Here is a 72089-nt window from a genome sequence, read left to right as displayed (position 1 = left end):
AAACCTGTCATTGTGTGAATAGCAAAGCTATGTAAACGTCGACTGAGAATTTGTCATCTAACTTCGCATTCTGCGCTTTTAGAATCACTGAACGCTTTTGTTATTCTAGGTGTTACCCCCCCCCCCCCCAAAAAAAAAAAAAATCCACTTTTCCCACTTTCCACTCGAAAATTTCTCACTTTCGATCCTTAATAGTTCAAACACTTTACATTAAATAAAGCTCTCATTGATATGAGCAATAGCTGAATAGTGCACAATTTTGTTAGAGGTAATATAAAAATGAAAAATAAAAGTTTCATTTTATTCAAGTTTAATCTTTAAAGTAGAATTCAGATTTTGCTCTATGTTCAACCCTCTGTTCAAACTTTGCACAGGGGTCAATTAATGTGTATGGGAGTGTGTGGTTGACACCCAGACAATAATAGTCCTGGACAATGGCCGAGGTTTGAATCCTTTGTTTATTCATGAGGAATTCCACTATTACACCTAGTCTTTATTCATCCTGAAATGTATATGATTTGCAAGCATGTTAAAACATAAGAGATTACTTTTCCATGTGCGAGCATTTCACCCTTTGCCATGAATTCAGACTAGCAGTACCCAGGGCAATCCATCAAATTTGGCATAATAGTGACCGCTGTCAAAGGAAAATGTGCAGGACACCCTTTTTTGTTAGTATGGCATAATGCGTTGCCAAGGCAACTGCAAATTTTTAAAAAATCTTACAAAATGTTTGGACCAAACTACTCCCTCATTATTTGAGCAATTGACCTCAAATTTGGCATATGTGACCGCTATCAAAGGTAGATGTCCGAGACACCTTTTTTGTATGAAATGTGAAAGAGCATAAAATTCGAAGAGGAATTTGTTATGAAAATAGAATAGCTCAGTGCCCTAATGAATAGGAGCACTGCCTGGCAGTGCAGCATGACTGATTTTGTATTGGAACATGGACCTGCAACGTTGTAGGTCCATGATTGGAATAATAGATGCCCAGGCCTGAATGAATATTGGAATGCCAATGCTATACCACAGTACTGCAGTTTAAGGCAGCATGCTTTATACTTCACTTCACAACCAGCAGCCAGACTACAGAGACACTCCTAAAGGTAACTCCAGTCCAGCATATTGTATATAACAGAATTCAAAGTTTACTTGATGAAAAATCGGTTTTGAACTGGCTGAGATATCCAAAACAAAGAGGTGGGACCCATCTTTTATTAGGATCGCTTTGTTTTACTTTGTTTTTGGATATCTCAGCCATTCAAAACCGATTTTTCATCAAGTAAACTTTGAATTCCTCTTCGAATTTTATGCTCTGTATCATTTCATAAAGTGGTTTCCAAGTATCTTGCAAAAATTAAAGCTGAACTTACACCTCAACTTATACTATTCCTTTAACACGTGCTTTCTACGTTGTGTGGGAGAGGGAAACAGAGAAGGGGGGGATATATCAAGGAAATATTGCTATGTATGCAGTAGGGCCTATCGTACAGAAATGAAGACAGCTAGGGACGAGAGACTAGTGAGAATTAAGGAGATAGGAAGGCATAGGTGGGGCAAGCTTATGGGCAGAGAGTATACCATGCATCACGTACTGATGGTCAAGTGACTATAGTATAATAGGCCGAAACATATTTGACCCTTAAGATATTCCTCGATGTGTTCTGCTTTGTGAGTGCGATGCTTGTTGTGTAATGATGTAAGCTAAAAACAGGGCCCTTTTACGGAACGCCATGTAGTTATTAAAAACCATTGATCAGCGTTTGTCAGCTGCTCGCCAGAGGTTTTGCGTTGTTCCTGCGGAGTCAAAACCTTTGACAATGTGTAATCAGTAGTATTCTGCTGCTTGTGAACAGTAAAAACTACCGATCAGCCTCACCACTGTTGTGTTGCAACATATGGCGTTCAATACCATGGAGTAAGCTTCACCAATCACAAGCCCTTCTTACTGCTTTGCTCAATACATGTACCGCAATTCTTCATATCTTCAGGGGCTTCCTATTCATCGCGGCGTCGTTCCCACACTCGGTCAATTCCCCGACCTCGAGACATCCTTCTCGCACCTCCGTTAGATTTCAGACCAGAAGGTTACCTTCACGGGAGTGCTTTCTTCTTCCCCGTATACTGCTCTTTGTACAACAAAGAATACGAACGATGAGCGGCTTCCAAGCCGCCGCGCTGTCTGGGGTAGCCATTGTTTTATTGGGCCAGGAAAACAATAAGACGAGGGATTGGGGCGGAGGCGTTGGTTATTGTTGCTTCCTGCTGATTTGGTATAATATGAGTTTATCTCGGAAGAAATACGTCTGTTTCTGTCACAAGGTTGAAATCTTTGGCTATCAAGAAACCATCCTTGCTGGTTTATGTCCTACTTATCTGAACGAAAATCAGTAATAATACCTCTTAGTGAAACCACTCTAAAGTTTGGTGTGACTTGGGATTCGCTGGAGGCCCGCTGCTTTTTTATTCTGAATTTGAGATTAAAGTATTTCACAAATATTGTACAACTGTAGTTATCATTGCTGCGTGCGCAGATGACATACATCTTTGCAATGTCTTTTAAACATATCTCTTCACTGTTGTCTGCTATCGCAAAACTTGAAGCATCTTTACAAGATCTGAAGATCGGGCGTATATCATATCCAATAGCGTAAAACTAAATTATGGTAATCTGAGTTTTTGTTATTGGGTTCAAAGCACGTGTTAAGTCAGGCCAATTATCAACAATGTCATGTCTACATTGGTAGCACCTGAATAATTCCATAAAACAACCTATAATGAAAGTCTAGGTGTTATATTTGATCACGATATCTCTTTTCGAAGTCATATAACTAAAGTTCAAGGAAATATTGGCTATCAGTTGCGTTTCGTAAGAAAGTTTGTTTTCCCCAAATCCGCAGTTGATATGATAATTCCTTTTTTGATTTCTTCTCGTTTGGATTTTTTTGAGTCTCTTGTTCTCGTAATCTTCCAGAGAATGATCTGACAACAGAACAATGGCAAAATTCTGTCGCGCGTTTGTTAACTTTCAGTAGTTAGTCAGATTCCATCTCAGCAAATTCTTTAAATTGGCTGCCAGTTGAAAGAGCTCTTTCCATCTCCCAGGTTCAATGGAGGCATTCGCTAATTCTTCTGCCGCGTGCTATCTTTTTTTTTTTGTACTTATCAAGTATTTATATGTCTCTTATTTTTAAACTTAAACTTGACTCTTTTGATTAAAAGGTATACACCCATCGTTTTTGATAGTCGTACTGAATCAGGCTCTTTACACTTCACGGCTTCACGCGGGATGGACGCCTTCTTGTTTTTAGGCTTCTCACAGTTTAAAAATGTCACAGTTATTGAAGTTATTGAGTTACTGAATATGATCGTTTATTTTCACACCTCAGCGCTCTTATACCGAAGCGAGTGCACGACGAACCTTACAAATAGTACGCTGCACGTCAATATTCGTCAATAATCAACACAACATGAGGAAAAAGAGAAATCGCTCATGTAGAAAGAAAAATCTAATCGCAAATTGTCCACAGAGAAGTGAAAAGAATTCTCATTGTCTGAAGAAAGACAAAACAAATATGGAAGTAAATCGCATTACGTGTAAATGGTAGATGTCGATAGATTGCGGTATGTGATGTTGTGTGTGAATGTGCGTGTGTGTGTGTTTATGCAGGGAGGTGAGACAACACCTCCCTGGTTTATGTGGGTAAATATGTGAAGGGCAAATAGTTTTTTTTTTCTTTTTAGGTGATCCGAGTATCCTCTCGGATCATTAGGTGATCCGAGTATCCTCTCGGATCACCTTCTGTATCTGTACGGATTCTTTGTTGGTGGTTCTTCTTCTTCTTTCTTTATTTCTGGACAAAATTTGTGTATCGATTAGCTCAGAAAGTGTTCTTCCTATCAATTTCAAACTTATACCATATATGTATCATGTCCCAAAGACGACGGGTCTAATAAAATCATAGTGATCAGTCGACCGTGACGTCACTATGACGTCATTATATGAAAACACATTCTCAATCATATCTCATCAATGGAATGGAATTTTTCAATGAAATTTACGTCGCATGCATTTCAAGTTATGCGCATTTTACTCATATTCTCAAAATTCATATTTTCTCTTAAAACGTGCGCGTACGCGCGCGTTGAAATATTTGTATGGTCAAATCGAGCTCAATTTTTTTTTGCACACGTTTCAGACCATTTCGAGCATTTTTTGAAAAATTGAAAAAATTGGACGGACGCGTACGCGTGCGCGCATATACGCACGTACAACTCATATGCAATAGAAATTTCCCGTTTTTTCACACTTATCGGCTGCCTAAAATGTCAAGGAATATTTCTACCAAGTTTCAAGTCAATCCGACTCAATATGACGTCATACGGGCCCGTCAAAGTTGAAATTCCGCGCGCGCGTCAATGGCGATATACAGTGCAACTATGCCAAAAAATGCCAATATTAAATCCGATTTTACTCGTCAGGATGGACGGTGACCCCCCATTTTCTTTACATATTCTGAAAGCTGATGAGTTGTACATGTTATTTCATGGGTTGGCGATGCTGGAAAAATGATTAAAAGATATCATATTTCTTAATGAAATAAAAAGAGTAAATTTTCAAAATGACGTCATCAAATTTCAAGTTCACTCGAGCGTATCTCACTTATCCTTTGCCAATTTTCACCCAGATTTCAGTATGTTATAGCTTAGTAAATGTTCTTTCATTATTGTAATAACAACATTTTGATTGGATGACGGCGTCACCTCGTAAAAATGGATTGAAAGTAATCTTGTCAAATTTGACCAGTTTACGTGTTATCTCTATGGGAGTGCAGTTTTTCTGGAAATGAAAATTGACATGACTATCTTTATCGAGCACTAGCTCCCTTATGCTTCGGTGGTAGCTGAGACTTTGGGCTATCGTAATTGTGCCCTCCATTTTTTCATTTTGATGTCGGGATCACGTCCAAAAAACTTGGTTGAAATTAAAGCTTATCTTCGATGTATTGAGATATTCCTTTCTTTTTACAACTTTCTTTGCAATAACTCAAGAAAAACAAGCTCTATAAGCATAATATTGTGCACATCTTTATTTCATGTCACGTACATTATTTCATAAAATAACAACTACTTGATCAGACACCATCTTGGGTATGTAAATTAGGGTCAAAGATCATAAATGTTTTATCTTGTATCTTGGTGAATACATGTCTTATCTTTCCCATATTTCGCACACGCAACGACCATGTTACAAGAATCATTTAACAAAATAACCACTTTTTGCTCAGATGCCATCTTGTTTGTGCAAAGTGGGGTCAAAAGGTCATATGTACTTTTTTCCTCTATCTTCGTTATGACGTGTTATCTCTATGGGGACAACTCCTGAATCTTACCCAACACATCGAGGATGGCTTCCAAAAAGGCATCATTACAGGAGCTGTATTTGTTGATCTGTCAGCAGCTTACGACACTGTAAACCACCGTCGACTCCTACATAAAATACTTGCCATGACTCGGAACTCACACCTAACCAGAATGGTGGAGTGTTTGATCCAAAACCGACGCTTTCATGTTGAGCTGTCAGGAAAGAGAAGTCGCTGGCGTAAGCAGAAGAATGGGCTACCTCAAGGGAGTGTCTTGGCACCCATCTTGTTCAACATCTACGTGAATGACCAGCCTATTCACCACAACACCAGGAGCTTTATCTACGCAGACGATTTGTGCATCACCACCCAGACTGTGGACTTTCCTGAAGCGGAAACTACTTTGACTGAGGCACTTGACAACCTGTCCTCCTATTATAACGCAAATCACCTGAGAGCAAATCCATCTAAGACACAGGTGTGCGCCTTCCATCTGAAGAACATGCACTCAAACCGGAAACTAAAGATCTCATGGAATGGTACAGTCCTAGAACACTGTGACAACCCAGTGTATCTTGGCGTCACCCTTGATCGTTCCCTAACCTTCAAATCGCATGTCATGAAGTTGAAAGGGAAGGTGAGCGCCAGGAATACCCTACTTCGCAAGCTGAGCACATCATTGTGGGGAGCAAATCCAACAACCATCAGGTCAACAGCTTTGGCTCTCTGCTTCTCTGCTGCTGAGTATGCGTGCGCAGTGTGGGAGCGTCCAGCTCATGCGAAGAAGATCGACCCAGTGCTGAACACAAGCTGTCGCTGTATCACTGGCTGCATGAAGCCTACCAAGACTGACGACATCTACATTCTCTCCGGAATCGCCCCCCCCCCCCCCCCCCCTGATGTAAGAAGGGCGGTTGCAAGCAAAAAGGAACGCCTCAGGCAGATGGAAGACGAAAGACATCCCCTTTTTGGCCATGCTGTGATACCACAACGCTTGAAATCACGCAGAAGCTTCCTGGCCACTGTCTCCCCCTTAGAAAGCAACGTATCAACAGAACGTATGAAACTGTGGGATGACAGATTAAGGGAATCTGGATACGACAATCACATGCAAATCAATCCAACCTAGTCACTCCCTGCAGGTTCCAAACAGTCATGGATCACCTGGCGTAGTTTGAACAGATTAAGATCGCGCATGGGGAAGTGCAAGGCAAACATGCTGAAGTGGGGGTACACTGATAGCTCTGCAGAGTGTGAGTGTGGGCAGGGCAGCCAGACTATGCCTCATCTTCTGAGCTGCAATGCAATGTTACAACCTTGTACCGAGAGGGACCTGGCAGTGGCGAATGACGTGGCTCTTGCATGCGCTAGACATTGGGAAATGGTTGTGTGATGCCACGAGATGATGATGATCTCTATGGGAGGGAATTTTTCTAGATGTGAAAATTGACATGGTTGTCTTTATCGAGAACTACCTCACTTACCCTTCAGTGAATTTCTCCCAGATTTTAATATGTTGTAGCTGAGAGTTTGGGCTATTGTAATGTGCAATTCGATTCTTCATACAACGTCGGCATCATGTCAAAAAACTTGGTTGAAATTAAAGCTTATCTTCAATGTTTTGTGATATTTTTTTCTGAAACTTTCTTGGCAATAACTCAAGAAAAACAGCCTTTATAACCCCCATATTTTGCACATGTTTAGTTCATGTCACGTACATTATTTCATAAAATAACAACTACTTGATCGGACACCATCTTGGGTATGTAAATTAGGGTCAAAGGTCACAAATTGTTCATCCTGTATCTTGGTGAATACATGTCCTGTCTTTCCCATATTTTGCACACGCAAAGGGCATGTTACAATAATCACTTCACTAAATAACCACTTTTTGCTCAGATGCCATCTTGGGTGTGCAAAGTGGGGTCAAAGGTCAAATATACTTCATTCTGTATCTTCGTTAGTGGATACTGAATTCGGTACCAAAGATGGCAAGTCTGACTCCCTTTTCTAAATGAGAATCCAAACATCACACGGCCAATGTCTCCTCGACACAAATGAAACCGGTATGGTCATGCCTATTGGGATCAGGACTCAAATCATTGATTTTCGAAGAGATCGGATCACCTAATTTGTCAGTGTTGACAAACTCCGGTTCTAGTTTAATTTAGATTTATTCCATTGATCTTAGCGTAGTGTCGCGGTGGGATTTGTTCACAAGCGTTCATACTCTGCCCAACCCGAATTTACACGAAGATTGAGACACACACACACGCACACACACACACACTCACACGCAAACATTGAGTTGTTGTTGTTGTTTTTTCATCGAAGTCACCCTTCTCTACCGACACGCGGTGCAGCGCAGATCGCTTAGTGATAGAGTAGGACTGAAACGCTGTGCTTTCATTGTAGGTATTTACTAATAGTATATACCTTTCTGAGATACGGGCGTATACTACTTTTTAAAGTATTCGTACTTTCTAGGTCTGCCAAACGCAAAACAACAAGGAGGGAGCAGACCCGAAGTCACGGCATACAATACTAGTAGGGTTTTAGTCTTCTTTACTTTTCCCTCTCCAGCCCCCCCTTTTTTTTTCGTCGTTTGCATGAGTAGGGTATTACCAATCTGCATCACCAATCTGCAAGCGTGTCTGTCGTTATGTCTAATGCAATCTCTATTACGGTATTAACAGTTGACGTCCCAACAGCGAAGAGATTCCTATCGAATCGAGAAGACTTAAGATTTGAGAGTTTTCGAGAAGACTTAAGATTTGTGAGTTTTCGAGAAGACTTGAGATTTGTGATTCCTCCTACGTATATTCGTCAGCGCACCTTCATAACAGAGGGTTGTTGTTGTTTTTTTTATCCACCTCCTAGCTACCAGGAACCTGCGGTCCAGAACTCCTTTAAAGGTAATCTTGCTCGGAGAAATCACGCATCCTTTACCACCGGCAATATGACTATTTGTAGAAATATTACTAACACTACTGCAGCTACTGTGGCGCAGGTAAATAGTAAAGGATCAGGACAGCTGCATGTTACTGTGTGTTTTACATTTGGACTTCTTTTTAAGCATATACAATGCTAATTTTTCATTAATATTGATTCACTCCTGTAGTCCGTTTGTGACATGTACCGGTTAGCTTTTTATGGACCGTTCGATTATACATACTTATTGACAAACATATTTGATATCAATAGCTTATCAGGAAAGCTTTGTGACAGAAAATCTATCATTATGTTCGTTCTGAAATAAGCATACAACAGAACAAGAAATTACAAAGAATCATGAATATAATTGCGTTTATACATGTGTTGGAAGTATTTAAAGTGGTAGTTTTCTCAATACCGTTTTTGTATTTATCTAGTCTCTTTTTTTTTCATTAATGTGCAGGACAAATTCCTAATGCTCCATACATAGAGTTAGAATGGCTTGAAGGTTTAATGATCTTACTGTCGTTGTGTCATCGCATCTGTATTTTTGTCTTTCTTTCAATGTCAGTGCGTACGTTGCTTTTTATGTTCAAGATTTTTCGAGAAGAACAAGGCAGAAAGTGAGCAAATGAATAGACATACAGTTCAAAGTCTCCTCATATTATATCTGTGTATAGAGCTGGACTTTGTTCAGTATAGAAGGGTCTATTTTGGTGGGAAATTCATTTTTGAATTCGTGCATGCTTGCCCGTTTGTTTGTTTGCTTTTTGTAATTGGTATAACATTGAAGAGCGCGAATGTTCAGAATCTTTACCACACTGTTCAATCGGAACCTTTTCGTTCCTTGTTCATCTATAGAAAGCAATTCGAGGCATCCATTCAAACTCTCTCGGTTTTCTCTTGTATGATCTCATCTGTAAATTTACCAGTATGTTCTAACTATACTCAACCAGTGGCCTGGTATGTGAAATAAACCTAAATTATCAGAGAAAAAAAGCTTCGATTTCATGAGAAGTGTCTCTTTTTTTAATTCCCGCCATCAGAAGTAAAGATATTAATTTGAGCATGAAATTCCATGAATATTTAGTGTTTTTTTTTCCTTAACACAAAAATGTTCTCCCGTCCCACCAGAGAGCAATTAAAATGTGAATTCCATCACCCGTTTACGTTTACTATATAGTACATGACATTGTATTCACTAGCCTACCGGAAGTTGAGTAGCCAACATACTGTGTGTTATTGCACTGACATCCCTGAATGCAATTAAAGTGCCGGTACTCGACTTCTTTCGCTGGGTGTACATGCTACAGTATAGTCTGATTCAACACTTTCCTTGACCTGACGACCTTCACTCCAGGCGACGGCTTCCTTTAGGCCTCACGCTCCTTTTCCGGGCTCCCATATAAACCTGTGTTAAATGCAGCATATTCCATGAATCATGGAAAATCAATCGAATCATGGAATTTTTTTAAATTGAAGCAGATGAAGGGAAATTTTCTCTGCTTTCAAGCAAACAACATATTTGGGGATGTTGTCCAGCTCTAAAAAAAGTTAAGAGCCTCCATACGAGACTAGTCATCCAGTCACTCTCAAAAATGATAAAAATAGCAAATTACCTCATACATCAATAAAAAATTATTAAAAATACAAAAACCCTGATTCATTCAACTTCTTCATAACCTGCAGAAGCTCCTGTCTTCAAGCAATGTCAAACACTACCAAAAGTGGCAATTTCCCACTTGACTGATTTTTAATGATTTTTTTGGTAAAAAATAACATTACCTCATCTTTGTACTGCCTTCCCGGTAGGCAATGCGCGAGTTGAATTAGGAGCGTGAGGCCTATAGAGCAGTCAAGTGCTTCCAAACACCTTTTGAACGCTTTCATCTTGTAGAGATATTAATTCCGACTACAACGATATAAAACTTTCTACATTTCATGCTTGTTTTCAGCAGAGTGGACCCCATCAAGCTACAATGCACCATGTACTGAAATCCAATCAATGCACCCTTGCTGGCATTATACCTTGGGTTCGGTGAAATTGGATGTAGGGCCCAAATAGACAATAATTCAATGACATTCATTCAGTCCAATTTGAAGGTTTGAATGCTGGATACCCTGAAAACCTCCCAAAATATCAAAATAATTATTCATATTATATCAAGGTAAATATTTAAGTTCAATGAGCAAGAAAGGCAAGTTCAATTTCACTGTTCCATGGAGCATTTGAGCCTACCACCAGGCCATAAATATACTATGATGTACTTTTAAAATACATATCACTGTAAAACTCGATATAAGGGAGGGATTAGAGTTCACAGAGGTTAGAATATGAAGGATAGAATAAGATAGGATGGGAAATGCGGGGGGGGGGGGGGGGTTCCAGGACATGCCTACAGAATGGCCCTACATAAGGGCAACAACAGAGAGCATGAGTACAGGTTTATACATTTTATGTTTTGTGGGGTTAGTTAGATGCTTGACTGCTTGGATCTGGAGTCAGAATGCAAGTGTTCTTTATTCACTGTTCTCCAGTATTATTATTCCAACACATTTACATGGTCACAGCCTTATTGACTCGGCCTGTAAAAAGCCAGCATACCACTGGATCATCACCCGCACTCTTGTCCATCTTAATTTCTAACTGTTTGGAATAATGTTTGCTCCACTCTTCCGCATTCATATCCAAATCTTCTTGCTTGTCGCCATAAAACACCCCCCCCCCTCAAAAAACAACAACAAAGAAAGAAAGAAAGAAAGAAAGAAACAAAGAAACAAACAAACACAGAAACAAACAAACAAACAAACACTGTTGTATAAAAACGTTCATGAACAAACCTGCTGGCTCCCTCAGCAGGACCAGAATATTGTGTATGACAGCCTGCAACACAGATATATTATTCATTAAATGTCAGTAAATGACTATGATACTTTGAAAACTGATAGTCCTGCTACATTTTTCTGAGAGAATCATGCTGAGTTCGTTGTTAGAATGAAATGCAATGGAGTGAATGTGTAGACCATGAGTGGTGAATAAATGGCACAAGGCTGGTGCGTGAACATGAATTCGTACAGCAAGGAAACTTCCAACACAAAAAACCACGGTCTGCATGGGACCAAGCACGTCCATCACAGTTTTTACACACATAGCTCTCCATTTTCACAGTAAAAGTGAAAATAATACAGTTACACTGTCACTGGGTGCTAGTTTTGAGGTGTACAAGTAAACTTAAGGATATAGGCCCACAGTTAGGATGAGGGGAAGCTAGGCAGGGTGAGGGCTAGGGCGTAAGTTACTCGGTCTAACTTTAGACTAGAGTTCTACACTAGCTTAGACTGGGTTAAATTTGAGCCTTGTTCATATTACTAGGCAGCTAGGGTTAAATTTGGGGTTAGAATCTGATTTTGGGCTGAAATCTTACTTTGGGTTGGCATTTAGGGCTATGGTTTGGATTATAGGGTTAGGGTTAGGGTTAGGTTAGGGTTAGGGTTTGGGTTAGGGCTAGTTAGGGCTAGTTAGGGCTAGTTAGGGCTAGTTAGGGTTAGTTAGGGTTAGGGTTAGGGTTAGTTAGGGTTAGGTTAGGGTTTTAGGGTTAGTACAGGGTTAGGGTTAATAGGGTTTTAGGGTTAGGGTTTTAACAGCTAGGGTTAAATTTGGGGTTAGAATCTGATTTGGGGCTGAAATCTAACTTTGGGTCGGCAATGGATTCAACTTTAGGGCTATGGTTAGAGTTGGGTTAGGGTTTGGGTTTGGGTTAGGGTTAGGGTAAGGGTTTTAAAAGCTAATGTTAGGGTTAAATTTGGGGTTAGAATCTGATTTGGGGCTGAAATCTAACTTTGGGTCGGCAATGTATTCAACTTTAGTTCTATGGTAAGAGTTGAGGGCAAGGGCTACCTTAGAAATAGGACTACACTTGTTTACTAGTGGCCTGACTTACCCCTTAAAGAATATTTCCGAAGTTAAGCTAGCAGGTACCATGGCAGTAACCCCGGGAACCTTTCCGTACACTCTGCATGCCGTTTGCTGGCGAGAACATCGCATTCTAGCAGACGACTCTCATGCCCACTGCCTACCAGTCTCACAGTATAGGCCTCACGCTCCTTTTCCGGGCTCCCATATAAACCTGTGTTAAATGCAGCATATTCCATGAATCATGAAAAATCAATCGAATCATGGAATTTTTTTAAATTGAAGCAGATGAAGGGAAATTTTCTCTGCTTTCAAGCAAACAACATATTTGGGGATGTTGTCCAGCTCTAAAAAAAGTTAAGAGCCTCCATACGAGATTAGTCATCCAGTCACTCTCAAAAATGATAAAAATAGCAAATTACCTCATACATCAATAAAAAATTATTAAAAATACAAAAACCCTGATTCATTCAACTTCTTCATAACCTGCAGAAGCTCCTGTCCTCAAGCAATGTCAAACACTACCAAAAGTGGCAATTTTCCACTTGACTGATTTTTAATGATTTTTTTGGTAAAAAATAACATTACCCCATCTTTGTACTGCCTTCCCGGTAGGCAATGCGCGAGTTGAATTAGGAGCGTGAGGCCTTTAGACCATCAGCCATTTATTTTCCACTGTAGTTAGTGATGCCATTTATGGGTTAAAACTAAATGGCTAATAGACGAAGTGGGAGTAGACCAAGTGATAAATCATCTTTAGCTGTTTCTGTCTTTAGGAAACAACCAATCCTCTTCTATAAGGATTTGCTTTCTAGATTCTGTTGACGGCTTATTATAGCTATTTTCATCCGAATTAGGGCTCACAAACTCCCAGGGGCCAAGCCAAACACCGCGAACTATGCTCTAACGTTGATTACGTGCTAGAGGCAATATCCAGTGTGCAATATCCACAATAGAAAATAATAGGCCGTGTTGTCGCTGAATCTCATCTGTTTAATGATTCTTTGCATATCGTTGTGATAATGCATTGACCTGCGTTTAAACCTTTAATTTCTTATATGGGTTTTCACTTCAAGTGGCCTGACCTTACGTGGGAAGTCAGTGCTACTAAAATGAGTACTTCCGACAGACATTCTGTTAATAACCCGTCTCTTGGAGGCATTCCTTCAATCAATGGATTCATGAACGTCGGTCTGCAGACGATAAACTATGTTAATCATCTAGTATTTGAATAGGGACCCCAACAACCGGGGGGGGGGGGGGGGGGGTGGGGGAGGGGGAGGGGGGAGGGCGGCGCCACTACCTCAAACGCACACACTCACACATATACACGCACGCACACTTTGTCCGCGGCCCATGTAATAGAAGTGACACAAATGAAAATGTCAATGAAAATGATGCTAAACATGATAATGTGATGCGACAAAATTTTCCCCGAATGAAGGTTGATGGGAAATAAAACTTGTGAAGAAGAAAGCACGGGTTGCACAAGTGCGTTTAGAGGTGGTTACACTGAATGATGTGGGGGGGGGGGGTCGAGCAGTGTAATGTTGTTCCAAAGCACACAAAATTGTAACATTTTACTGTTACTATCAAAGTAGGTCTATATATGCTTTGAAAGTAACGGTTAATTTTATCATTAAATATCTCATGATACTTTGAATAACACATTTTAATGAACCTATTGTACAATGTACTATTCTAGCACTATGAAAATAAAGTGTGATAAATCTGGTCTTCCACAGACTTCCACTTCTTGGAAGCATCTAGTTATAATTTTTAACCGAAATTTTATCGCAGCCTGTTACTGTTATATTTCTTGTACCGTAAGGGATAGAGCATCCAACCGTTGAGCTACTTTAGAGAAACGGGACTTTGAAGAGTCTATAGAATTTGATTCACTCTTTCCTCATTATCCACGGGACAACTGATATGGATTTAAAACTAGAAAAGACATGTGCAAAAGGATAAGTAGATTGAAGCCCAGGTGTGGGAACCTTCAAAATCGGATTATCTTAAACTTGGCACACTCACTGACCCCATTCTATTCATGAATACTCCAAACAGTGCTTCTGCGGGCTATTTTGCAAAGGGTTTTTCATGGACTAGTTAACACCCCACGGGGATAGAAGTCTGGGGAATAACTTCAAACTACACAACATGGTTTTAGAAAAACTTTCAAAAAAAACACAAAAACAAACAAACAAACAAACGTTTAATGTTTTCACATTTCAGATAAAGATGAAAGGGTTATACTTTTTCTTTTTAGAAAGCTCAAGTATTTGATGTCGGGCCTGGACCGAAGTTTACACATAATTTCAGGCGCGCATGAAAACCAACCTGCGCTACTTTTGCTAGGTTCCGGGCGAGATGCATGCTCTAAAAGAACAGTCAGTATAATGATAAAGAAAGTATCTTTCTCGGGAAAACGTGACATTGGTTAAATACAGGAGAATGTTTATGCGTCATTGAGATTTGATGCAGTATTGATATGCCTTAATCCAACTACTCTTTAAACGCAGTCATCGTAACGTTTGACATTCTCATTTTCGCTGGTAAATGTAACATTATGGTTTGATCAGCTTTAGATTTCGTCGAGACTACAAACCTACATGGTTAATGTGCAGCAGATGCAGCATCTATTTATTATGTGAGACTTCGGTTGTGCAAGTCTAATTATCAAGGAGATGTGCCTATTAAGTATGTGGTCAAATTCATAGCATGTGTATTGTGTAGACAGTTGTATAATTCGAGATGTACATCACTTCAAGATGCTATTCACACGTATACCTGCATGTCCTTAGCCCCGTTATAGTTTTGTATAGTCCATGGGCCAAGACCCGAAAAATGGGTTGTTGGTACCATCTGAGGTGGCACAACCTTTTTGGTGTCATTTTGTTTGTCGGGCATAGATATGCTTATCAAGCTATGATAGCATTTCCAAATGAGTAGCTTAGTCATAATAAATGAATTTTTAACCAATTTGGTCTTGTATTTATATCCCTATACTTCTGAATCGAAACTAAACGGCTATACAAAGAAGAGCACTGCCTTCTGTATGTCCACAGGACTGGTGTTCTGTTGTAAACGCGGTGCGCTTAGTCTTTATTCAAGGCAGCGAAGGGAATATCCAAAGGGTTATGATGTCCACAGCTGTCACGCGGTGCGCTTAGTTCTTTATCTAGACCAATGTACCGTTATCATATCTAAAGTTCCTCATAAAAGGGATTATCTATACTGTTTTTATACCACCCTATTAACAAATACATCAGTTTTAAGCAAAAATCACTCTGTTCATTTACAATGTTATTTATTATAATGTATTGTAGTGTACCGGTACATTGTTTTTGCATTATCTTTCATTGTTGGAGGGAAATAAAGCGACATTGGCGTGGTATCAGCGTTTTCACCGTAGCGTTTTCGCCGGAAAATGGTAAATAATTGAAAGATACGGTAAAATTCACGAGGAATTGCTTTTGTTGTTGTTGTTGTTTTTAGATAAAAGGATATACAATGTATCATACACTTTGGACATTCCCTTCGCCGTCTAGAATAAAGACTAAGCGCTGTGGACATCATAACCTTTGGATATTCCCTTCGCTGCCTTGAATAAAGACTAAGCGCACCGCGTTTACAACAGAACACCTGTGAACATACCATAGAGCTGCATTTTACAGCTCTGAGATGGAACATACAGAAGACAGTGCTCTTCTTTGTATGGCGGTTAGTTTTCGATTCAGAAGTATAGGGATATAACAACAAGACCAAATTGGTTAAAAATTCATTTACTATGACTAAGCTACTCATTTGGAAATGCTATCATAGCTTGATAAGCATATCTATGCCCGACAAACAAAATGACACCAAAAAGGTTTTGCCACCTCAGATGGCCCATGGACTATGTAAGGTGCTTTACGATCCAGGCAAGCTATTGATTTGGGGAGCTTGGTGACCAGCGGACTGCATCCAAGCATGGCCACAAGTCGTTTTTACAAAAGAAATCCCTCATCATAGCATGACTCTGAGGCGGGGACGTTGTTTTGGTAAAGCTTTCTTTTGTCTTCTTTTTCCTTTGTGAACTGCCAGCATTCTTTTCGTTGTTTCGGGTGTATTGTCGAGAGGAGAGTCAATTCCCCATTTTTTTTTTTCATTTTCAATTTGTAATGAGTTTTTCTGCATGATAAGGTTATTCACATGCATGTGAATAAGTAAGATTTAAGGACAAAGTCGCGCAGGGAGAAGAATAAGCACTTTGTCCTTCGTCGAGATATTTTCGTTGCAACTACAAACAGCCGTATTTACGCGATGTAGGACAATTTGCCAATCAGTTGCAAAGAAAATTGCCAAACTGATTGATAAATTCCCCTTTAATGACGTCAATGAATATACCGATTGTTCAGTGTTTTAAGAGTAATTGCCGTGATAAAATCTTGGGCATATATATTTGGGTGAAATTCAAACCCACGACCTCCTGATTGCTATACATGCAGGCATCATTATTCACTTATCATTTTCAGTTGTGGATATTGCATATTTATTCAAGCGAATGACCGTTGTGTAGAGTTGTTTCATTGAAAGCGATTGACAGATGGCAATCGATTGCCATTGATGTAAACAGAGACTCCAACCCTAAGCACCTTCTGATCGGGAGATTCTCTCGACTGAAACCCCTATAGGGATAGCAAACGGGAGACTCCAACCTGATGTGCGCGAAGCGCACATCACGAGCACGAAGTTCATTGAGGTCTGGGATTCTAGATGTTCTCTCGTACTATCTAAGGCTTAGTCTTCAACATACAGTGAAATTAAGTAAGAAATCATTTCAAGCGGGAGAAATTAAATCTCAAGCGGGAGAACGGAAGATTCTGCAAAAATGGCCTTTCGGCGCGAGATCTCCCGTCGAAAGCGGGAGAGTTGGAGTCTGTGTAAATGAACGTGATGGAAAAAGATGATTTTGTTTTAGATGTGTTTGTAGTTTCATTAATTCATTATTCGTTCTCATTAGTCTGAGGGTCCCATATCGTATTCAAGATTTGCTTTTTAGTGGGACCCTTCATTTCCATTCCCATTCTTAATCAATTTGTACTATGCATAGGCCCTATATTTCAAAAATACCATTATGTTTTTTTTTTTCATTTTATTACTCATTATCACACGTATTTTGTTACTTTACGTTTTGCCTTCATTACAAATATGTTCTGCTTATACGTTATATACAATTTTCTCTATTTGAATTTTGAACTTTGAAAGGTGTCCTTCAAATCGCGATAGCCTGTCGTCTTATGTCTTTTTATGCCTCCGCCACGAAGTGGTGCCGGAGGCATTATGTTTTCGGGTTGTCCGTCCGTCCGTCCGTCCGTCCGTCCTTCCGTCCGTCCGTCCGTCCGTCCGTCCTTCCGTCCGTCTTTCCGTCCGTCCGTAATGAATTTTGTGGACAAGGTAACTATCAAAAGCTGTTGAGGTATCCTAATGAAACTTGGCATGTATGTGTATTAGGGGGTGAAGTTGTGCCTATCAACTTTTGGGTGCACGTGCTCAAGGTCAAAGGTCAAAAGGTCAAGGTCAAATACATAAAATTTCACTATTTCCACCATATCTATGCAATGCCTGAAGATATTTTCTTGAAACTTAGTGTATGCATGTATTACCCAATTTAGATTCTCTGGTGAAAGTTTGGGTCATGAGGTCGAAGGTCAAAGGTCAAAAGGTCGAGTAAAAGTATTAAAACTTCTTTTTTTTTCTCTGTAAATTGGAAAATTGTTCAAGGTATCTTCATGGAACATAGTATATATACATGTACTGACTGGCAGTGATTATCTAGAGAATGTAGGGTTCATGGGGTCAAAGGTCAGGGGTCAAAGGTCAAGTGCAACACTTCAAAATTTTACTATTTCCCTCATGTTCATGCAATGCCAGCAGGATTAGTATTTTTTTTTTTTACACTTGGTGTATGCATGTGTAACCTCATAGAAATTCTCTGGAGAGTTTTTTTTTTCTTTTTCTTTTTTATTGCCTCAAAGGTCAAAAGGTCAAAGATCAAGTGAAAGTGCTGAACTAACTTTTTCCTCCATATCTCGGAAGTGGCTCAATTTATCGTGAAACTTACTGCATATCTATGCATGTTCTACCTGAAAGTGATTATCTTATGAATTTTAGGGTCAAAGGCCAGATGAACATGGTAACAATTTACTATTCAGTACAGAAATTGCACTTTTTCTCCATACCGGTACCATGAAAATTACTCAATGCATACATGTATGAATGGGTCAAAGTCAAGTTAAAGTCCTTAAATCCCCAAATACATGCTCTCCTATTCATCCAATTAAACCAAGGTCAAGGAAGGTGAACATTCAACACATTTGTGACAAACTTGTCATTTCAATATTTTGCCAGTTTTGTGAAAATGTAATCACACATTGTCCACATGTACTATCTAGACCTATTAGGAGAATCATGCATTATGGCGGAGGCATAACAGTCGCCATAGCGACATTTCTAGTTGAATTTTAACTTCCGTTGGATTTTTGTGGAGAGTATGAAAACTATACATTTTTGGAAACGTTACAGTATAAGCAATCAGACAAATAGTTTTTCAATTTGCCTCGAGACATTTGTGGCCGCCATCTTGGATTTTTCAAAATGGCAGCCGTAAATAATGTTTTGTTAATATATTTCGACTTCTAAGTGACATAGAGCTTGTATTTTGACATCTAAACTACCATTTTCAGGGCCAAAGAATCAAATGCTCGTAGTTACAAGTGTGTTGAGACATTTCGTATAGCAGTTCTTGCGAATACTTACTAATTTTGTAATAGATATGTGATAAAGATTTACAGAGATTTTATTTAAGACTAATGAATCGTCAACCTATATAGGTCATCATGCTGTATCTACAGGGGAAGCATTTTTCTTTTTTTTTAGATGATTAGTTGTCAGAGTGTTCTTAATTCTGCCAGATATTCTTACAGAACAAAAAACTTAATCATCCTGCACTGATCTTTGCTGTCAAGGCAGTGAGTGTCAGAATGATGAGGACACTCAGAACAAGTAAAAAATTGATGATGGTGACGATGATAATGATACATGTAAGGAAGTATGGTTCCCAAAAGATTGATACCCATTTCTGCCATTAGGAGTATTTTGTTCATAATGGATGCTACCTCAGTGGGACATTCATGTCTGATCACTTGTTAAAAAAAACAGGAAATATCCTTCAATTGAGTTTTGATATGGTTGGATCTAGATTACCAGTTTTACAATTGGATTTCTTGTTAATGTAAAAACGATTGGTTTCCTTGAAGATTAAATTCATTTCTATCATTAGGAGCATGTTTTCTCCTTATCATCACTTGTAAAACAATTCATAAATCAGAAAATGTAATTCAAATGAGTGTATGGTCGAATCTAGCTTTTCTTTTGTTATCATTGTATTTCTTTGCTGGTGCGGCAGTGAGTGTTAGAATGATGAGGACACTCAGAGCAAGCACAAATGTATGGAACTTCACTACCTGTACTTAGTACACCCTTTCATATTGCAGGACAGTTTCTATAACCCTTTTATTCCCAGTACTTTGTACGCCCTTTCATTTGGCAGGACATTTTCTATAGCCCTTTTATTCCCAGCTCAGTGTAGACCCTTTCATATTGCAGAACAGTTTCTATAACCCTTTTATTCCCAGTACTTAGTACACCCTTTCATTTGGCAGGACAGTTTCTATAACCCTTTTATTCCCGGCTCAGTGTAGATCCTTTCATATTGCAGGACAGTTTGTATAACCCTTTTATTCCTAGCTCACTGAAGACCCGTTCATATTGCAGGACAGTTTCTATAACCCTTTTATTCCCAGCTCAGTGTAAACCTTTTCATAATGCAGGACAGTTTCTATAACTCTTTTATTCCGGGTCCGTTGTACACCCTTTCACAGAGACTCCTGTTCTCCCGCTTGAGTTTTTAATTTCTCCTGCTTGAAATTATTTTTATGCCTCCGCCACGAAGTGGTGCCGGAGGCATTATGTTTTCGGGTTGTCCGTCCGTCCGTCCGTCCGTCCGTCTTTCCGTCCGTCCGTAATGAATTTTGTGGACAAGGTAACTATCAAAAGCTGTTGAGGTATCGTAATGAAACTTGGCATGTATGTGTATTAGGGGGTGAAGTTGTGCCTATCAACTTTTGGGTACACGTGCTCAAGGTCAAAGGTCAAAAGGTCAAGGTCAAATACATAAAATTTCACTATTTCCACCATATCTATGCAATGCCTGAAGATATTTTCTTGAAACTTAGTGTATACATGTATTACCCAATTTAGATTCTCTGGTGAAAGTTTGGGTCATGAGGTCAAAGGTCAAAGGTCAAAAGGTCGAGTAAAAGTATTAAAACTTCTTTTTTTTTCTCTGTAAATTGGAAAATTGTTCAAGGTATCTTCAGGGAACATAGCATATATACATGTACTGACTGGCAGTGATTATCTAGAGAATGTATACCATGAAAATTACTCAATGCATATATGTATGAATGGGTCAAAGTCAAGTTAAAGTCCTTAAATCCCCAAATACATGCTCTCCTATTCATCCAATTAAACCAAGTTCAAGGAAGGTGAACATTCAACACATTTCTGACAAACTTGTCATTTCAATATTTTGCCAGTTTTGTGAAAATGTAATCACACATTGTCCACATGTACTATCTAGACCTATTAGGAGAATCATGCATTATGGCGGAGGCATACCAGTCGCCATAGCGACATTTCTAGTTTCATCTTGTAATTCACAGGCACTCCTGATCGCCGCGCAGTTTTCTTCCATACACAAGAGAGCTGGGATATTGTGCAATCATGAAATTCGACGACATCCTGCACGAGATCGGCGACTTCGGGCGCTACCAGGTTGGCATCATCGCCATCGTGTCTGTCATCGTCTTCCCTACTTCCTGGATTGCCTTTCTCCAGGTCTTTGCCATGGGAGCATCCGATCACTGGTGCAAGGTATGCAAGGGAGTATGGTTCCACCAGATTCTGAATACCTTCAGCCATACATCACATTTCGCGATAAAGACTCAAACCAATCTCATTCTGCATTTTGTAATTCAGTTTATTACACGTATAAAGGTAGTTGATATATAAATGAATACAATCTTCTGTCTCTGTGTATTTTTTAAAGCGTCAATATTTTTTGAGCTTAGCTAAAGAATATAATTTATTGACGGATTGTGGGCTCACTAGAGGGAATTAAACACGATTAGTGGAGCGCACATAGAGAGGGCCAATGGGGAGGAGGTCGATATTTCTTGACTTCTCAGTACACTTTTTTCCCCGGGGAATATAAGTGAGGACATGATGACAATTTGAGTTCTGAGGCAATTACCCCGTGAACAATTCCTCCGGAGCCTTTCCCTGACCCTAGCTCTAATCCTAACCCTGAACTTTATCCTAACCCTAACAAAAAACTCTAACCCTACTGAAAACCTAACCCTAACCCCAATCTTTACTCATGGACCTAGGTCCATGCTTTACTCACCTTTTCACTAACCAGTATTGTTTTAGCCAGGGGTAATAATCTCCTCGGGGGTAATTGCCCCGAAACGGAAAATTCGTTACTCCCACGCCAAGAACGAGGGCGGAGGGCAATGAAAAGTGAGCGAAAGTGCACATTCACATGCAGGCGCAATAACTAATTAAGGTCACTATCTCATGATCCTTGTGGTCTAAACTGACAGATTCCAGAGTGGAATACTACAACTTGTATTGACCTTGGTCGCGACGCCGCCACTTGCGAGGACCCCGAGATACTGAAGTCTGTGAGCATTCCGCTGCTAAAAGGCACAAACGGAAGTGATGTCAGCACTGGCCGTGTTTATAGCAGTTGTGAAAGGTATGCCAGTTGTAGAAGAAGTCCGTGGAGCTGGACTACCTAGCTCCATGGTAAGTCGGTGTTTTCTCATTGCATGTGCGCTTCCTGAGCTGGAGAATGACCTAGAAGAGCAGGTTTCGGTCAATTCTGTTTTTATATTCCGTTACATTACTTTTTGTGTTGTTGTATTTGTGGTAAGGTTTGGCCTATTTTAGTTTTTTTTTTTTCCTCTCCTCTGTGTGTGTGTTGGTTTTTGTGCTTTGTTGGTTTTTAAGGGAAAATCCAGTCCAAATATAAGTTATTCTGATAAGAAAGAGTACAATATAACGAGTTCAACGGTAGAATTTTGATCGAAATTGAATGAAAAATAAGGAAGTTATGACATTTTGAAATATCGCGTATTTTTAGGAAACAGTTCTTGAACGGTCAATATGAATATGCAAATGGCAAAGTGAGCTTGTCATCCCCTCACAACTTGCCAATTTATAGCTTGAACATAAAACTGTGAAATTTCCCGTTTTTTCATTCAAACGCGCGAGGCTCTAATCCTGATATATCTAACTGATCACTAATCTGAAGTTGTTCTACCAGGAATAACATGTTTCAGACTTCAATGACAGAAACATTGAATTTTCGTCAGTTTTTGGACACGATCAATGGAAAATTGTGAGGTTATGACATGGTCAGCTCACTCATTTGCATATTCATGTACACTGTACAAGAACTGTTTCGCAGAAATTAGCCAAACTTCAAATTTTATAACTTTTTTTTTTCATATGATTTCAGTCAAATTTTTACCGTTGAACTAGTAAGATTTTACTCTTTTTCATCAGAGTAACTTATTTTTGGACTGGACTTTGCCTTTAAACTACAGTAACCAGTGGTGACGCATGGATTACAAAGTATGCGATGCAAACCCGGTTTGTTCAGACGACAAGCCCTAACCTCGAGGTTAGGAAACCTTGAGGTTAGGCTCTTGCCCCCTAACTTCGACGTGCGTCCACACGACGAAGCTTAACCTTGAGGTTAGGAAACTTTGAGGTTAAACTTCTGCCCCTTTGAGTTCGTCTATTTTTGTGTCCACACTGTGCTTAACTACGAGTGGGACCCCCCCCCCCCCTGCGGCTCGTGGTTAGAGCACTAACCCTGAGATATCTCGTGGCTCTTAACATCGAGCTAACCTCGAGGTTAGCTAACTACGAGTGCGTCTACATAGTCCCTAACTACGAGCTTAACCTCGAGGTTTCCTAACCTCGAGGTTAAGGCTTGTCTGAACGTAACTAAACCTCTCTCCGTTATTTACTTCACCATGCAAACCTTCAATCAACAATTGTATGGATAATCCCAGTTCCATGTAACACAATGGCCATTGTCAAGAATAAAGTGACATAAACTATTGATAAGTATGAGGCAAGATAATCGTTACCCTTTCAGCGTGAACATCGTGGTTGCACAGTTTGCACATTCAAAGTAAAACAATAAAACAAAACAAAAACTTGCAGCTGCTCCATGACAACGGGAATAGCGCTTTTCCAGCGTAAGACAAGAACATTATTTTATCGAGAAATATTCGATTATTCAGCAGTGTGTGAAAGTCATCAAGTATGGAAACAGAATCTCATGGAATCTCAACCCTTTCTTGTCGGGCATATTATGATTCGATGACTAAAAAAGGGACAGTGTATCATAGAAGTATCAGATTTACCCAGCATATAGCAATACTGGAAAGTTCACGTTTGACATATTCTTTTGCTACACGAAATTGAATCATAATTCGGTTTTTTTTTTTCCACCATGATATAGAAGAATGTCTCTTGTGCTGTTTGAATTTAAGATATATATATATATATATATATATATATATATATATATATACATACATATATATATTTCAGGTCTATGCAACCTTATTCAATGTCATTGAAGGCAAACATTTGAGATTTGGGAATGTATTTGAATCCCTGAACGCGCAGCCACATAAAGAATAGGTATTTTACTAATGATGTTTTCGCAAGTGACGTGTATATAATATTGCGTCACAATTCTTAATGTCTTCACGTCGTTGTCCATTACTTGTTATCAGATGTCGTTCATGTAACATGTTGACATGTAAAGTGGCTTCTTAATGCTTTGGTGTTTGGCAATAACTGTAGAATTTGAAGTGACGTTTGTCGTTTTCAGTTATCCTGGATTTGCTCTACGAACCCCCCCCCCCCCCCCCACACACACACACACATACAAATATATTACACGTGTCTGAGTCAACCAGGTTGATTTTCAGTTTCTGGCATTTTCTGAATGATTACCCCGACTCTTCTATCTATCATTCTTTTACACATCAAACTTGCATTCATCATACAACCAATTGTGTGTTTTGCTGCACTTTAGAGGTGTTTTTCCAAGACTTCTTCCTTCTTTGTTTATTGTTGTATACTGCAGTGTATTTGAATACACTAAGGAGTTAACTCCTTGGGTATACATAAAAGCCCTACAAAAATGTTGCAGTAGTATAGTGTTGCAGTAATGAATGGAATTAACTATTCAGTGACTTGACAAGATTTACCACTGACCAGTTTGTAGTGGTGGCTGGAGATTTAAATCCCTTCTTTGTCCTGCGCCAAATACGGGTTCAGTCATTGTACTTTTCTGGACTCTAACTTAAAACTCTCCTCCTTTTACATATATTTTTTTTTTCTGTTAGAAGTTGGATCTTCTACGTCTTATTTCAATGGATTATGGATATCCAATTTGGAGGATGTCGTGAATTATGATAAAAAAACTGAAAATATATTTTTCGTGGAATGAGCTATGTTATTAACTATTTTAAAAACTTATCTGGCGACTTAAACAATTTGTCGGATTTACTATGCTTGGTCATTTACATGAATATTGGTCTTTATTATGGAACCTCCCTTTGCTGCCATTTTTCTCTTTATTTGGCCTATTCAGGTACAATGTTACCGATTATTCATTGCTCGTCGATGGTGTGGCGTCTAACGTTTCCATGGCAACGTACATCTCGTTGGAGACGGAACCACGTGGTATAATCCCTTGTGATGCCGGATGGGACTACGATCGGAGCTTGTACACACGAACCGTTATTGAAGAGGTAATCATTTATTACTTCAAAACTTAAACGTACATAAAGCACGTGCACACCCGTCGCTTGCAAACACAGTCAGCATTTAGCTAAGAATAGTTGGTTCGGGTTAAGATATGAATAACACAACTTCATCATACCTGTCAATCACGAGGCTAACATTCTTAAAGCTGGTGAATTCATTTAGTCGTGTTAAAGCTAATCTACATTTTGACTTGGACACTCAAAGTGAGTTTCAAGATATTTGTAGAAATGATGGTCCAATTGCAATGTCTGAACAGCCACGTTATAATGAGTGCTTCTCTAATTTTAGAAACTGGAAGTAAATGAAGTCGATACTATTATCAAAAATTTCGCTGCAGCATAGTGTACCCTAAATCAGGTCAAGTATTAACGTCTCCGTGAAGAATGTACTTTTGAACTGGTTTCTTCTATAACAAGAATTATAGACAAATCATTTGAAGGAGGTATTTTCCGGAGAGCTTCAAGAATGCCACCTTGGACAAAAGTATTGTAACCATACTTGCTGTACTGCGCGATTTTTCTTCGACCTTTGATCCTACCAGACAATGATGATTGTTATGCTACAGAGATTGCAAATCTGGTTTTGCAGTACAGGTCTTGCATACAGATGATCTGAATGATACCATAGGAACAGACAGCAAAAAGTAGTAATGCATGGATATGAATCAGTTCATGTACCAACTGTCAGCATGATCAGTGTTCCCCAAGATTCGGTGATCTTCCAGATGTTGTTTTCCATATTCTCCTCTTTCCTAGGTAATGTGATAAGTATTGGAATGACAAGAATGTGTTACACTGACGACACTTTAATACATGTATATATGTTTGGTTCAGACCATGTAACGATTGTGATGATGTAATCTCCCAAGATTTCCATCTTTCATCTCGATTCCGCAAAAGAATGCATTTTCAGATGATGAACCTTGATAGGGCATTATATCCACACAACAGCCAGAGACCTTGGTGTGATGGGCCTTTTTGATCAGAACATCGATGTAAACAATTTGTTTCAACGAAATACAGGGCGGCTTCTCTTGCTCTGTGCCAACTTGGATAGGTTCGTCAGTCCTTAGATTAAAAACCTGCGCTAAGAAGCTTATACAAGCTCTTTTGATATGTCAACCAAAGTAATGTAATAGCCCGCTTGCTTAATGATATGCCAGATTCCCAGCTAAATAAACTGTAGGTAATAATCATTGACAGCGCATCGACTCAATTCAAATTACCCACAGTGAGACACGGTCCCATATAGCCTCAGTCTGAAAAACAATTCATTTGGCTTCCAGTCCAGTCACGTATGAAATTCCAAGTTCCAAGTACTCCTATACCTGTGTGTCCGTTCAATGGCTCCAAACTGCCTCAGTGAGTCTTGAGTGAAGTATGTGCCCACCCGCGATCTCAGAGCAGTTCAAGAAGATCTTTTCCATTGTCTTGTTCGTCAGACCAAGTTTTATTAGGAGCGATAAATTGCTCATGGCGCCTCTCTCCTTTTGAATTCTGTCCCATCGTACTTTAAAGACTCAGCCACAACTTAAGAGTTTAACACCGTATACTTATTTCAAAAGGATTTTGAGTGAGTCAGTTGTATGTTTGCATTTAACAGCATCTATAGCTGTCTTTGATTTTTCGTCCGTCATGTCCGTAAAGCGCACAGAGACGCAATCAATATAGCAGTGATGTATTTTGTGCTTTCAACGTTATCATCGTTATTATCATTATTATTGCTAACTCTGTTCTTTCAATTATCATCATAGTTGATATTGTTATTGTTATTATCATTGTTATTGTTATTCTGATAAATAGCATAATCATTAAAACTTTGTGATCACCTTTTGAAAACAAAGATACAAGTCTTGCTCGCAAGGTGCATGAGCATATGTTTCTGAGACACGAGTGTAAAAGGAAAAGCAACAAGAATGCCACGTGACCTTTGACACCTATCTCTCTTTGTCCCTTCTGTCGCGCTGTCTCTCTCCCTCTCTCTCTCTTTCTCTTTCTCTTTCTCCCACCTCTCTCACTCAAAAATACAGTATGACCTCGTGTGCGGTGGAGAAGTGTATGTGCAGGTCGCACAGTCGTTCTTCTACGGCGGCTATCTAGTTGGGAGTGCTTTATTTGGGACTCTGGCTGATGTGTAAATAAAAATTAGTGTATATTGTATTTCCATTATTGGATTACTACCATAATACTGGAACAAAATTCTGATGTTAAGGGTTGATGCAGCGTTTATGCATTCGTTATTTGTTATGTACACTCAGTAAAAACAGAAAGTAAACACTTTTTCCTGTTCATATTTCTCGTAGCAGATTTTGATAAAAATCATTGTGTTACATACCATACTAAAGACTATTTAATTGGCTATCAACATGGTGGGTTTATTTATACAAAGGAAACCTTAACGCATGAGTGAATGTGTTCACTCATGCGTAAATTCCCTTTTAATTTACCTACCAAGTTGATAGCCAATTAGACTACCTTTGACGATGATATTATACCAAACAATATCATTAGACAAATAATCTATGAGAAAAATGAACTTGAAAAAAAAATACTTTTTTTTTGCCAGACTTTATATTTTATACATACGGCATCAATTATAAGATACCCCGTGCATACCTTCGTGTTTATCATTACACTTGTAGAAAGCTTGCATGCCACTCGCATTCACTGCGTAATGACAGGCAGATAGGATCCCTTATAACAATCACACACTTATATACGTATATAGCATCCATAACAACTAAGTCTCATTGATGTCCATAGAGGTGCATGTTTGTAAGTTTTGGTGTAAGTCATTAAACGCACTCAGTTATTGGAGTGCAATTCCACTTTTAAATGGTAGACTGATTAAAGCATGCATAAACGGACTGATAGAAGTCTTTTAAACATCATACGGAGCAGATAAAGGTGTAGGATTTCTCAGTTTTGCACGTGTTACAGGACGGTGGCATTGTTCACAACCTATTATGCAAGTTAGGTGATTAAGTGATGACGTCATCTCACAACTCTCTCATCAGTTGTTCACACAATTTCATTTTCAAAGCGTGTTTTCGACCAAAATGTAGCCCTTTGCATTTAATTCATTATGATTTTGTTAAGGTGTTGTCACTTATATTCTTGTGTGAATTATGCTGCATTTTCTTTCTCATTTCTTGTTGAAAATGGGGAATGAATCTAGGTGCAACTTTGCCGAGTACTTTAATACTTTTTTATGATAGTGGAAAGAGATATGGCGAAAATATTTCACCAGGCGGACAGGGAGATGAAGTTTCGATAGTCCTTGTTTTCAAAATTAATCGACGATTATTTTGATTGTTTGTCTGAATCACGATGATAACCGTATGAGAACCGATCATAATTATGCTCTATGAGGGAAGTTTGATCATTTTACTAGGGACTGATATTGCACTGTACCATCTAGATATGATGTTATAATGATAATGGTGACTACTTTTGTAGGGCGCAGGTGCGCCTGTCGATCGACGCTCAGTCTCATGCGATGATGATAATTATTGTGTAACTAATGAATGAAGGTATAAAGGTGAGTGATGGTGTTGGAGATGGTGTCGTAAGAAAATGTACTTCTCAATTGTTAAAGTTTGTCCGACTTACTCTGGATAGGTCCTCTATCACCATGCAGATTCGTAATGAACCTTGTTGGTCGTTGTTACCCCCATCTTATGTCCTGAGTGAAATCCCGTTAGTTATAAAATATCGTTGGTGACTTCTAACGGCATCTCTTGTGAATTTGTTCGGAACGGGCGCGTTTTCCATTATCCTGTAGACTCTCTGACAACCAAATTCCCGTTGTATAATTCGTTTAGTAATCTTATACTTGAATAATCTTTCAATAAAATGCTTCTCCTTATTACTTTCCTTAACACGTTTTCATCTCGCCCAGGTACGGACGGTATTATGCATTATTCGGCGCCATCTTGTTGAACGTGATTTTCGGCTATGGGATCCTGGCGATTCACAGCTACTGGTTCTTTGTTCTATTACGTTTCTGCCAAGGAATAGCCAACGTGGCGATGTACATTGTCACATTTGTCTATGGTATAAATGCTCGTATTTTTGTTTTCATGAAATTTGATGACGCAAAATCATGTTCCAAAAAAGATTTGATCGCGTCATCCTCTCCGTCATATCTTCAACTTCTCCTTTCGCTTTTCTGTTAGTTTCCTCTTTTGTTATTAATTCTTATTCGATTTGTCCGTTTCGTTTCTTTTCCAACGTTTTATTGTCCATTCTTCTCTTCTCTGTTTATTTTGCTTCTTTCTTTTCGTTAAGATAATGGTTTTCATGATAGTGTAGATGACTAATGAATAAAGAAACCTATAAGAACTTTGACTCTATTCTTTTTCTCTCTCTCTCTCTCTTTGTTTTGTCTTGTTGTTTTGTTGTTGTTTTGTTTTTTGGAGGGGGAATGGGGTCTATTCACCAGTTTGCAACAACTATCTTGGTAGTCCTACAAGCTTCACTTTTCAGTAGATCACGCTTGCCCATACAATACCATCGCCACATTTACTTTGTTAAAGGTAGGGGATACCTTTTACAGACCTCCCAAAATGCAGCAAAACATTAAATATGAACATCAGGGGACTTGTTTAGGCCACTGTTGAGAAATTTAGAAGTCAACAGTTATCTACAATTTGAATAATGCACAAAACTCAACTACTCAGTAGTTCTGTGTGTCAGCCACACTTAAGCCTTTTTGTTGCAGTCTTCTGTATTCTTTATCTATAAACACAAATCTAAAAGTATAAGAGCTGATGTAATAACATATAGAGTGTGTGACAAGAATGTATATAGAAATGTTTGTAAGTTTTGATGAACTTTCTTCACAAAATATACATGATGGACACACATGCAGTGCATGGGTCTGCAAAGGTAGCCTAGTAATGTACTGGAATTTACGGTGAGCCCCGAAAAAAATTCAATTCAAATCTAACGGTCAATAAAAATGTACTAAATGTTACCTTCCACTTTCAATACTTTATGGAAGTTTCTAAGATGATACTCTCTTCAACATACTACTGTATTTATACAACTCTTCATTTAAGGCCTGCAAATGGGATTCCCTACCTTTAAATTCCAAAGTATTTTTTTTCTCAGCGATGTATCGTATCATTTGTACATACTCTCTAAAAAAAATCAAGTGAAAATATTCACTGTTAATAGAATGAATACAAAAAAGAGTGAATTTAGAGTGAAATTGGAGTGAATTTTGAGTGAAAATGTTCATTTTCACTTGTTTTAGAGTGACCTCAGGGATCACTCGAAGATTTTGGAGTGATCCCTGAGGTCACTCTAAAACAAGTGAAAATGAACATTTTCACTCAAAATTCACTCCAATTTCACTCTAATTTCACTCTTTTTTGTATTCACTCTTTTAGGAGTGAATATTTTCACTCGATTTTTTTAGAGAGTATATTTGGCATTACACTTTGGGACTTGCTCTTCTTATAGACTCTTATACGACAGTATTTGTCAAATGTATATTTTGTATTATTACAATATTAGTTGTCAAATGTATACTATGTATTATGTATTACCTTTCGTTGGATGGTAATAAAATATAATTGAATTAAAGGTGGATTAAAACTTTGGGAAAAAAGTAATGTTGTGATATAATCAAGTCAGTGATTGGGGCATCGAGTTTGCGATATGGGGTCATCAAACTTTACAGTGACTCACCAATGAAGTCAGAAATACAACTGAATAATATTGATTTCTCTGTAATTCCAGTCATGAAATGATGTTGTAAAGAATTAGTAATTACCAGATTTCAGATAGGTACTGTATATATTCTAAAAGAGATGCGACAACAATATTGTTTACTAATTGCGTGTTAATCCCATTTTTGTTTTTGTTTTTTCACAGTGACCGAGTTTGTAGGCACAACGAGGCGAAACGTGGCGGGAATAGTAACCGCCATTCCGTATGCTGTTGGCTACATGGTGTTTGCTGGAATCGCTTACCTTCTACGAGACTGGAGGAAGATGGTGATTGCTATTACCACACCCTTCATCCCTTTGCTTCTGTTCATGCTGTAAGACACATCACTTTCGTACATGCTCTGTTACATGAAATGATGATCAGTTTATAGCTGCTCTTATGATTAGAATTTGGAATTGTCAACTTGGAAGAACAAAAGCAGTTTATGTTTTGTAAATTGTTTCCACACTTGATGTCGTATGATCATTATCATCATTGTGTATAGCTACTATATTAACGTCATTCATTATTTTCTTTAAGATCATATCTGTTGAATATTTATAAAATTGCGTTTGAATACTCTAGTATCTTGTTTTTTCGGGTTTATTACATGTCTCACCACTTAAACAATCTTGGTTTATTATATTTCAATATAATATATAAATTTGATAAAGTCATATGGTACATAATTAGAGAGAGAGAGAAAGCTTGAGATCATACCTGTCTATTCTTGGAACGGTATACATTCCAGAGGGAGGACAAACTACAGTATAATCATTTTTTTATCAACATAAGATCGTATGAGGTAGTTTGAATGAACATGAGACGTTATTGCATTATGATGATGAATATAATGCTTAAAGGTGATGTGTTATCGTTCATCTATCACTACCAGAATCGTCCCCGAATCTCCCCGGTGGCTGATCAGTAGGGGTAGGAGGGACGAGGCAAAGAAGACAATCACTAAGATGGCTGAAGTGAATAACACGACCCTACCGGAAGACTGCCTATCAGAAAAACTGGCTGATGAAGAGGTAAGTCACTACCGTATGATATTTCCTCAACTTGCCTGAACTATACGAAAGGATTCACTCCCGTATATGATAATGGTCGTACTGCTGATTATGACCATCATAATTATCACCACATTATTACAGTGTTTTTACTATGATAAAAGAAATAGAAGAATAGTAATAATAGAATTATGACAATGAGAATGATGATAACGGTAGTGGTATTTATGGAAGGTTACGTTAAAATGCACCTGTCCTATACACCTTCACTTCCTGCGGAGAGCTTCAGTCTACACACGTGTTGCCTCTCTGCCGCAGCGTGCAATTTAGTTGCTGGTTCACGAGAGTATCGCGGTACTCAACGGTTTGTATAAAGATTGGCTGTCAGCCGATGATAACTTTAAAGGCACTTCATCTGCTTGGGAATGCTTTTCTCTGCTCCCCCAAATCACGGTAAAATCCTTTCTCAGTCCATTGCCTTTATCCATCACTGCTACCACTTTTTGTTGGTTTCTAGAGATTTGCTCATCCTCGATATGCCTTTAACAGGCCTACACACAAAGGAGCACAATAAAGTAGCAAAACCATTATGACGCCAATACTTATGAACTGTAACCACAGCACGGTCCCTGGGGACACAGCCACACCATGCAGCGAAGAAGACCGATCCGCTGCATCGGGTGGTTATTCTCGAGCAATGTGACATTGTTCGGATGCAAGAGCGCAATCTTCATGTTGGAAGCTCTTGGTATTATAAAAGTATATAGCCAGCTTTAGATCTGTGACTAAAATGTTAAGATGACTCAGCCTCCCGGGTTAGGCAAATGAAAACAGCTGTTTCGCGCATGTGCAAAACTTCATTTTTTTTTTTTTTTGCCTGATTAGTGTTGTCGTAGCGTTCGCGTCGCAGAGCTGGCTACGACGCTGTCATGAAACCCTTAAGCAGTGGTCATCTTTGGAACTGTTATACCCAGCAATTGATTAAAAGAAATATGGCGGTTAGGCAAACTGGGTAAAATATAGCAAAATGAAACATTATGTGAATAGCATGAAACAAGAACAGAGGGAAAACTTATTGAATGACAATAGAAATGATAATGATATGGAACTGTCATGACATACAGCATTTGATTGAATATTTCATTCGCAGTGCTAAATATATCGGCGTGAAAATACAGAAGATTGACAATATCTTACGTGACCTTTTTTTGAAGTCGCATGGGTACGTGCAATGAGCATTTCAAGCAAATAGATTTTTAGTTACGATACAGCTTGTGATAGTGGTCTTTCAAACACGAATGAAATGTTCGAATTCGACAAAGAACAGAAATCTTTGTTGGATTAAATCGTCGTTGTTTGACCATTTCAACCCGTATCTAATTGAAGGACGGTGTGTCCTTTCTTAGCGCTCCTTAGGCACGTATTCTCACTTCGCTGAAAAGCATTTGCATTCATTTTGAGCAGATCGAAGCTTGCAAAGATTACCCCATTCTTGAAGACTGCTGGGGTCATTATAAACCGGAGGTGAAATATTATCGACCAATTTGCTCTATTCTTAAAATCCTCGAAAGACCAATCTATAAGCAGGTCTGCGGATTCTTAAAGCGATTAAGCATATTATAGAGTGACATACAGCCTTCTTTTCGACCCAGCCGCTCTACAAACATTGCACTGTTGGATGTACGTGATTATTTCTTATAAAACATCGATGAAGGGCACACGACAGGAGCTTTTTTTTTTCTGGATATAAAAGGCGTCTTTGATTATATTTCATGACTTACTTCTTCAAAAATGCGCAGAATATAGATTTGATGTTACCACAATATGCTGGTTAAAAACTGTTTCAGACAAGCAAAATATCCGACACTATTTCTGACTATCTCCTTTCATTAGTGACCTAAGAAAACTGTATTTTAACTTTCGCAATAAATTTATTTTACATGCCAGTGAAATTGCAACATAGAGTCAACTAGTCTTTCAGTTGTTCAGAACTTATTTCAGAAGGAAGTAAGTCTGATATCAAATATTGTTTAAGAAAGTATATGAACTACGACTCAGTGTAAGGAAAAAAAATCAGTGGTCTTGTAGGCCTACATAGCAATGTGTGGTGAACACGTTGAACAGGTCAATGTATTTTATATACTTTGATGTAATCGTTGATCAATTGCTAAAATGAATAGACATATGGTGTGATTGATGGCGTATATAAGGCGCATCAAAAGGGTCTTACTAAAACGAATCAACCCCATTTCAACCTCTTTACTCATAACGCTGTATAAGAGATATGGTAGTCTAATTTTGATTTCAAATCGGTAAGCATTCGGATGTTATAGCATCTTCTTTGTGCATCGGGCTTTGATATATTGATTTTCATGGATATATTTGATTTCCTTCTTCTTGAAGGGTTGCTATACTAACATGACAGTTACCGTATATTGGAAATATCAACATGACCAACTGGTTACAATCCCATGTTGCCGGCTGCCAATCCAGGCGAACGTCACGCTGTGATCACACCGATCAGTGCGTGGAATCTCCTTTTCATTTGATTTTTTTCTCACTAATATCAAATGAGGTTACACTCAGAACTCGGTTGCCATGACAGCGAATTCTATCATCTTTCTTTCACCTTACAGGAGGATTTGACCGATCAACAGAAGAAGGTCAATCCAATCGATATCCTGCGGGGTCCGATTAGGAAAAGGACTATTATAGTCATGTATTTATGGTAAGATGATTGATTTTGCTTCTTGTGCCCGCTCTCCTATAGTCGTATAGATTAACGAGAGTATCAAGCTTGAAACATTATCATGATATGCATCGCCCTGTCTCAGAGAAATCGACTTTGCCGGTGGTTTATCGCCTTCTTATTAGTCCACTTGAAGTAGTTTTATGTTGGCCGATCAAAATACGTCTTGGGGGTGATCAGAATGTCGTTGGTTGGAACCCAGCCCTAGTATGTATGTATGTATGCTCATTATTTTTTTCTCTTCATGGCTACTTCTAAAACACTGATTAATTCGATTGCTTATTTACGTCAATATAGGGCAATTTGCCAATTAAAAGAATGTTTGAAGTTATTTGAATAAAACATTATGAACTAGCAATACTGATATCATTTTATTGTAATTTACATTGACGAAAAGAGTTCGTAGCTAGGAAATGCTGCTTTCACGTTATTGTGGATTCTATATTTTCATTTGTAGTTACTTTCGTCTTTCCATAGCTACATTGTGTTTGCGCAATGCATCTTAACCTACAACGCCAACATCTCTCCCCATTATCGTCAACATATTTCATGCTAATTCTTGAATGTGATAGTGTTCATTACATTAAAGCTGCTGACTTTAAGAACAAGTTCACCGAAATTATGTGTTGATTGAGTGAATGCAGCAATATTAGTAGAAAACTTGACATCAGTGAAAGTTTATGGAAAATGTGACATTTCGTTCAAATGTTATGAATTTCTAAAAGTTTCAGTGCCGCAGTCGCTGGATGAAAAGATTACAATAGTTCGTGAAGTCATGTAACAAAGCACCCATTTTGTAGTCTTCTCATCTGTCGATGATAGCGTCAAAACTTTAAAGATTCTTAACTTTTGTCCAATTTTCCCAAATTTTCACTGATCAATGTGTTCTACTGATGCTACTGCATTAATCATTATTATATGCATGGTAAAATCTTCGATGGTTTGTGTTGTTTTACGCAAATGATGATTCAGGTGTGTGTGCGCCGTTGTGTACCATGGCCTGAGTCTTAGCACCTCTTCGCTTGGTATCAACGTTTTCATCTCGTTCATGGTCTCCGCGGGAATGGAGATTCCTGCCTACACGATGTCCATATTCGTGGTCGAAGTACCATGGCTCGGCAGACGACGCACCACCAGTATCACCTTTCTCGTCGGAGGGGGCGCTTGCCTTCTCACAGCATGTATCGGTAAATATTCAGTGTATGAGGCGAGAATGTGCTATATTGGGCTCACACCTGTAAATAAAATGGAATCTCCCCGACCCCTTCACAAAATCTTACCAAAGATACCAAAATAAATTAAGAAAAAAAATTATCTAAAATCAGAAATGCAGTTTGACCGAAAAAAAAAAATGAATAGCTGCAAATATTGAGTATGAATTCCTCTACATGCATTATGATTGGAAGATGAAAACTTTTCTCATGGAATTTGAAGGGGCTATATTTCATTGGGTGCATGTACAGGAAATAAGTGATTTTTTTGAGTGAAGAGAACTCGTAGTCTGGCTTTGCGGACCCTTGGACAGAGTTTGAGCTGAAGAACCCGCCTTGGAAATTTGATGGATAAAAGGGTATATCTCACTTGTCCAGGTTAGTGAAGATGAAACACCTAATTTCTCCCAGCTATTTTACAGAATTTTTTGAATTTTGAATTTTTTCAAACGTCTCTATGGGGAATTATTTACCCATGTGAGCCCTATAACCTCGCAGATTACTGAGCGAGTTTATTGACAGGTGCGCAGTGAAATGTATTAATGTATGCCCAATTTCTTGTCTGGTTTCTGGTGAAATTTCGTGGAAATCATCATGATGAAAGAAATCGATTTACAGCGCGTATAGAGTGTCGATATCTTTTTCTTTTTTTTAAGCGAAAGGAAAAGCATGACGTCGATTATAATAGGAAGTATTGACATTACGCAGGCTGATCCCTAACTCAAGAATTAAATCTTAAAGGGATGGGATGGTATTGGTTGAGATGATAATTCAACGTTTAACTTTTTTTTTTCAAGATATTTAGAAACCACTTTATGAAATCTTAAGAAGTCTACAATTTTGAGAAGAATTCAAAATTCATTTGATGAAAATCGGTTTTCAAAATGTCTGAAATATCAACAACAACAAAAGTAAATCAAAGCGATCTAATATAAGTTGGGTCCCACCTTATATTTCAAAATAGATTTTATAAACTGTGAATTCCTCTTTGAATTTTAATATGCTCTTTCATATTTAAGAGGTTTCTCATTACCTCAAGGAATCATCACAAAACTTGGAAACCTTAAACCCCATCTCAACCGGAACTGTACCATCCCTCTAGGGCAGAGAGAAAGGAAGAGAGAGAGAGAGGGAGAGAGAGAGAGAGAGAGAGAGAGAAAGAAGAGACAGAGAGACAGAGAGACAGAGACAGACAGACAGATATAGCTAGAGAGATTTATACCCTTCACTCTTGCTTTCTTTTTCAACCTCAGCTCCGGGAGTGCCTAGGGCAACAGTGGCTATGATAGGCAAATTTGGCATCAGTGCTGGGTTCACCATCGTCTATCTGTACACTACGGAGCTCTTTCCGACTCCTTTACGGTAAGTCCATCGTCGAGCAGCGATAAAACCACTTCAGGAAGACAAGATCATGAACAGTTTAAGACATATATACACTTAAAGTAATCAGTTTCATTATCATACCTTTTGATGAAAGCCGATATTTGTTAAGAAATCAAATATCGCTACAGGCATCTATTCACCTTATCATATACGAAGGCATACAAACAAAACATTCAGGTCTAAAAGTATTCTTAAGAGAACCATCCCAGAGGTCAGCAATTTTTATGTCTCCTAAATATGATGTAATATTCCAAACTTTTCAGTCCTCTCTAGAATCATCTATTTTTATCTAGCAGTATAAGCGATATCCACACAAAATTCCAAGGTATCATGCATGTCTGTTGTGACTCGCAAATCAAATCGTTTTCATAGTTCAGTGTCTAGTTTTCATGCATTAAGAAATTCTGGTAAAATTAATTCTTTTAGTTACATCCATCACGATGATTTTGTTATGTTTTATTTACATGAAATAGCATAACTCTCTAAAATACCAAGGAATTTTCATGGTGTGAAACATAGATAATTCTTCGTCCATATTTTCAGCGATTCAGAGGTAGGCTAAAAGGAATTTGATAAAACCCATTTCAAACTTATATTAAGCAAGGTGAACTTATTGACCCAAATTCATAAACGATATGTGAAATACATTATTGATTTAAATCACATTCCACGTATGGTTGTTGTTGTTGTTGTTATGATAATCATAAATGTTATTGTTGTGGTTCTAAGTGTATGGTCTAAACCACATGGTCTAAACAACAATAATGGTCTCGACCATGGTTTAACATTAGTCGACCTGTATGAATTCGGACCATCATATTCAAATGATATCTAAATGTTGTCTCTGGTCATAGGAGCATCGGTCTTGGCTATTGCTCCATGGCGGGCCGGGTGGCAAACATCGCGGCCCCCCTAGTTCTCCTGACCAGTCAGTTGTGGAAGCCCGCTCCCCTCGTCATATTTGGCGGATGCACGGTTTTGGCGGGCTTTCTGACGCTGCTCTTGCCCGAGACTCAGGGACGCAGGTTGCCAGAGAACATGCAAGAAATTGAAGAGTCTGGCAGGTTGGTGTGCAACACGCTGCTGGTAGATTTCAAAAGTTTTGATGTCTACCTAGGCTTGCTTTTATATTCATTCATCCATGAGGGACGACTTAATTTTGTTTATGGCCACTGCACAATTTTCTTATCTCTTTTTCTCTGTATACATGTATCGTAATTTATCGTAATTATTATGATGAACAGCATTCATATAGCGCCAGTTATCTGTAAAGGACATTCATAAACACACATATATATATATATATATATATATATGTAGGAGGGATGAGAATGAAGAGAGAAAGAGGGAGAGAGAGAGAGAGAGAGTGTGTGTGTGTGTGTGTGTGTGTGTGTGTGACTGAGACGGAGGGAGCAAAGTAAATAATACTAGTACAATGAATTGGCAGAAATCATAGTAGAAATGAGTAGGCTGCACAAAACCATTGCTTACAATTTGTGCGCACTAGTTTTCTTGAGTGAATTCTGCATACAACTAAACAGAAGTAAAGAATGAATGCACAGCACATGCATGTGCTTTTCAAACTTAGCAAGTTGACGCGTAATTCCGTACTCCCAACCTTTCTAGAATTGACCATCAATATCATGTTTTACGATTATTTCTGTCCGCAGAACTATGGTGTTTGACGATGACCTGAAAGGTGGTGCTAAACTTTAACACCAATGGGTATTCCAATCAATCAGGCCTCCTGAGAACTGACAGCATTTCGTCTTTGATATTATCTCATCAGATTTGATATCAATTTAACAGAGGTCAAGATGAAACCACACACTCGATAGATGGGAACAGAGAGTAACTGACGTAACCTTATGTGGATGCATTCGTGTATGTCTACTTTTCAATGCACGTCAACAAAAATGCATCACGGGGGAGTGTTTCTACTTCTTGCAACATGAGTGTACACTATAGGGAAATTGTATAGTCGAATCAAATTCTTAAAAATTCAATTGTCTTCCACTTTTGATTGGTCTACTAAAGCAATAGATAGCAGACTTTCATTGGGCTCAGGGATATTTTCATATTTTGATCCATCAGCTGTTAATACTGCTAATCAAAATCTATAATTCTGTCTGACTATATTCGTAGGATTTGCAGAGATCATGGAGCTATATACAGCAGTTCCATAAAGAGAAGTATATGTACACAGTTTCTAAAGCAACGCCATCATCGTGGATGTGCGTCTTCAATATCATGGAGGTATAAATTTCATTTTCTCCCAAGATGTGTGACACAATTCATATTTTGGCAATTCAAATAGACCTTTGTCTTTCTTTCATTCATTTTTTCTTCGTTTTCGGAACAACGAACCTTCGGAATGAAATGTATGTAGTTGATGCATCCTCTCGTGGCATTTAGATGAAAAACGGCCATTAGAGTCGAGCCCCACTGCAGAAATAGATTTACATCATCATTTTATTATATAACAATGGTAACTTCACTCAAACCTCGTTTTTATCCATTTAGCCAGAATACGAATTACGGACCTTTATTAGCGAATAGTGACAATTCGAAAATCTGGATGACAAAAAACAACAAGAACTAGATAATTAATACGTACATTAACTCAACATTTTGATTGAACCTACCAACTTCAATGATAATTAAAGACCGGGCAATTGTTGATTATCATATTAGAGGACGATAAGTTCTAAAGAAGAAATACAGCATACAATAATGCTCTGTCATTTATAGCGTGAATGAAGACGGGTAGATTTGTTGTAGAGGGTCAGATAAGACTATTACAGGCAGACGTTTACAGATACAGTCAGGAGCAAGTGCATTTTACGCACAGTATCATTCCAGAATCTTGTAATGAAATTCTGCCACGCATCTACGCAGACGGCTACAGGTAAGCCGCTGCAACTTAGCTTCTTGAATTGAAAGCATTTATATTTTTTTAATGTTTTGAAAGTTATGGATGTTTGTTCTAGGAGTACTAACACTTTGAACTTAATGTCCATGCTTTGTACCATTTGTGAATCTTTCGTTGAAAGCCACATAAATAAAGATCCATTTTGAAAACACTATATTTGTTGCTAAGACGGAACAAAGAAGGACGAGTTTGATATGATTGCTGGGAATAGTCGTCTGTTCTTGGGTTTTAAATAGAAATATGAATACATTACATATTGAAGAGAAAAGGTGGTTATCCGATAGTATATGAGAGATCGTTGCATGTTGAAGGTAGTGTTGAAATGTAGCTTTCGGAACACTGCAATTAACACGTCCCTACACAAGATGGCTGCCATGCGTTACAAAATGATGGCTGTTACCCTTAGCCAAGGGTATGGCAAGGGTTGCACTAGTAAATACAGCAAACTCAACACTCGTAAATTCAGTTTATGTGTAATGATAAACCTGTTTTCATGTTTTCCCTATTACATGAGAATGCTTGTTTGCCAAATCTATGTTTCTAGACCACTGAAATCCCGAAAATGTAACAGATACATAGGCGGTAGAACCGATGTGTTGCTGCACCTTATAGAGAGCTTGTTTCGTTTTGTACTTCCTCTATTTCAACTTTTGTAGAAATACAGAAAAAAAAAAGGTTTGCAAATAGCAACCAGATTCGAAGTACCTGTATTATATAGTATGGCAAGGGTTGCACTAGTAAATACAGCAATCACAACACTCGTAAATTCAGTTTATATGTGTTGATTAACCTGTTTTCATGTTTTCCCTATTACGCCATAGTACGGATTCACTTGTAAACTGTTAAAAAATTATCAGTTTGTCAAAGGAAATGTTTGATGATTAATATGAGTGTTGACTTCTGGCATGCTGAGTGAATAAAGTCTTGAACAAGACCGGGGAACAAGATTAGTCAAATGAATCTAGCATGTAATCTGCTGAAGTGAAATAATGTTCTAAGAACTGGATTTACTGTTTGAAATATTTAGAAATTTGAAATTTCCTTTGTCACCTTTAATAGTTGATTATGCAATGATAGGTTGGTAAAAAATATACAGGATAAAACTTTGTGAATATAACGACTAACTAAAATTATAAGGCAATTAAATGGTAGCTTCTGTTTTCTGAAATCTGTTAATATTCATCGTCGCCTTTGATGATGAAGTTTGATCACGAGGATGAGTGCTATTTAGTATTATATTTTGGATCAAAAATTTGTCTTCCATTGATTGGTTAAAAGAGCTTCACGTGATTATAGGTATTTTGAACTATTTTAGAGTGTTGGTGTGTTTGACACTCCATGAAGTACTATTTGCAAAATGACGTCACTTTTATGACGACATTTTGCAAATAGTGTATACTATTTGCAAAATGATGTCACAATCACCCTTCTTTACAATCAAGTGTACGTGGTCCGTCCACGTCAACCCGGTCCCGAATTCTAGTGTTCAGGTTTGCAGCGGCCATACGAGCGCTTGCATACATGCGACGGGCAACTCTGGCGGTGCCACGGCTGCTACGTTTTTCAATTTCCGATCTCTCGCACTGTTGCGTATTGCAGGCGCTGCGCTGCCGCCGCAGTGCGGCTAAGCCTAACTGCGACCAACCCCAACACGCAGTGTTGCAGTGTAATTGTGTACACGGAGCGCTCCGGGGTTAGGCTAAGCCTATAATGATTTTCACTTTTTATTCAAATTTTTGATCCAAAATATAAAACAAATATACTTTGCCTAGTTTCGAGTTTCTTGTTAAAACTATGGGCCTCGGTGACTCCAAACTAGTACTATTCACTTCGGGGCTGCGCCCCTCAGTGAATAGTACTAGTTTGGAGTCACCTCTGCCCATAGTTTTAACAAGAAACTCTCAAGGCCAAGTATATTTGTATATTATTGTTGTGATGACTGTAATCATCAAACATTCGTGTATACTTTCGAGTCTTGGTTTTGCTTTATTTTCCACTGTAGTTGTACTAACTGCTGCCATTTTGAAGTTGCAATTTACATTCTCTTAGGCTTCTTTCAGATTAGAATCTCTTGCGTTGCTGCACCGACTTTCACTGACTTTGCTACCATCAGCATTATTGACATTTACCAGGGGTGGATCCAGGAAGGGGGGTGGGCGCGAAAAACATTTTTCCCACTTCCGGATTTCATCGGCTGAAAAGCAAAGAAAAACAAAAAACAAAACAAAACAAAAAACAACAACAAAAGACTTACATCATGATTATGCGATTATCTGGTGCCATTCTGGTGCCACTACAATAGAAAATCTATAAGGGGGGAGGGGGGAGGGGCACGCGCCCTCTTTCATTTTTCATTAATTTGTATTTTTCAACAATTAAAGGGGGCGCGCGCCCGGTGCCCCCCTCCCCTGGATCCGCCACTGTTTACAGCGCAATTCCACGCCTTCACAATCCGGCTTTATTGAATCATCAGCCGAACAGAATGGTAAATGTTTTTACAAAAAAAAAAAGTGGACCTAAATGAAGGGGTACTAGGTGAGCCATTTTAAAGCTTAATATGTTTTCATGACAGAATTTGAAAGAGATGGTGATGTCATCACCTTTGGCCTGTACATAATGCTAGATAAGTCTTCATTCAATTTCCCCTTTCGCAAGAGACTAATGAGAACGACACTTGGTAATTCCTAAAGTCTGACAATTTACGTGACCCATTCAATCCTTGATAAAGGGCAATATGGGACATGTAACTTTTTAAAGATGTTCATCGAAGAAAAGATATGACATATAATCTTAATTTGCATATTGGAACGGCATATCAGAAAAATGACTACCATAAACTAATAAACAATAAATTTTAGAAGGTTCACTTCAAATGATTTTTACCACAGTGCTTACATCATCAAATTGAGCACATCGTTGATCCAGTTTGCAATGCTACTTTATTAGGGTGATGCAATGTGGCCACCTTTTACCTTGCTTGTCTGGTTGTGACCGATACTACCATTCAGTGAAAGCAAAATGCCATAATTCTCTTATTCTGAGTCCAAATACAGTGCACTCCCGTTACAACGAACACGGTTATAACAAAATTTCGTTATAACGAAGTAAAACTTCTGGTCCCAAAATTATCGCCATTAAAGTCTATGGTACAAAATTCGCTTATAACGAACACAGTTATAGCGAAATTTCGTTACAACGAAGTCTTTTCAGAGCGCCACTGACAAAGAAAAACAAAAGGAATGTGCTCCGTTATAACGAATTGAGGATCGCTTTCGAAAACACGTAGCGGAACAAGCATTTATAGCGTCTCTGCATGGGCGAACGCGTCACATCACTGTGTGTTCGCTTGGTGTGTCACGCACAGTTTCCGAGGGGAACTTGCGTTATTGTAATACAATAATCTGAAATTGAATAACTATTTGTTTTATTGTTCACATAGCTTTCCAGTGTATGACGAGTATTCAACAAACAGAATATGATATAATTATGCGTGGCTTCCTTGTTTTCGTTATATGTTGTATTTGTTCGGTTATAACGAAATTTCGTTATAACCAAAGAAAACTGCCGGTCTCGAGCATTTCGTTATAACGGGAGTGCACTGTATACCAGTTTGTTCGTATGATTGCAAGCTACTTGTCAGAGACGTCTATAACATGGTATGGATTTGCACTGTCTGTACAGGATATTAATTAATCATCATGACTCTACGGTTATTACGCGTATCACGAAGAAAATAATGCATTATTTGTTCTCCTATTATGAAACATTATTCGTTATTGTTCATTATCAATTATGATATATGATATCGTTTAGTGTGTATATTATAATGATACTGTAAAACCATCATCAGGTGTCACTATATTTGTGTAACTTTCTCCGTTCAATGACTAAGAAGACATTGTCCGGTGAGTATCATGATGCATTGTAGAACTGTCGATAACGAGAAGTAGAATTCACCCTATCAACGGACTTTCTCTACTTAAAAGAAGCTTTATATATGTTATCATTGCAATTCTAGTGGCCTTAATAGACGATATAATCACATTTGTATTCTTTAAAAATTGGTGCCATTGATTAGTAAGAAATCAGAACAAAGGTAACTTTTTTGTTAACATTCCTGAAGTAATCATGATAGGGTGTTTTTCATTTGCACATGTATGTTGTGTTCCGTTTGTAAGAACACTTTGTAATAAAAATTGGCTACCATATTACTATGAAATACATATTATATAACGATATATATCATATCTATTATGATTATCATTCTTATCATTATCATTGCGATTGTCATGGTTATTATCTTGGGAGAGCTTTTATATAATATACTAACACCATTTTACACGCACGGGGCCTTGTTCATTCATCACTGTCTATATTATTCAATTAAATTTACTGGGGATTTTCTACATTCTGTTGTATACCTGTAAATTCTGTACCTTTTGTCCTGTGCCTTCATCCAATAGGTAAACGAGTTTACAAGCTGCTACCAGATTTATTGATACTCGGAGGAGGCAGGTTGACCTACATTCATGTTATTTAATTTGCAAGCCAGTAGTATATCGTTGCTTAAACTCATAACTAAAGAACAAACACACATCTACACGCATAAACACACATCTACCTCCACTCTGCATGATTCACCAAACTGACTTTCCACTTCATTTCCTGTCGTCATTTTCATTTCACTGTTAGATTTTGAAACACATAGCAGACACGTTCTTAATTTTTGAAGACCTATGATAGTGGATTGCAGATACGCCACAAAGATGTTCAGATTACCTACAGATGAAATATAGAAAGTAATGAGTAAATACAATAGATCAAATATTGTCTGATTACAAAAAAAAACAAAAAACTGCTTGCCCAACCCCGTTAAAAAAAAAAATACTAAAACGGATTTGGCTCACCTGAATAATAATCGTTACTGACAAAACATAGATTCAAACATAGTTACACAATTGATAACAATAAACTTAAAATGTCTTTGTAAATAATCATTAATACATCATTAAAGATATACGTTAGTACACATACATTTCCATTATCTATTATATCAATTTCCATTAATTTCTAGACAGCATGTTCGTCATACTGGAATCTCCTTTTCAAGTCGACTTCTTCTAGGAGTCACAGACTCATGTAGAATGAAAAGGCCAATCACATTACAGAGAATACGACTCTAGGTGGAATGAAAAGTCTATTTGATGAAAATCTGTTTTAAAATTTCCAAACCGATTTTCAGCAAATAAAGTTTTACTTCCACTTAGAATCGCATGCACTTGACTATTGCACATAAGTGGTTTCTAATCATCTCGCAAAAAATCAAAACCTGAATGCCCGTCTGGACCAAATCTATACCATCCTTTTAACCCAAGCAGAGGCAGGTCATATTGGGGCGCGCGCTTTCTCGGAAGTGAAGTTCCCATATACATTCACTGTAACCGGCTGAAAGCCATACACTGCTAACCTTTTATACTTCGACGATAAAAATCCTTGCAAGACAATGAAATTATCATAATTTTGTTCAGACGAATAATACGGAGATATAGAAGTACACTCAGTTATTGAACCATGCTCTATTTAGATGAAGAAATAAAACGATGTCTGTACATTTGTCTGTAGTAATAGTCAATGCATCGATTGATGAGATGTGCCGAGTCGCTGTCGGGTATGATCACGTCTGTGCTTGACTTCTGAGCCTGGTCGTTCTCCAAGGGTGTCCTCTCGCACACATGCCTCTTGGCCAATCCTTCGAGCGCCGCGTCCAGGGCCATGATCTCGATGCATCCGTTCTTTTGCGTCTCAGCAGTCGTCATCGCTGACTGCCAGTCGAAATAATCCTCCCTGTAATCGACCCCGATCATCTGACAGATCCTTTCCACGCAGGGCTTCGGCGCAGTCTTAAGATCGGCAGCGTCGATAATCAGCGGTTCAGGATCAACGTGTGATTTCACGTATTTCCACAACTGGTAGATCTCGCCGAATTCGTGCTGCGTCGAATAGACCATTCCCATGTCGGAGGCATCTCCCGTGCCCATCGTGTGGAGGTGTTTTCCCTTTAGCAGCTGACTCGCCGTCTCTTCGTTGCTGCTCTCTGGGGGATTCAGGCTCGGATCTTGGATCAAGAAGACATGGCGGAAACCAGACGGAAGGAACTTGTGACAACCTTGCACAGATACAGCACTATCTTTCACTATCACGAGCTTCGTGGATGCCTCCAGCGATTTCTGCACTCCTTCATATCTGAAACCAAAGTTGGTTTGATTTTTTTATCAATGAGTTCAGAATACAATTCAGTTACCAATATACGACGATTTTAGCACTTTCATCTACAGCAGTTAAACTTTGGCATAGAGATGGAGCTATTTCCAATATCTCAATTACAAATTGTACTTAACTCATTCTGACGTGTTGGAGGTCACATACTTACATTGTACAAGAGCCCTTGCGAGCCATATACATCGATTAGTTGTCTTTCAATAGGGGAAAATAATATGTTCGACGTTGATTAAAAGCAAAACAACCCCCCCCCCAAAAAAAAAAGAATACATGCAGTGTGGAACATTAAATATCTCTGAATTGCCTTTTAACAGATTCTCCCCCTCCCCATCCTCCCCCACCTGGACAGGTTATAAATCGGATACTCGGCTGACATCACATGAGCAAGGGACCGAAATGACGGTAAGCGTCTTTTTTTTAAAGGTACAATCCATGTTATAAACTATACCTGCACCAAGAATCACGACGCCATAATACGTCGGTGTTCAGAGAATGACATGGAATTTGAAAGGATGAAGAAACGGTTACAGCTCGTTATTCCGAAGGCTCTTTATTCCTAAGATTCGTTATTCCGAAGGTTCATTGTTCCGAATTTCATTTTCGGATTAACCAATCTTCGGAATAACGAACCTTCGGAATAATGACACAAATTTTCGGATTAACGAACCCTATTTCATTTTCGGATTAACGAACCTGTAGGTATAGGGAATTTGCGTGTTTCGGATTAACGACCCTTCGGAATAACGAACAGCACCCGAAGAAACGATCTTGGACGTGGAAACACTGGTATGAGGATCCTTTATACTATTGTAAGATCTACTCGCCAGTGATAGAATGAATATTATATTTCTTTCAATACATCCACCAAACAATACAATTATGTTAACTTTCCGTCAAATTATGTTCCCGCTCTCCATGTATGGTAGTAGTCTCTGAGTTTTGGATCCTACTACTCTTCCAGATAGTTTTCATATTGCTTACATCATGATTCTCTTGATATCGCATGCTCTGTTTCAACATGATATTGGCAAATTACAATAGAGGGTTTCTGTAATTTCTATTTTATGGAATATTTCTTTTTCAACAGCTTAGTAACGAAGCATTTCATTCACCTATGCAATTACTCCCTCCCATTAACTACAAAGGCAGGAATTCACTTAACTGTTGCTAGCTTGGGCAAACTTTGAAGCAACTTAAAAAAACCCCGACAAAGCATGCATATAATTTGAATGCATTACAGAACCACTTATGACAAGATTATAATTATGAACTTTTTTGAAATGTTCTTTTTCACTTACCGTCATGATTTGTATTTGTATGTTTATCACATTGTAACATATTCTTATTTTGATAAATAAACAGTTGATTTAAATCGAAATTGAACTGAAATATTAAAGCAAGGGATTATTAATCAAATTAGAGAAAATGTGAGCAAAAGCTACGGGGAGAGATATATTGTACGTGTGCATGTATATTGAAGCAATTCAAATGTCATTGTGGCCTAATATTACCCATGCCGCTGCACTATGAATTCCCTCGCTGTTTCTGTTAGAACTGGTGTTTTGAGTTCATTCAATTTGGGATGGCAAAATATCGCGTTATCATTGTGTTTACTTTCCTGAATTAGCTGAGAAGCGCTCTGTCACTGCGGCAATTAGCTTGCCTATTATCAGACGTTATCCTGCTAACATCCTGAATTTCGTTTCTATCTCAGCTTCCTTTGGCGGGAATCGGAAACAACCGGAAAGATGATGTTCGAGTCCCACAAATAATTGTGGGAAATGCCCTTGAGCTAATATACACAGACAGACAGGCAGACAGACATACAGACACGCACACACACACACACACACACACACACACGCATATATATATATATATATATATATATGGAGAGAGAGAAAAAGAGAGAAAGAAAGAAAGATACATTTTGCGTCGTCAAAACTACCTAATCATTATAACATCGTGTTATGTGTAATGTAACTTTTCATCGTGGCTTGCGTACCATATAATGTGTACTTTGTATTGGCCATGTTTACGGTTAGAGCTGAAATCATACTCCAAATAGCATGAATGACATGGCATTAGATAGGATGTTCCTTCACGTTTATACCAGGCATCATAATAGCACGTTCATCTTATGATTATTGATAACAAATTCAATAACATTTGTTGTTAATGTTCAAGTTTTTGGTTCTACAATTCCTATTGGATTTTGAACGGCTACAAAATAAATGATTTTGTATCACAGCTCTTTTCAGTTGTATGAAGTTATAATACTATTTTCCGTCTAACATTGCTGATATCTAGATTTATAACAAGACAGTCCTAATAAACAATAACGCAGCTAATAATCTCATTTTTTCCCCTCAAAGTTAAATTAAGTATTAGTTCAACACGGAAGTAGTCCTGTGTTTCCTGATCCCTAAGAATTTATTTCACTTATGTAATGTATAATACTCACGAGAGTAAATATGGATCTGCCTGCTGGAAAGAATGCAAGCCCTTCAGCATGACAAACATCCCCTCTGCCACCTGAGCAAACTGCGGCTCGTTCCCGGAGTACGCTGGCGGAAGGACCGGACCGTAGACCCGCTGGCTGGCGACTCGAGCGTAGCGGCATATTCTGAAGGGTTCGAACCATAGCTCCACGTCCTCTCTGGCGGATCCGTCCAAATAGCTGAGGCATTTGAAAAGAAACACAGCTTCGGGGCAAGGGACGGACCAGATTATTATATTTCGCGCCTCTGACTTATTGTATTCAGTCATTTTTTGCGATGTATTCTGTCGTCTAACAGATCGATAGGTTATGCTGATCACGAGCCGTAGAAATAGCCACCACGATCTCGAAATAACTTGTTGATTTATCTATGGGCTTTCTTCGGGCACTCGTCACTGTTTCCGTGATATTTCCGAGCCGTTGATTACCTTCATGCATAACATACAGGACGTGCCTCCCCTTTGTTTTGTTGGTGTTGATGTGTTGTATGATATTGTTATCCGGTCTTTCGTCTGTCCATCCGTCCGTTCGTCCGTCTAGGTGTTCGTTATTCCGCCCCAAATCTCTTTGCCACAATTTACGAGAAACACAAGGCAATGATTCATCCTTCACCATAAAAATGAGGTTGGTAAAAGTTCTTCTTCTGGTTGAGTCTGCCTCCTTCAATAAGCTGTAGATTCTAGCAGCCTGTGAGAGCTGCATGCCAGGAAATTGTACTTTGGATAGAATAACACGCACACAGACACATAAAGAGAAAACTGTGAACGTGCAGAGGTCATATCAATTGGTGTCAAAGATAACAGTTACACCCAACGATCGGGGTCAAAGGGGCAAGGTCATGATCACTTTACTTCAGGTAAAACAAACATTTCCAGCTAATGCTGGCTATTACTATAAAAATTGTAGTTAGAAAGTCCAGTGAAAATAGAAGTTGGTACGATGGACTATTGGACCACATAATTTTCGCATTACAGTGGTTGAAGGCGAAGTTAATCACGACTTTGAAAGAGAAATGGTGGTGCGCCCTCTCTCGATCGCTGCGGACAGTCTCGGGAAGTCGATTCCTCTGAAACTCATGATGAAATGATAAATTCGTTTATAAAGCGCAGAACCCAGTGCACGCATATTCTTCTATGCAACAGGAGCACCTGATAGGTTTAAATAAAACTGAACAGTTGGATGAAGGGATATGTGCAAATGGCAATTGTAGATGTAATGATAAAATTCAGGCGATTCTTTTCATGATCTTTGACAATCTATATTTAGTTTTATTTCACAAGCAATCTATCAGGATCTACCAGTGCCTTCGTTCGACCCTTCGTCTATGTCCGACCTTTTGACATGTGAAATTTGGTATAAAAGTCCTGTGCAAAAAAAAAAAAAAGATTCTGAAATTTCGTGGTGAGTGGGTTAATGTCGAACCCATCAGGTCTTAAACCTAGTCATGTAACTAGATTTACATCAGCACAACAGCTCGATTTATGAATGCAATCTTAAATATAAGTGAACGTTGAATCTCCCCATGAATCTCTGTCCGTTCACATCCCTGCCCCTCTCCCCCATCCACGCTCACATTTCCACATATGAAGTTTTAACGCTAATACTTAAGTCCCTTGGCTGAGATAACGGGGTAGAGCGAGAGATAACGGTGCACACTAATTAGGATTTCTCGTGACTCAAAAGTCTTGGACGTCCAGGGGATTAAACGTCCGCCAGACATTTTGACGTACGCTTTGTCCAGACGTGTCATTAGTTCCGGCGTTGTGTCAAAGCAGCACCCGCGCGATGGCTGTAGCGCTCTCTGGGCTGAGTGTGTTGCCAAGTCTCAGCGTGCGTCGACAGCAGTAAATCTGAAAAAGAAACTGATGTATGACAACACTGTCAATATAGCATCACAATGCGAGCAGGAGGGTGTCTGAAATCAAGTGCCTTACTTTGTCTTTCCTTCGCATGGATATCAGCATCTTTGTAAAAGTTATGTGCGGATGTTTTTGTCTGACTTCGAGAGTATATGGTGCGCTATGATCATATGCAGCTACTCATGCTGATTTCTTTTGTTTCACGTTTTGGCACGGAATTGTTTTTCCTCTGCTTTGCAATCTTGGACATTTGATATAAAAGGAACAAGAACTTGCTATCATTGTTGACTTTACTTTTCATTGCAAGGAAAGACTCTTTTTGGGAATTGGAATTTCCTACTAGACCTGGATGCTTGAAATCTCAGCGATGTAAATTGATACAAGTAACAAGTTGAGTAATGTGGTGCGCTTATCGCTAACATAGTCGGCATATACAGAAACCATCAACGGCGTACTATTTCGCCCTTCTACAACATCACAACGAATTGAACTTGTATATTTCATCAATCGAAGCGAAGTGAACTGGCCAAGACATGGCACATTTTGTGAAAGTCGCCTTGAGTTCTCTCCTCCTGGTTACGAGCTCTGTGGCCATCTCTTTCCGAGAGCAGCCGGAGAGTAGGACAGTTGGTGCGGGAGAGACGGTGCAGCTGTACTGCTCCGTTAACAACCAAGTGGACGTTCATCTCTACTGGCAGAACTTGGATACAGCAGCCTACATCAGTTTAAATGATAGGATAAGTCCATACGGCCAACTCAATCGTGATCAACTGCGTCGTTATCAGATCACTGGCAACGCTGAACGTGGGGAATATTATCTGCGAATTCAGAACGTCACCAAACAAGATGAGGGCAGGTATGCATGCGTTTTCTTTCTTAACTTTAATTATTACAGTCAAGTAGCAAAGTTGAAAGTGGTGCGTCCACCTGATCGGGGATACCCTAAATGTACGGTGGAGCCCATCAATCGTCCGACTGTTGGTGATAACATCACGCTGGTGTGCGAATCACGAGGTGGCGACCCTCCCGCCACGCTGTCTTGGGTTCGGGGAACCACCAGGTTGGTCACGAAGAGAGGGCGCCACTCTAAAGGGGATCCAGTTATTCAATACTCTATGACCCTCACTGAGGATGATTCCGATGTCAGATTTACATGCGTTGCGAATAACCAAGCTCTCCAGCAACCCAGGACATGCTCGTTGACTCCACTGAGGAGTAGCCTTGGAGTCATGCTTCTTCCGGTTGTGGCAAGCGTTGAGGTCGGGGATTCCTTCAAATTTGTGTGTGTTACAGAGCGTATGCCCAATTTGGTATATCAGTGGTACATCAACGATACTCCAATAGATGGACGTGAGACTAGATTCACGTACATAAGAGGTGGTCAGCAGCTTCGCATTGAGGCTGTGACACTGGAGGATGATTACGCCTTGGTAAAGTGTGAAGTGACACAAAAGGATTACAGCTATACCGGTTCTGCTGTCGGACTTCTCTGGGTACAGAATAGCGTCAGCACGCCTGACATACTGGAGGCAACGTCGCCTACGACACAGATACCAATACGGCGCGTAACAAACCTGAGGTCTCTGTTTGATAGGACCACTACATCCAAGGCTACTACCGCGGCCACAACAACCACTGCAACAACGCGACCTGTAACAACTACAGCCGCCACCCCGTCGACAACCTCAGCTACAACGACGAAGCAATTGATAACTCGGGTTGCATCTACTCGTAGTGAAACATTGGTTCCTGTAATCTTGAATAATCCGAGCGTGGCTGATTCCGAATCGTCGGAGTCATCGCTTTCGTCCAGCTATAGTTCGGTATCGTCACTCTCCTCTGAAGACCACGAAGCTACTGCAAGCGAGACTGAAGGTCAGTTAGAGAACAATCTCCACACAGATGGGAACGAATTGAAGTCTAGTTCCGACACAACTCCAGACCCCGAGGTAAACGACATAGACAACGAAGAAAGACGACCTTCAGGGGCAGTCAGTGTCACGGAGGACGTTGTAAGCACCGATACTGCAGCAGACGGACAATTAACAACGGCTGCCGCGAACGAGATCGACAATGCCATCGACCAGTCCTTGGGCACACCTGACGTGACTGCCACGGTGAACCAAAACGAAATTGCCGGCGACTTGGGGAGTGGCCTAGACATTAGCAACGATGTAGAAGGACTGACCATGTTCACCGACACAGGTCCAAAATTACCGAACGAGGCGGGGATAGGCTACAACTCTGATCGGTTACGGGGGACGCCGAACTGGGGTTTGATCGCGGGGTTGTTCGTCGTCTTCCTACTCGTTATTATCGCTGTCAGTGCTCTAGCAGTCTACCTCTATCGAAGAAAGGGCAAAGAGTCTAAACAAGAGGTTGCCACGTGATAACCAGTGACTTAAAGCATTGAACCATTAGATTATAGCTTGTCATATGTGAAGCCCCTGTGAAAGTCCTCAGACATACACTGGAACCGGTGAGCTGCTGAATACTGCCTTTAAAATCATTAAGAGGCATCTCCATGATACTGTCAGATACGGGCTTCCGGAATGAAGGTTAAATAGATGTCTTGTTTGTATATTTTGTTACCTTATTGTCAGAATATGACCATTGCGTAGATACTATTAATCTGTTTCTTCACCACGCCGTGGACTCGAAGGATAACAAGGCAACAGTGAACTCAGTCAGTCGTAGTCTGGATCGGATTTACTTTGTTGATGATACTTTATAGCTCCCTGCTACGCTTGACGTTCCTTCTTACTGGTTCACAATGTAAAGCCAAGAGCCAACAATGAAACACTGATAAATTTCTCAGCAGAATGCTACCTGGGTCGCATTATGTGTGTAATGTACTCACAAGAATTACAAGGCGTCGCATTCAAGCCCATATTCCACCAGAAACTATGATTGGTCGCAATATGGAAGAGATCTAGCTGTCAGAATGTATGTGTGTATGTATGTGTATATGTATATGTGTATAATGTACAAAAGTAGATTTTGCTTGCTCGTTAGTTGTGCCAGCACAAATAGAGAAAGAGTATATTTTAAGTCCAAATTTCACCCGAACGTGTTCGTCACTTGTGATACGAATTCGAAGTGATAGCAGAGACACATTTCTCATTGTATGGTTTCACGTCTTTTTTATTTTAAAGATATAGATATTCAGTGTTAGCATTTCAGGTCATGCTTTATGGGTTACCATGTTTCAAATTAATTGGGTCTTACGCATAGCTGTTGGTTGACCAATAGGCCTATTAAGGTCAACAAATTTCGATACATTTTCTTTTTCAAAAGCGAAGAAATAGCACGACATCACTCTCAGATAGAGTTGAGAAGCCGGTATATATTGTCTCTTTTCAGTCTTATATATTGGATAACCTGTGTGAGAGTATCAAAAGCTATTGACGTTGATTGCCTTACTGAGGATAAGAACCATTCATTGCTAATTGGTCACCGCCTTCAGAAACAAAGTCTCTTTTTCAAACTTTGTCCAACAAAGTCAAACTATCTCTTCGTTGTAAATCGAGTGGACACAATCTATAAAAGAAAGAAACGTGTTTTTTTGTGTTTTTTTCGGAGTACTCATCATATACATAAAGAACCCTATATGACCATGTCGTGAGATATTACTCCTCCTTCCATTGATAGGGCTATGTTGTGAAAAAAAAAACAGCAACAAAAATCTTAAGTCTGTGTGAGTAAGCAGCCATGTACAGGAAACTGGAAGCCAGACAAAGGGGGATGTACACGAGTTATGAAGGATCAAATATTGACGGGGAGCTGGGCCGACAGGTGCATGATTATACGAGATCTATCCCATTGAAGAGTAATTGCTAAAGTCACCTGTCACAGTATAACCAACCCAAGCCCTTCGATGCCGGTGGAGAGAGGCTTTTTGGAAGAAAAAAGAAAAGAAAGTGCAGCGCATAGCGTTCTATGAGCCTATAGCACTGCCGGGATCATTCCACATATATGTGCGATGCATCATTTCTTTCCTCAACGAGATTTCCAAATGCCTGTACGAATGGCTATTTCTTGTAAGGTTTCTCATCATGCAAAGTTGATGTTTATTTACGTTACAAACGTTAAGCATGTATATCAACCAACGGTTTATGTTTACAATTCCTATTTGGATTCTCTGTCCATTTCAAACACACCTATATTGCTCATCAGTAGAAGAGGAATCAATTGAAAGCATTTCTCATGCTGGGTGTGTTTTCAAGTCAATGCAGTATCGCATTGACAAAGGTAGTCATTTTGATAGATTACAAAGCATGACAAATTTTGCGAAGAGAGATACTAGTTGAATGTTATGTAAACGTTGTGCGCCCAATCTATCTACTCATTCTTGTCCTCAACGTGTACTAATCATGAGAGATATACACTGAATGTCCCTCACAATGCTCATTGGTGGTATTTTCAAATGAATGCACCTTGTCAAGGATGTATGAACCTGAAAATAGAAATAGTTGGCTTCACAAAGTAGTTCGCAGAAGGGTCAACAGATCGGTGTGCGTCAACGAATGTACTGCCTCTCGCGAAGAATGGACAGTCATCACAAATAAAGCAAGAAGACCTGGGGATGAACAGGGATAAAGTTGTTAGGGACGAAAAACAAAAAGTTTGCCAACCCCGAAACAGTTTAATCTAAGTTAACTATTTTCCAATTCTTCTCTTTTGGCATTGGCAAACAGCCATATATTTGACAAAGGTTAGAAACCCATGCAATAAGTTTGACGCAATAACATAGCACTTTGTGTAAATGGCCAGTGACAAATTGGTGGATACAGATATTTGTTTGTTTGTTTGTTTTTCGGTTAGCGAGAAACAAATGATGATTCAACAATCACATTCAAAGCATATGGGCTAAAACGTGTGTATCCAAGTCATTAATTTTGGTGAAGTATGTTGATATTGAGCATTTCGTTACAAGAGCCAAATAGATTGAACTGGATTATAAACGCAAACTTGAATAATAAACTGAGTAAAAAGAAAATAAAATGATATTTCGGGTCTCATGACATGTCTTGCATTCATATTTTCTCCCATGTACCTCTCGACAAACCACATCACTATTCTATTATGATTAAGGCGAAGAATTTAGTGATGAGCGTGCTATGATCCATCTTCTACAAATAATAGGAGATCATCTCGTATAGTTGCTCATCTGGATATGTGCCAGACACGTAAGGACTTATGTAAGATGGTACAAGCCCCTTTAATTAATAATGAAAGCATCTGTTGTTACTTTACCCCTCGGCAGCTCAAACACCAATTTAGTACATGAGGGGCTATCAAAAAGGAGAAATTCGAACCCCCCCCCCCCCACACACACACAAAACAAACAAACAAACATAAAAAGACGAGGGGGGGGGGGGTGGCACAACCACCATGAGTTGTAAATAAAATGATCAAACATAATAAAAGTACAAGACATAACTGCAATTGAAAATGTGTTTTCCTGTGTGTTGTAATGGCCATTTCATTGATTTTTTTTTTTTTTTACTTTCTGTGGCTCTTTATATAAGTGCGTAGAGTCTAGTGCACTGCTGTTAAACACGTGAGATACAAATTTTGTATTCTATTCGTTAAAGAAAATAATCATTCTCAGTTCACATTTGAACAATGCTGTCGCATTAGCAATACTATTTATGGTTTTACAAAATAATTTCTGTTGTTCTGATGTGTTGGTTTTAACTGGCAGTCTGTAAAGATTAAAAAAAGTATGGTCAAGCAGTAGTCCTTGCATCAACAGAGTCATGAAATCATCCAGTGTTTACTCTGGTATCGACAAAGCAGTCAACAATTTTTTCATGTGGTATATAGATTATGCTTTCCATGTCAAATCTCCAACTTCATCTGTATGCTGTGTAAGAGACGGTGTATGGTCACTTTTTATTTATCCGCATTTTACGAACCCACTTTGTAACTTCAGGTCAAAATAGAGTGACAGTGTTATTAGATGAGCTTGAAATTCTTCAAAACATTTATTTTTCAAACCTTCAAGAGATCATTGCGTTCACGGTTGAAATGATAGGGAAAATCAATTGATGTTTGGAAAATCAAGACCTAGATAGTGATCCAACTCCTGAGACTTGCGAGAACATCAGAGGACATGAAGAATTACATTCCCAGTGTGTCATTCTTGTTTGCAGTTTGAATTTTAGAGAGATTCTTTCGGATAACAAGAGTTATTAGAATGGATTTTTTTCAGATGTCAGATGAGTGCCTATGTAGAGATACGAGAGAAACACGCAAGTTCTCTCACTTACAGAGATACAATATAATGTACTTATGTTTTCGCGAGATTTTTTCGTGATCTTCCAATTCTTCCGATGAAAAGAAAGATGTATGGTTAATATTGCAAGTTTTCTTCTAAGTGTACAACTATATTGCATTCTTGTGACTTCATATTCTCATGCGAATGATCATTATGTGCAGGTGCTATAGAAGGCAGGTGACTTTTTAAAACCATTTTCATTACAAATGTAAGACGGAAATGGGAAGGTGAATGGGAAAGTGGAAACATCAAATAATACGTGTGCCTTTTTCATGCTGCAATATGAAACTTGTCGCATGTCTTGTGGTCATACCTCTTGAATGATAAAAACAATGAGGAGAAATAGTAACAGAAGTACAAATATATCTTGTGTGCTATCAACTTTGATGTTATTGATCTTTTGTACAATCACAATTGCCAAGATGTTTCTTTTAGTATATGTGACAATAAACACTACATGAATATATGAATATAACGTATACATTTTCATTATTATATGTATGCACATGAATGTAGTAATATAGAAAAATGTATAAATGTTCAATATCAAATATATAGATACATTTATGGATTTGAGTGTATGCGTATGAGACTGTGTGTAATATGATTGCTTGTCTCTTATTCAATGTTTACTTTTCGAACACTTTTACCAGGGTGAGAGCAATCAGAAAAGTGTATAGCTACTGAATAGGTTCGTGCTAACATTACCCCGAATCATTGCACTTAGCAATGCTTTCCACGCTCACCATCCTCTAGATAATATGAATGCCCATAAACGGCTAGACCAATCACAACAACTTTTGATCTTGTCTTTGCTATCAGTTCTCCGATTTTGTTCGATTTCCTTTCGATTTTATAATTAGCTAAGTTCATCCTTCGGCTTCCGTCACTCTGGTCCTTTAAAACTGTAGACCTGTCCAAGACGCAAAGCAGTTACAAAACGCTTTGAAGTAGCACTATAATGTGTCTTATCTCCTTCTGCACAGATATGTTAGAACCGCCGATAAGCATGACTAATACTTGCCACTAGTCCCTTCTCTGAGTCCGTCCTTCCGCTACCCCTTGACAGAATTTTAGGGGATAGTGCGTGTAGTGTCCGTTTTCAGTCAAGGGCGGGAAAACCACACGCTCCCAGTTTAAGTGGCTGATACTTAAAAAGTTGCACACTTGAAGACACGAGCATTACCAGATTCCTTTTAGAATGTAACCGCTGCACTGGCTGTTGCCAAGCGCCCTACAGATTTTTCGCCTCTTGTACAGTGACGTAATTATTTGTGATGGCGGTTTTTCGATAGAAGTGATGACAAATGCCTCTATCAAACTAATTGCAGTGGTGCTATATATATGTCGCAAACAGATCAGACAATAGGCAGTGTATTGACGAATGACATGATACGACTGCTAGGGCAGACTTCACACTCACCTAGGATGCAGAATGAAGGATTACTAGGTAACCTATTTAGTATACAAATAACGCGCGGCTCTTAGTGCATTGGTTCAAATTAGCGCATGCGATAAACTTTAGTAATTGTCTGAAGCCACGACGCGCAGCGGAGTGGCTTTGGACAATTCTGAAGTTATCAAATGCGCTAATTTGAACCGATGCACGAACGGAAAAAAATGGAAAAAAATGCACGCTTGCTAGGAAAAAAATGCACGCTTGCTAGGAAAAAATGCATGGTCGACGTAACAGTGGAAATGATGCATGTCATGTGACCGGCTCTTAGCCAATCATTTGATTAGGATCCATATATCCATTTTATAAATATTAAAGTTTCATTTCATCAAGTTCACGTAGTTAAAGTAACAAAATATCTAAAGTACCTCTTATTTTTGCTTACGGGCAATCATACTTAAAAGCTGACTAGTATCTGCAAACAGCAAAAACAAAAAGGAGGGGAATGTTTGATGTTTCGATATGGATTGATATGAATATTCATCAATATTTTGGAATCTCCAAAGGACCAAGGATTTGTAAACAAAATGCCGTTTGTTGCCCACAGTGCCCCTCTTGAAACAGGTGTATTGATTGGTACCTGGCCTCGTTGGGAGAATGCTACCGGCAGGACCCTCTTGTATAAGTGTATAAACTTAAGAGGCTACCCTGGATAAATCTTTGATTGCGTGTGTGGGTATATGTGTGTATGTGTGTGTGTGCGTGTGTGTGTGTGTGTGTGTGTGTGTGTGTGAATGAGTGGGAGCGTGTGTGTGTGATTGAGGACTCACGAGTAAGCGGATCAAACGTACACTTTTTTTTAAATTTTTTGCTTTCATGTAATGGTAATTTGACATTGTTTTCGAAGCTCCAAAGCCTCTCTTTACGTGTCGAGTTATTTTTCTCTTTGGAAGAAGTTTAAAAAGGATGTGTACAGTTCTGGTCGAGGTGAGGATTTAGCTTTTAACATTTTGCGAGATATTCAGAAACCAGTTTATGAGATGTCAAAGAGATGCAATTCTAAAGGGTACCAAAAGTTTATTTAATGAAAATCGGTTTTGAAATGGCTGAGATATCAAAAAACAAGGTGAAACAAAGAGATCCTAATAAAGTTGTGGCCTGTCGCCTTTTATCGTTATCACTTTTTTTTTTGATATCTCAGCCATTTCAAAACCAATTTTCATCAAATAGACGTTGAATCCTTCTTAGAATTACATGCTCTTTCATATTTCACAAGAGGTTTCTCATCATCTCACTTAGAAATGTTCAAAACATGAATCCCTTACCTCAACCAGTACTGTACAGTCCCTTTAATTCAACTGTAATTTTTTTTGATCGATAAAAAAAGAGAGAGAAATATCGATATTTCTCTCTCCTTTTCGATTCATAGAGAACTTATTATTGAGAAAAAACTACAACATCAAACGTAAATCAAAATGACACCTCACTCCGACACAACTCATTATCACACATTACAGTGACATCACGATATAATTATTTCATTGCCCTTTGCAATCACGATGGTGCAACATTGCAAAGAGTATAGAAGCGCACTACGTAGCGTACGCTTCCCACTCTTTAATTGCTAATTTGGATAAGACCAGTTGCCATGTTATAAAGCTCTCACAGAAGGGGAAGGCATTTGGATTTACTTTGAAAGTGTAACAAATAAATAAACAAAAACAATATCATCAGAAACAACAAGAGCGTGGGGTATGTGTGAGAAATGCAAAAAGGAAATGCCAGTATAGGAGCGGCTGACCAATGACTGATGCGTCCATAGGCCTTATGCGGTAAAAAAAATGATCATCGAGCACTCACGCATAATTCCTACACACTGAACTCTGTAACTGCGTGAAATGCCTCGGTATTGTTGTGTCACGTTCATGTCTTGTTTTAAGTGTAGGCCCCTCTGTCGCTCCGAAAGGGTATATCTTCAGAGAAGAAGAGATAAGAAACGTTCCTTGGCTTTCTTTCAAAAAATAATGGGCAAATTAAGGGGCGTTTATGTGTTCTCTCTTTCTCCTATAGCCAACGAATTAAACTTTTGCATGAAGAGCTGAAAAGAAGATTTAACACTCGTCAGTAACATAAACGATGCTTCCGTATTCCTAGTTGAGCAGCATGCTTCATCACGAAAATTCCAGTAACGTTTTCGTATTAAATCATAATTTCATCAGGAATTCACTGAGTTTTGCTGGCAATCGAGGTGACAACATATCTTCTGAAAGCGTAGATGTTATAGACCCAGGAAGTAGAAGATCTGAAGAGCACTTGCGAATATCGTGGACGGTCGATACCTTCGACACAAAATGAGAAAGTCTGAAGAAGAATACGGATAGAGTGAGAGGTCAGTTGCTTTTACTTTTCTTTGGAGAAGAAGAGGAGGAGACTATTAGAAAATTGATTCCCCAATTTCATATTAAAGGACACTTCTAAGCGTATAGTGGCAATGTACAATACACTGTTTCTTGATCCATAAATCTTATCCCAGTCAAAGAGCATTTAAAGAAGGGTTAAAAACTTTCTGACATTGCTTTGCCTCTTTCACCCACAGTTTCAAATGACATATCTCGTGTCTGACCTTCCTCGTGTAACGACGTTACACTTTATTGCTCTGATAAAATCAATAATTGGGTTCATCTCCGCAAAAAAAAAAAATGCTCCTTCTTAAAGCTTCCAACCTCACTTTGACACATTCAAGGAACTAAGACACGTGCCGATGGCAGGTCCGGCTTGCAGTATAGGAAATCGTCAACGTCAACACCCATCACGCTCCGCAATTACCCCACTAAAATGTGGAAATTGACCGTTAATGCACCCCTCTGACTTCTACCAGCCGTTCACTTTAGAGACGTGCCAGAAGCGTGTCATTACAAGTGATTACACTGGGTAAATTTTAGATTAAACAGGAGAATGACCGGTGTGAAAACCACTGCCACAAGACGGTCATTCCTAAAATAACTCCATTGTAGATATCTTGTATCGAGCATCAGGCACCTGCCACAAGAACATATACGTTAAAAAAGCAAACGTATTAATGTGCTTCTAATTGAAAATTTTAGCGGAATGCACTTAATTGCCTGCAGAAATTAAACTCATTATTTAAACATAATTAACATAATTTTACGGCTTAATTGAATCAGGAAGATCAATAAACTCTAACCTTGTGTGGTGTCCTCACTCGGCACCTAGAGGCAGAGTACCTTCAGCATCTATCTTTATGTGCATGTAATAATGAGCAAGTGTGTATATATAAATATTATTGTTATTATATCTTTAACTATATATATGTATATATATATATATATATATATATATATATTTGTTTCATGTCATTTACTGTACCTTCCTTGTACAAATCGTCATTGCTATTTTGCAATGATTTTGTATCATTTGGATATGGAGTAAAAATGAAATGTGAATGAAAAACATGAGCTAAAGATTCTATTATTATTATTATTATTATTATTATTATTATTATTATTATTATTATTATTATTATCACCGTTCTTATATAGCGCATAATACCTTTGGCAAGGTCTCTGTGCGCTTTGGAGGGAGACAAAGAAACATACAAAAAAGATAAAATCTTACAGAAACAGTAGAATGCTGCATAAATCATCATCGACAATCACTATGTTACTTTCTGAACAGATACGTTTTTAAAAACGTTTTGAACTTATTGATGGAACTCACATGTTTTATATCACTTGGGATGCTGTTCCACAGTTCTGGGGCGGCATGCCTGAAACTACGTTTGCCATAATAGTTTGTTGAAATGGAGGGTATTACATATAGATCCTCCCGTGATGATCTAAGAACTCTCATAGGTTCATATTTTACAAGGAGATCTGAAAGGTAAGAAGGAGCAATTTTGTGGAAACATTGATAAACAAGCAGTAAGATCTTAAATTCAATACGTGATCTGACAGGAAGCCAATGCAAGGCACGTAAGATGGGTGATATTGACTCATATTTCTTGGTCTTTGTCACTAGCGTTTGTCACTAGCGTCTATACCTGTAGCTTCTCCCTCTCGGAATGATGATGTCTTCATGTCTGTACCCAACAGTTGATATTAGTTCAGATATAGAATAACATCTATACGTATTGATTTTAAGGTTGTTTCATACAATATCAATAATTTGGTTGATATTCTCATGTAAGTTTTGTGTTTGCGACCTTACGGCAATTTGAAATATGTAAATTCACTATTGTGTCTACCGATATGATTATACATGTATTTCACGTTATTCTCCTTGTAAGCATTTGCATCATCACTTAGTTAATTTCAACTCACAGCTCCATCCTCAACTCTAGCCTGTTTCATACACACATTGTACATTGTATTAAAAAAAAACACACAGCAAAAAAGTAGAAAGAAAGGTTCTTACTAAGAAATGTACATAGGAGCAAACGAACAGTAATGGTGATGTTAGGAAGGGACTGTTATTTCTTTAGGCACCTACGTTAGTGTAGGGAGACAAAAAGGAAAAACAGCGTTGATTATGTGACAATACCTTTTTGAAGTTACGAAGGAATCGTGATTTTCATCGCATTGCTCAAAACTCAAACAAGTGTCAAGAATGTATACGCAGGGCCTGAGACGCATATGAGTCCGTAAATGCCGCACCTGGAAGATAAGTAGTGCCACCTTAATCGCACAGTCACGTTGCATAAAGCCCCAGTCACATAGACACGCAGGATCACCCCGGATCTGATCCGGGGTGATCCGGGGAAAGACCAGTGTTGACGTCTTGTGTATCCTTGGACATCCGGGAGGCCAACACGGCAATTTTTGGAGGTCAAAAACATCCGGCGTCATCCAGGGACTGCCGTGTTGGCAGAGCAATCCGGGATGGTCCGTGTGGCCGCCGCGTAGCTGCCGTGTTGGTCCGTGTAAGCGCCGGATCTGATCCGGGTTGATCCAGGGAGAGATCCGTGTTGACGCCTTGGGCATCCTTGGACATTCGGTAGGCCAACACGGCAACTTTTGGAGGTCGAAAACATCCGGCGTTATCAGGGGACTGCCGTGCTGGCAGAGCAATCCGTGATGGTCTGTGTGGCCGTCGCGTAGCTGTCGTGTTGATCTGTGTAAACGCCGTGTAGATGCCGTGCTGTCCCGGCCTTATCCGTGTAGCTGCCGTGTTGATCCGTGTAAGCGCCGTGTAGCTGCCGTGTTGATACCGTGTGTACAATCATCAACGCTCGTCGACGCTCCATCTAGGGCAAAGCTATCCCAGAACTCCCCGGATCATCGTGTAGATCCTTGAGGATCCGTGTTTATAATGTGACTGGGGCTTTACTCATCGACTTCATTGTGCATGCGTTTGTGTGTTAATTTATGTGAATGATGTCTATAATGGGGCGTTGGATCATAATTGTGAGGGGGACAATAGTTTCATTCTTTGCGACAACAAGGCAGCAGGCTTACCTCTTCATGTCAAGTTGTCGAAGACGAGTAGGGCTGTATGAAGCCAAGGATCACATTATCGAATTAACTTGAATTTGAATTCAATTCATTTCATGACAAGATCAATTACGATACATATCACTGGACAAAAACATCAGAGTCATCGGATAACAATTCAAAACATAGAAACATAGAACTACATAAATGAATGCAATGATATAAGAGCAAATAGACAACACGAGGCTATTATTAAGTAAATCATGGAATCAAGGCTCAGGTCCATTTTGAAAAAAAGTGTCAAATATGACTGAACCAACTAAAAGCGATACTTGTAAGTACTAGTCGGTTTGTAAGGTTGAATGTGTTCCATATAATACATAACAGAAAACAAAATTAGCCATGACAATAATGATATTCAATTTTTGCTTATATTGATGATAAACAACCCTTTTTGAGTGTGTGTGTGTGTGCGTGTGTGTGTGTGTATTCATTACCACTGTCCATATTACAATGGTAAAGTAAACCGGCGTGTCTGTTATGTCAATTTAATTCCTATCACGCTTATCTGATTAATAATTCCCTTTAACTCATTCCTAGGTAATAAGTCCCTTAGGCAATAAAATAGAAGGATATATATATATATATATATATATATATATATATATATGTGTGTGTGTGTGTGTGTGTGTGTGTGTGTAGGCTTATTAGAAGGTGAATTCCAATTCAATCCTTCTTGTGATTAGAAGAAAACTCTGGCACATTAGTCTTCTCCTTTAAAAAAAAAAAATTGCACAACTGCAAGTCATACTATGAATTTTCCTAGGGGCTGCCTCTGTTGCCCTCCCCACACAATATCCATCCCGCGTTCTGCCCTGTGTATCCGTCTTACCTCCCAAAATGTTTAGTTCTCTCTAACCATCTGCTTTCATAAGACATGCACTCTCTCCTGTCTGGAAAAATGATTTATCAAAGCAGAGCAAATAATCCTAAGCAAAAGGAAACCTGTGAGACAAAATTTCAAAGTAATCATTCGTCTTGTAGGCAAAGGCTAGACGAACTTTAAGAGGTTTATTGTGCTCACCTGTTTCACTAACAGAAGACAAAGAAAAAGAAGAAAAAAAAACCCACAAAAAGCAAGGACAGAACGGAAAAAAAAACCAATGTATTAGATTATGGAAGATATATATAACAGATACATGAATAAATCTAAAAATAGAAATAATAGAAACAAAAAATAACAAGGTAGAAGAAAAAAAAGAAAGCAAAGGAGAACAAGAAAAAGAGGTAAAGAAGAAGAAGAAGAAGAAGGAAAAAGGAAGAGAAGAGCTTTTTGAAATGTGTCAATGATAACTGGGGCATTTTGGCCGGAGTTCTACTGGAGTCACATGATTTCTATGGCTTAATGGGGTTAAATGTAAGAGAAAATACATAAACTCTGGAGAAATACACGAAGACTCTTTTTAAATTGAAATTTCCGTTAAAGTCTGGCGAAATGACCCCTGGGTACAATGACGTAGGAACTGAGTGTTTATCCCCTTGAGTAACGTGATATGTAGAACAGACCGTTCACCCATTTTTTCGTCCTCTAAGTTAGCATTGTCTGTGTGTCCGATACTGTCTGTTCCTCTGTGTCTCTACCCCTCCCCTCTTTTCATCTATCTAAGGTTCTCTATTGAGTTATTTTTCTACTTGAACTCTGATTAGGTGTGTGTTTTGTTTTTTTCTCAACCCCCTCCCCCTCCTTAGTAGGTGTACAACACTAGTGAAGGAGTCATGGTCATGTAACGTTCGCAATATCATTCACGTCCATGAAACAAATTGTGATATTGAGAATCTCATAAAGCTGAAAAAAAAAGCCACGGTTAATAATTGGAATGAAGCTTTTAAACTACTACTATAGACTTCAGTTTCATTGGTATTTGACTTATCGTCTGTACTAATGTCTTCTCTCTCTCTCTTTCTCTCTCTCTCTCTCTCTATATATATATATATATATATATGATACTATACATATAACAATTTGGGTAGTATTCATATTTGAAATGAAACAAGTATGTAAAGCTAACTCATCGAACAAAATATCTAATGATATTTTCTTTCTTTTTTTCAATCTTAACATACGTGCGAATGGAGAGTAGAATAAAATAAATTATCGGCTCATCTGATGTGCAAATTCTTGTCCTAAATGATATAAAACTGCGTGAAGACATGTTCCAGCTTTAACATTGCCCAATTATCTAATTTGATATCTGATTTTGATGGGACTTATACCATTTTGGTTGTTTAATTTCATCTATATTACTTCAAGTTATCTGAATATGAAATTCAATTTCATTTTAAGAAAATGAAATAACTTAAATTCAATGATAAAGTTACCATTGGCCATTCCTGACGCTCTTCTTATGAAAAAAAAAATGGTTTATGTAGTTTTATAATTTGTTTTATGTGTACGAATGCAGACTCAATAATGATTATGGTAAGGAGGTTATTTCCTATTCCAAAGGTTTGTTATTCCGGGGGACCGTAATTCCGAAAATATATTAGGTTCTTTTATTCGAGCATTAGTGGCGTAATTCGTATACGAAGGTTCGTTATTCCGAAGATTATTATAAAGTTTGTTACTCCGAGGATTCGTTAATTCAAAAATAGAATAAGGTTCGTTATATCAAAGGCTCATTAATCCGAAGATGAAAAAAAAAAGGTTCGGCATTCCGAAGGTTCTTTAGTACGCACCTTTTTTTCCCTCGGATTAATGAACCTTATTTCATTTTCGGGTTAACAAACTTTCAGAATAACGCTCCTTAACATTTTCGTACTAACGAATCTTCGGAATATCGAACCTTACGAATAACGCTACTTATATTCGAATTAACCAATTCTATTTCATTTTCGGATTAAAGAACGTCCGATTTTTGTGTTTCCGAATAAGGAACCTTAACTCATATTTTGGAATAACGAATCTTCGGAATAACGAACTTTACGAATAAGGTCATAACGAAACGTGCGAATGTACGAATTATATTTCATTTTTTAATTAACGAACATCGAGATGTATATACGTAATTTGTGTGTTTCAAAATAACGAAACTATCTTCCTTTTCGGAATAAGGAACCTTTGGAATAACGAGCATCACCCAAGAAGAGCAACTTGCGACCAATGTATCTCTCTAAGGAACAGTGAAGGTGTATTAAAGGTATTATTTACCATTTGCAGATGAAACAAAATCCCAGTTTTAGTGCTTCAAAATAGTTCTAAAATGTGAGTTAGGGATAGAAACAGCCAATGTAAACATTTCAATCAATATAATCAATGTTAAGTATTGTTAAATATACAAAATGTGAACAATAGATATGACAAAATTGTTTCTAGATTAGGTATAATAAGATGGTTTAGTGAGAAAACAGTGATATCTTCTTATATTTTAGGCTTTACTGCAAAATTTGTATATGGTAGGATGTTTTGAGATAGGCCTACAACTGACCTACACTTTATGCGTCAAATGTGATAACTCGAACAGTTTTTTAATCACTGCTCCCAATGGTAAACAATACCGTTAAGGAGAAACCGAGAGACGTTATCGTGTACATCCTCGATATATCTGAACGCAAATCGAACCATCTTAAACATGCGTGAGATGTCTAAGGTTTAGACTATAACCCAAAGGTTCTAGAGATGCAGCCATCAAGTCTGAAGTGAGAAAGCAATCAGGTAAGTTGATGATGGCTGTCAAAATTTGGACGGTCTTCAAGGAACTGATGTTGAAAGGGAAGACGAGGACGGACATTAATGGGAAATGGGTGTGACAGTTCGGAATGCCTGTCTCGCCTTGACCGGAAGGAGAACTAATGGGCCATTGGAAGGCCATTCCAGGACATCATCTATTGCAGATGTTGCTAAAAATCTCTGGAGATTATGCATCTAAATTGCTAACGTCATAATGAATAGGGTGATATACCAATGACGAAGAACCTAGGTGTGGTTTCTTGTAGAGAAAATATGAAATTTGTGTTTACTGTTTAGTTCGATGGCTTTATTTTCGACCTCTTTTAAGCCCTCAAATTTGTATCTAAGTGATGACCTCACACGATCTCATCGAACCTTTAAACCTTCTTGGGGTAGCTCTATCATTATCGTGACTCGGTTAACTATCCTGCAAGGGTTTTCGATTATTCAGGTCCTCTTCAGTTCAAGTGTAGGACAGTTTCTTGTTTATACGGTCAAGACGATGGAGATTTAAAAAAAAACCCGAAATATTGAAAGTGAATTAACTGAACAAAAAGCAATTTCACACACAAGTACCCCGGTATTTCCAATCATTTGATGAGTATTTTCCACCACTTGGTACTACTTGGAAGGTCGCTTGACGATAGAAAAACTCTTGTAAACGTTGTTTTAAAAAAATCCTTCGCAATATTTGTTGAAAGTTGAGTTAAGAAGGATCTCTAATAATCCACCTTTCAGTGAAGTTGCTTGTATGTCCCAAACTATAAACCGATCCACTAGTTCTTCAAAACAATGAAGACAAACATTGATGGCAGATTGCAAACTGTTGACCTGTCAACCGACGGTTCCACAGGCCGTTTCGCGTCTTCGTCAGTGATTGGTAATATATTGTACTATATCAGCCGGCACATTTGGATAGACATCTGTTCTCCGTTCAAGTCACTTAGGAATTCCTAAACAAGGAGGTTCAAAAACAGAAAAAAAAAAAATCCTCCAGTGCACATGGGGTAGCACTGAGTTCAAGTCACTGTCAAGTTGTTTGACAGACTCCGGCGGATTTCGCACCAGCATCCTTCATTAGCACAGCTTGACGTGGTCATCGCACTGGGAAATGGGCCTCAACGCACACACGCACACATACACAAACACACCCACGCACACACACTATTCATCTTTTTACTTGTTTGCAAACATATCTTTCTATCTATCTATATATTTATATGTATGTAAGTATGTATGTATGTATATGATAATGTATATATACATGTATATGTAATGTGAAGATGTATTTTAATACATGAAAGATACAAAATTGTAATGTGCCGTACTGTGACTCCTATGTACAGTAAATAAAACCATGTTCAGTATCAACAGCATTTGATTAAAAAAAGAATCGCAAGAACACGAACACATATAATGATATCAACGCCAACCGAGGAAGGAAAAATATCCCGAAGGAGACATTATCACCTGTCTCCATCTGCGTGTGTGCAATTCCCGCTAATTATCGGCAAAATAAAGGAATACAGTCTACACAATGATACGACTAATACAATGACACTCTTGGTAATATCATTGTTATAGATGATGACAACTCTGTAATAATTACAAACAAGTCACAACTAAATCAAATGACACTCGTCATCATTTCATTGTAATACTAATACATGTTGTTAGTAAAAAGACAATAATCACGACAACTAAGTCATTTAAAGAAAGACGTTTTAGACCACCAGGAATACTTCAAAGCATAATTCTAATCCTACTTCTAGTAGACGAAGATGGATAGAGTATGGTCAAACAGATATAGCGTTGATGAAAATTCCTCGAAATCTGATGTAACGGAGATGGTCAATGACGTCATCGCCGTCAAAGTCTCCCGTTGACTTGTACGGAGCTGAACATTGCAAACCTTTAAATTCCACTATCCTAAATGAGTTCTATCAATCTTGTGACTTTAATCTTTCGCATATGATAACTGTGAGAGGCAGGGTCTTTAGTAGCTACAATATCAAACTTTATATAACAGCCTATTAAAAAAAATGATTTAGAGAAATTTGCTTGGTGATGACATCACCAGCTCATTGCATTTGCATGATTATGTGCTCGTAACCAATGTCACTGTCTTTTTTTTCAACGTAAGTGAAATATCAGTTTTCATAACTTTTTAAATTCCCTTTTGAATGAAAACTTCTACCTTTCGGTTTATTCGATATTCAATCACCTGAATTCCCACATCACTTAAAAACATGGAATTGTTTTTCACTAAATTATCGAGACTTGAGCAACGATGCGATTTTATTCTCCTCAATATAGACATGATAGTTCTAGAAGCCCCAATCTACCAGTTGTCAACTTGTGCTTTTTGATCCGTTGTCACGTCTAAAGATACTGATAACATGAAAAACCTACCAAATATCAACAATATATGGCCCCGACAGTGGGTCAAATTACAACTGATCATGTACTTCCTTTTCTCTCTTTTTTTGTTGGTTTTGTTTTGTCGATTTGATTAACACATTCTCATGAAGTGACCGGTTAATTGAATATGTCGATGATAAGGGCAGGACAATTTTGATGAAGATGAAACCATTGGCAGACCTTTAAAGGTAGAAGAACCTTTTCACATTCATCCATGATGATCTTGTAGAGGGTATAATACTTACTGCCAGTCCTCAGCCATCTGGGATTCGACTAATGACTGTCCAAATTCATTGGATTCCGACACCCTCAAACTCGTAGCTGGTTTCTTGTGTATGAGATGGTGTATAAAGAACCATCACAAATAGCTTGGTATATTGACACACGGTTCAGCGGCTAATGACCTGACTGTTGATCTCAGTCTGGCTCATAATAAATGTATAATCTTTGATATTTTTCCACTTCTTTGAGAACTGTTCATCCCTCAACAGCAGCGTCTTGCAGCAAATGGTTCAGAGTATATCTCCTTTGTCTGAATATTTGAACTTCTTATGAGAACGCAATCAAGGTTGTGAATTTAGTACGCTTAAAAGCTTTGATAGAAGTTTCCTATTTTTTTTTCATTTTGTTTTAACGCCACTCCTGTTTAAACTCTGTCTTTATCACACACATAATGATGATAACAACAACAACAACGACAATAATAACGATGATAATGATAATAGCAACAACAATGATAATGATAACAATAATAATAATACGTGTGATAATGATAATGGTTTCTTAGCGGCCATATATTCTAAAGCAGGAGCAATTCAATTCAATTCAACGTGTTCAATAAAACACACACACACACACACACACACACACACACACACACAAGAAATACTATTTATCACTGCATCAAAACCATTTGTCACAGGAACCTTGCTTGATCATTATGTATAAAGGCTATACGTGTACAAGGATCGCTATAACATCTCTTATAGATAACTGGTTATCAATTTGCAAGGTCACTCTAGGCAAATGACATTAGGTGAAGCTTCCTTTGGGATCGGCAATGGACTTTAAGCTCGGTTCACCAGTGGTCATGAACTACGAAATACTTATTGGAATTGTAGATTTGATGGATGAACCAGTCAGACAAGCAGTGGAAAAATTTCCCAGTTGCATTATTTTGTTGATGGTCGAAGGTAGATGATGATACAATACAACACAATGAAATGTTTGATATGCTCTTCCCATTTGGCTCAGAGCGCCTAGCAAATTACAGACATAAAAAAAGATTATAGCAGAATACGGGATTGTAAATAGAAAAAAATGATTACATTTCTATTCGACAAACATTACTTAAAAGATTCCTAACAACTTTGTAAAGTTATTCAAGATGTAGTTTTGCTGGTATTGTTGTCATTCATTGTAATTCATTTTTATCAATACATCATTTGTCTTTATCATACAAATTAATGTTCATCTCTGCATGCTTTCTAGGTCTCCAATACATGAAAGAATAAGATGAGATGATGATGTCATGACCACGTGACTTCTCCATCGATATGTCCACAAATACAAATGATGTTTCTGCAAGGCAATTTATAGCATCTACAGCCTTTTCGTTTTTATACGTCACCATTTTCAGGTTAGTGAAACACACACACACAAGCAAACAAGCAAACAGAACAATTAATGTAAAGGGTGGAGGTCTTTCTTAATTTCATGTCGAAAGGAGGGCAATTTTGCAGTGAATGAGATACTTGAAAACCATGACATCATCACATTATTTCCTTGGCTACTAATATAAGTGCTTTGCAAAAACATAGGAAAATAAGATTTTTATAGATTCATCACTAAATTCTTCATAAGCAGTTTTAACATCGAATGAAACTGCGCTTTTGGTTTAAAAAGTTTGAATAAACAAAATCGACGTGAACTGGGGCAAGCGATTTAGCTTGGGTCTTCTAATTACATCAATTGCAACTTACAATGA

At 38.5% G+C, this 72089-nt stretch overlaps 2 protein-coding genes across 2 annotated transcripts; both read left to right on the top strand.

Annotated features, from left to right (window-relative positions):
- The first annotated feature begins 21042 nt into the window (after positions 1–21042).
- Positions 21043–38940, top strand: LOC139739139 (organic cation transporter protein-like). The gene is made up of 13 exons (XM_071649757.1): positions 21043–21192; positions 21924–22078; positions 25007–25166; positions 27212–27315; positions 29083–29237; positions 31065–31233; positions 31795–31933; positions 32976–33003; positions 34547–34640; positions 35634–35848; positions 37126–37234; positions 38110–38341; positions 38926–38940. The coding sequence occupies exons 1-13, from the start codon at positions 21043–21045 to the stop codon at positions 38938–38940; spliced, it is 1725 nt and encodes a 574-aa protein (XP_071505858.1).
- A 12058-nt stretch (positions 38941–50998) lies between these two features.
- Positions 50999–53215, top strand: LOC139739138 (uncharacterized). Its single transcript, XM_071649755.1, has one exon. It carries the CDS (start codon positions 51359–51361, stop codon positions 53213–53215), a length of 1857 nt encoding a protein of 618 aa, XP_071505856.1. The 5' UTR covers positions 50999–51358.
- Positions 53216–72089: the final 18874 nt, after the last annotated feature.

This window comes from Diadema antillarum, unplaced genomic scaffold, assembly GCF_040938485.1.
Source record: "Diadema antillarum isolate AM-2024a unplaced genomic scaffold, OU_Dant_1.0 seq00000783_RagTag, whole genome shotgun sequence".
In the NCBI taxonomy this organism is placed as follows: domain Eukaryota; kingdom Metazoa; phylum Echinodermata; class Echinoidea; order Diadematoida; family Diadematidae; genus Diadema; species Diadema antillarum.
This window is presented reverse-complemented; position numbering and strand designations above follow the sequence as displayed.

Bases quoted from the DNA above. Each gene is read 5' to 3' on its own strand.
- LOC139739139 (XM_071649757.1), top strand. From the start codon at position 21,043: ATGAAATTCGACGACATCCTGCACGAGATCGGCGACTTCGGGCGCTAC. The intron at 29,238-31,064 runs GTATAAATGCTC...GTTTTTTCACAG, and splicing joins CATTGTCACATTTGTCTATG to TGACCGAGTTTGTAGGCACA. The intron at 35,849-37,125 runs GTAAATATTCAG...TTTCAACCTCAG, and splicing joins CCTTCTCACAGCATGTATCG to CTCCGGGAGTGCCTAGGGCA.
- LOC139739138 (XM_071649755.1), top strand. From the start codon at position 51,359: ATGGCACATTTTGTGAAAGTCGCCTTGAGTTCTCTCCTCCTGGTTACG.